A 71856-nucleotide genomic window follows, 5' to 3' on the forward strand; every position below is an offset into this window, starting at 1 on the left:
TCTCCTTTGGGTAATAATCCTCTCCTTTGGGTAATAATCCTCTCCCTTGGGTAATAATCCTCTCCTTTGGATAATAATCCTCTCCCTTGGGTAATAATCCTCTCCTTTGGGTAATAATCCTCTCCTTTGGGTAATAATCCTCTCCTTTGGGTAATAATCCTCTCCTTTGGGTAATAATCCTCTCCTTTGGGTAATAATCCTCTCCGTTGGGTAATAACCCTCTCCTTTGGGTAATAACCCTCTCCTTTGTGTAATAACCCTCTCCTTTATGTAATAATCCTCTCCTTTGGGTAATAATCCTCTCCTTTGGGTAATAATCCTCTCCTTTGGGTAATAGTCCTCTCCCTTGGGTAATAATCCTCTCCTTTGGATAATAATCCTCTCCTTTGGGTAATAATCCTCTCCTTTGGGTAATAATCCTCTCCGTTGGGTAATAACCCTCTCCTTTGGGTAATAACCCTCTCCTTTGTGTAATAACACTCTCCTTTATGTAATAATCCTCTCCTTTGGGTAATAATCCTCTCCTTTGGGTAATAATCCTCTCCTTTGGGTAATAATCCTCTCCCTTGGGTAATAATCCTCTCCTTTGGATAATAATCCTCTCCCTTGGGTAATAATCCTCTCCTTTGGGTAATAATCCTCTCCTTTGGGTAATAATCCTCTCCTTTGGGTTATAATCCTCTCCTTTGGGTAATAATCCTCTCCTTTGGGTAAAAATCCTTTCCTTTGGGTAATAATCCTCTCCTTTGGGTAATAATCCTCTCCCTTGGGTAATAATCCTCTCCTTTGGGTAATAATCCTCTCCTTTGGGTAATGATCCCCTCCTTTGGGTAATAATCCTCTCCTTTGCGTAATAATCCTCTCCTTTGGGTAATAATCCTCTCCTTTGGATAATAATCCTCTCCTTTGGGTAATAATCCTCTCCTTTGGGTAATAACCCTCTCCTTTGTGTAATAACCCTCCTTTGGGTAATAACCCTCTCCTTTATGTAATAATCCTCTCCTTTCGGTAATAACCCTCTCCTTTGGATAATAATCCTCTCCTTTGGGTAATAATCCTCTCCTTTGGGTAATAACCATCTCCTTGTAACAAAGTGATTACAGGACATGATGACATTTCTGGAGGAGCTGAGATCCCAGGAAGATTCCTTGTTGTCAGCTGCTAATTAGAGCCCTCACCTTCGGATAATCACTTCCTCTTTCTTGTTATATAACCAATTAATAATATCCGGTGACACCAAAAAAAAAAGAAAGATGAGAATAATAATGGGTGTTGGTGCAGTAATCCCCTGTGGGTTTGATTGGTTGATGTTGGGGTGTTGCTATTTATTAAAGGGCCTGAATTAGCTGGAACAACTCTGGCGGTTTCCTTCACTCACAGAGTAATATGTTCTTTTGCCGGTTGGGCACACTTCAGTTAGTTGCCGCAAAATGAGATAATCACATAAACTGCAGCACATTCAGCTCGTCATGCTGCTGCTAGCCCTTCAATTCAAATCCCATTTTTTCATAGCTGTTCTTGGGATGTGGGTGTCACTAGCAAGGTTGCATTTATTGCCCATCCCTAGTTGCCCTGAGATGGTGGTGGGACACCTTGATATTACTCCCACAGTGGTGTTGGGTAGGGAATTCCAGGATTTTGACCCAGTGATGGTGAAGGAATATGTGTCCATGTCGGGGTGCTGTCTGACTTCGAGGGAAACTTGGAGGTGATGGTGTTCCTATGTGCCTGCTGCCCTTGTCCTTTTCAGTGGTAGAGGTCTCAGGGGAGGGGAGCGCTGGTGAAGTCACCTTGGTGAGTTGTGCACCCTGTAGATGGTACACACTGCAGCCATGGTGCGTTGGCGATGGACGGGTGGATATTGAGTCCAGTAACGGGGGCGCCGATCAAGTAACCTGAGCACATAATCCAGGCCGACACTCCAGGGCAGTACTGAGGGAGTGCTGCACTGTCACAGGTGCCGTGTTTTGGATGAGACGCTTAACCGAGACCCCATCTCAGGTGGATGGAAAAGATCCCATGGCACAATTTTGAAGAAGGGGAGTTTTCCCAGGTGTCCTGGTCAATATTTATCCCTCAACCAACATCACTAAAACTGATGATCAGGTCATTATCAGATTGCTGTTTGTGGGAGCTTGCTGTGCGCTAATAGGCTGCTGCATTTCCCACATTACAACAGTGACTACACTTCAAAAAGTATTTCATTGGCTGTAAAGCGTGCTGGGACATCCTAAGGCTGTGAACAGTGCTACAGAAAGGGAAGACTTTTTTCTTTTCACCGAGCCCTCACCTCTGTCAGTGACCTTTCATTATCGATCTGAAACATTAACTCTGTTTCTCTCTCCACAGATGCTGCCTGACCTGTTGAGTATTTGCAGCATTTTCTCTTTTTAGTTCAGATTTCCAGCATCTGCAGTATTTTGCTTTTGTATTAATGAAAGAAAAGGACCGGAGTGTTTTACTGCATCCCTCTCGAAAGGTTCATGACCGATGCTGTGAAGCTCTGGCTAGAGCGAGCAGAGTGTATGTGCAGGACAATCCACCACAAAACAAAACATACCGGCCTAGAAATTCGGTGGAGCCCCAAACGGGGCGCCAAGCTCGCCTGGGCGCCGGAATTACCGCTGCGAACGGAGCCGTTGCGCCCACCAGAAATGCAATTTGAACGCCCCAAGAGGGACGCGGGGCGCTGCTCGAGGCGCCCCACGTCCCTCTTGAGGCGCTGAAACTGAATATCGCAGCGCAACGTGCCGCAGCGCCACACGCTGCGGCACGGCGCGCTACGGTACTGCAGGCCTTCCTCCCCTTCTTAAGGGGGAGGGGCCTGCACCAGCGCGATGAGCGATCGCGAGTGCCGGCAAAAGAGCCCAGCACCGAGGAGAAGTGGCGGGCTCTCGGGACACAGCCGGCACTGCCCGGGGGGCGATCAGGAGGCCGGGGACGGAGGTGCTGGCAGGTGGCCGCCGAAAAATATGGCCGCCCCACACCTCCACCTTAATTTGTGTCACTACCGCCACAGATAAGCCCCGTGAACCGGGCGCGATTTGCAAACAGCGTTACAGAGGCGGGCGCGACCAAATATTGTGATCGGGGTGGTAGCGGGGCACTGCGCACACTGATGACGTCATCGGTGGCAGCACAGCGCTACAGGCTAACGCCGCCATTAGCGCCCCGCTAAATATCGCAGGAGGCGCGGCCAGTGGCGCTAAAGCCACTGAGTGCCCTCTTTAGGCGCTAACTGGTGGCGCAGCCCACTGAATTTCTAGGCCACCGTTTTGTCATTGTGCAGGACCCTGGTTAGGCCTCAGTTAGAACACTGTGCCCTGTTTTGGTCTCCTCAAATGGTGGGGAATATTGAGGCTTTGGAAAGGGTGTAGAGGAGTGCCACTAGATTCATTCCCGGTTTAAAGCGCCTTAGTTACCCAGATAGGCTCAAGGAGGGTCTAGATTGTGCTTATGGACCAGTTATTTCAACTGGATGGTTTAGAGAGAACCAGGAGTCACAATGGGGCAGGGTGGGGTGGCTTGGGGTGGGGTACGGTAGCATAGTGGTTATGTTACTGGACGAGTAATCCAGAGGCCTAGACTAATGATCCAGAGTTCAAGACGTGAGTTCAAATCCCACCACGGCAGCTGGGGAATTTAAATTCAGTTAATTGAATAAATCTGGAATAAAAAACTAGTATCAGTAAAGCTAGACCATGAAACTATCGGATTGTTGTAAAAACCCATCTGGTTCACTAATGTCCTTTAGGGAAGGAAATCTGCCGCCCTTACCTGGTCTGGCCGAGATGTGACTCCAGACCCACCGCAATGTGGTTGACTCTTACCTGCCCTGTGCCACTCAGCTGTGTTCAAGAAGGCGGCTCACCACCAACTTCTCCAGGGCAATTATAGATGGGCAATAAATGCTGGCCTTGTCAGCGATGCCCACATCCCGTGAATGAATTAAAGAAAAAGGTGGCTTAGGGTGGGGAGCATCTGCATTGTGGTGCAGTACGACTGTGAGGGACAGGCTGGATGGTCCAGTAGGTCTTTCCTGTCTGTGATTTTCCTATGTTCGTGTCATAGATACCAATGTCCAGCCAATTTGGTTAACTTACATTAAGAAGCGGCTGAGTTTCCTGGACACGGTGAGGGCAATGCTCTGGCTGCCGTGCTGAAGACCTGCGCAACCTGGCCAAGCTGTTCGATGGTGGCGCTGGCATCTACCCAACAATGTGGAAGATAACCCAGGTGGATCCTATCCGCAAAACACAGGATCAATCTAAGGTACCAATTACTGCCCAATCATCAATAAAGTGATAGGATTCATCAACAGTGCCATCATGTCTCACCTACTCTCCAATACCCTGCTCACCCACACAGTCAGGGTCTGCCACAGTCACTCGGCTTCAACTCTCATCGCAGCCTTGATCCAGACATGGGCACAAGAGCTGACTGCCTGAGGAGTGACTGCCCTCAACATCAAGGCAGCGTTTGACAGAGTGTGGCCCCAAGGAGCTCTCGTCAAACTGAGGTCAATGAGGGTCAATGGAAAAACCTGCCAATGGCTGGTGCCAGACCTGACTCAAAGGAAGAAAGTTGCAGTTATTGGAGGCCAATCTTCACAGGGATCACAACTGATCTCAAGTTTAACTGACTAATCATGTCAACAGTGTGACTATGAGAGCTTGGCAGAGGCTGGTACTCTGTGACGAAAGTATCCCTACAAGGCTCAAGTCAGGAGTGTGATGGACACTCTCCATGCAACTGGACGGGTGCAGCCCCAACAACACTCAAGAAGCTCAACACCTTTCAGGACAGAGCAGTTCTCTTGATCAGTGACCCCGCTACTGGACTCAATATCCACCCCCTCCATCCACCGGCTCACTGTGTCTGCTGGGTGCGCAATCTACAGGGTGCACTACAGCAACTCACCAAGGTTACTTGGACAACACCTCCCTCCCGCTGCAACCTCCACCCCCAGAAGGACAAGAGCAACAATGTCGTGGGAACACCACCACCTCCAACTTTTCCTCCAAGTCACAAACCATCATCATTTGGAAATATATTGCCATTCCTTCATCGTCGCTGGGTCAGAATCCCGGAATTCCGTGCCTAACAGCACTGTGGGAGAACCTTCACCACACGGACTGCAGCGGTTCAAAGAGAAGACGGCTCACCACCACCTTCTCAAGGGCAACTAGGGATGGGCAATAAATGTCAGCATCGTCCACACCCCAAAGCTACGGGTGCCATTTCCACGCCTGGTGTGCAGAACTTGGTGTCATGTGTTTCTGTATCAAGTGTACTTGGCACCATCACTGCTGGAAAGAGTTGTGGGAAAGGACCTGGTCGATGTGTGAGACTCAGACGTGGGAGATGCCCGTCATCACTTTATACCTGATGACATTTCAGAATGAGGAATATGGTCATTTATACACATTGAATACAGAACCCATAGCAACTGCTGACATCACTTCCTGTCACTGGTTTTACAAAAAGAATTTGCATTTATTTTTGATGAAGGGATTTTTTTTCTAATCAATTTACTCCCCCTCACACCCTCCCCCCCCCCACCCACCCACCTTTCTGGGATACAGTCAGCCTCTGGTACACGACCAATCAACCTTTATTCACGTCAGCCTTTACAGAGAGTGTTGCCAAGCTCCTCCCCACTGTGAAGGCCTCACACTCCAGACCCCTGCTGTGCTGGCCTGGTGGTCCAGACATGCGGCCAGTAATCGAGACCAGGATCCCCTGGCACTGGGAGTAAGTGTGATGTCCCTACAGTCAAACCTGCACCGCGCGGGAATCCCACCCCTCATCCTGCAAATAACCTTTGTATCTAACATCCGTTATAAATGGGGATTCTTTTATTAATTAAAAAAATCTATAATACAAACATTTACAGCTGAAGATTCTGAGGACACATCACACCCACCTGTCTCAACAGGACAGTGTTTACAAGAAGAAATCGTACTGGCCCCAGGTTTCAGTTACACACTGAGGATTGTCTCCCAGTGACAGCATCTCCAGCTTTGGCCCCATCCTCTGAGGTTTTCGAATACACATGGACCACTTTCTGATTGTAATAATTGGTTTCTAGGCTTTGACACATTTTTACATCTTTCTGAAAATATATAAATATCTTTGCAGGAAGTTTGAAAAGGAGGAGGATTCCTGGTTGACGTTGTTTTGCCAGTTTTCTACCTGGACTAGGACTGAGAAGGGATCTACCTTCCCAGGACTATGGCGGAGGAGGAATTCTTTGGATGAAGTCGGTTATTGCACCAACAGGATCTGCAGTAAGAGGCCCACGACACAGCCCGCACCAACAGGAGCATTGAAGAACGTTTCCATGTCGGTGTGGTAAACCACTGTTGTTAGTATTGTTGTACTTGTCTGTGCATGCCTCAGCTGACTCCGCCCCTGGCTCCACCCTCATGGCTGGGTATAAAGGTCGCTGCTCAGAAGCCTCCGGCCCTTTTGGATACCAGGCAACCCCAAGAGGCATGCTCTGTTCTTTGGTAATAAAAGCCTGTTTATTACTTACTCAATCTCCAGTCTTTTGTAGCAATTGATAGTGCATCAATTTTATTACCAAAGTTAAATGTTGGCTGCGGATGCTGATCAACCGATGGCGCAAAACGCTGAGCAGCAGGCGCTGCTGCGAGCCCTCAGACCAACATGCCTGGACCTAGACCCCCAAGAAGCGGGTTCGTCGACTAAATTCGCACAATGGCTGCGTTGCTTTGAGGCGTATCTGGAAGCCTCGACCGTGACTCTTGATGAAAATAAACTGAAAATCCTGGCCTCGAAGGTGAGCCACCAAGTCTATACTTTAATCCAAGATGCGACGACCTACGCGGCGGCTATCGACCTACTGAAAGGGCAGTATGCACGCCCGGTTAACACGGTCTATGCCAGGCACCTTTTAAGATCTCGCAGACAGCAGCCCGGGGAATCGGTGGAAGCCTTCCTACGGGCACTGCGGGTACTCGGACGCGGCTGCGACTGCAAGGAAGTATCGGCCGCGGCACATGCGGAGGGACTGATACGAGACGCTTTCGTTGCGGGTCTAAGGTCCGACTACTCCCGGCAGAGGCTGCTGGAGAAGGGTGAAATAGACCTGACAAAGGCAGTGTCCCTCGCGCTCTCGCTCGACGCGGCCCACAGAAATATGGACGCTTTCTCCCCTCATCGCCCCGCGCCGTGGACGCCGCAATCTTGGGCCATGGGACCGCCACCTCCAACTGCTGCAGCGATGTCCAAGGCACAAAAATGCTATTTTTGTGGCCAAGCTAAACACCCTAGAGCACGCTGCCCCGCGAAGAATGCTACCTGCTCCGGCTGCGGGAAGAAAGGTCACTACGTTAGCGCCTGCAAAGGGAAGACCGCTAACGCCAGCAGCGCTGCGTGCGAACCGTGGGCGCAGCCATCTTGTCCGCCATCTTGGGCTCCCCCAGCCGCGTGGGGACCGTGGGCGCCGCCATTTTGTCCGCCATCTTGGACGCCTCCGACTTTGGTTACGGGGGACCCGGACTCCACCACCGCCTCATCGGACGACCGCATCGACACGCTTGAACATACGCTGGCTTCCGTGACGCTGGATCAATCTCTCCCGCATCAACTGTCCAGGTCCATGATGGACATTACGGTAAACGGCTGCGCCACTACCTGCCTTTTTGACAGCGGGAGCACGGAGAGTTTTATACACCCCGACACGGTGCGCAGTTACTCTCTCCCGGTCCTGCCGACGCGTCATCGCATCTCTATGGCTTCCAAAGCCCAGTCAGCGGACGTCGGTGGCTACTGTATGGTGACTCTTTCAGTGCGGGGTACTGAATACAAAAATTTTAAACTTCTGGTCCTGCCCCATCTCTGCGCTGCCGTCCTACTGGGGTTGGATTTTCAGTGCCACCTTAAGAGTGTCACTTTAGCGTATGGTGGACCCCTCCCCCCTCTCACAGTCTGCAGCCAGCAGTTTTTAAATCGCCCGCCGCGCGCCATTTGCAGCCTCTCCACCCTTAAAGTCTCCCCCCCCTCCTTGTTCGCTAACCTCACCCGCGACTGTAAGCCCATCGCTACCAAAAGTAGGCGTTACAGTGCCGGGGATAGGGGTTTCATTAAATCCGAGGTAGCGAGACTCCTGAAGGAAGGGATTATCGAGAGCAGCAATAGCCCATGGCGAGCACAAGTGGTGGTGGTGAAGGCTGGCGGCAAACAGCGCCTAGTTATTGACTACAGCCAGACGATCAACCGCTACACCCAGCTGGATGCATATCCACTCCCCCGCATATCTGACATGGTCAATCAGATAGCACAATACCGGGTGTTCTCGACGATTGATCTGAAGTCGGCATACCACCAGCTCCCCATCAGGGCTGAGGACCGCCAGTACACAGCTTTTGAAGCTGACGGTCGGCTCTATCACTTTCTCAGAGTTCCCTTCGGCGTCACCAACGGAGTTTCTGTCTTCCAACGGGAGATGGACCGGATGGTTGACCAGAACGCGCTCCAGGCCACTTTCCCATATCTAGACAACGTCACCATCTGCGGCCACGACCAGCAGGACCACGACGTTAATCTAGAGAAATTCCTCCGGACGGCCCAGCGGCTGAATCTCACATACAACAAAGACAAATGTATGTTTCGTACTACGCGCCTTGCTATTCTTGGCTGCGTAGTGGAGAACGGAGTCATCGGCCCAGACCCCGATAGAATGCGCCCCCTTATGGAGCTCCCCCTCCCCCACTGCCAGAAAGCACTGAAGAGATGCCTGGGGTTTTTCTCTTACTATGCGCAGTGGGTGCCCAACTATGCGGATAAAGCCCGACCCCTCATCAAGTCCGCCTCCTTCCCCCTGACAGCAGAGGCCTGTGCAGCCTTCACTCTCATAAAAGGAGACATTGCGAAGGCCACAATGCACGCTGTGGATGAGTCCCTTCCTTTTCAAGTGGAGAGCGACGCATCCGACTTTGCCCTAGCTGCAACCCTTAACCAGGCGGGGAGACCCGTGGCCTTTTTCTCAAGGACCCTCCAGGGCCCCGAGATTCGACACTCCTCTGTCGAAAAGGAGGCCCAGGCCATTGTGGAAGCCGTGCGACATTGGCGGCATTACCTGGCCGGAAAACGATTTACCCTGCTCACTGACCAGCGTTCAGTGGCTTTTATGTTTCATAATAAGCAGCGGGGCAAAATCAAGAATGACAAGATCTTAAGGTGGAGAATCGAACTCTCCACCTACAATTACGATATCTTGTACCGGCCCGGGAAACTCAATGAGCCCCCAGATGCCCTATCACGTGGTACGTGCGCCAATGCGCAGGTTGATAGGCTACAGACCCTCCACAATGACCTCTGCCACCCGGGGGTCACCATGTTCTTCCATTTTATCAAATCCCGTAACCTGCCCTACTCCATCGAGGAGGTCAGGACCATGACCAGGAACTGCCAGATCTGTGCCGAGTGCAAGCCGCATTTTTATAGGCCAGACAGAGCGAGCCTGATCAAAGCCACGCGCCCCTTCGAGCGGCTGAGCATCGATTTTAAAGGGCCCCTCCCCTCCTCTGACCGCAATGTGTACTTCCTCAATATAATTGATGAGTACTCCCGTTTCCCGTTTGCCATCCCTTGCTCGGACATGACCAGTACCACGGTCATTAAATGTCTGAATGACCTCTTCGCCTTGTTCGGTTTCCCTAGCTATATCCATAGCGACAGGGGCTCATCTTTTATGAGCGACGAACTTCGGCAGTACCTGCTCGCGAGAGGCATTGCTACAAGCAGGACCACCAGCTACAACCCCCGGGGTAACGGCCAGGTGGAAAGGGAGAATGCGACAGTCTGGAAGGCAGTCCTTTTAAACTTAAAATCTAAGGGCCTTCCGACCTCCCGCTGGCAGGAGGTCCTCCCTGCGGCGCTCCATTCCATTCGGTCGCTGCTCTGTACACCCACCAATGCCACTCCTCACGAGAGAATGTTCTCCTTCCCCAGGAAGTCCACGTCGGGGATTTCGCTACCAACATGGCTGACTTCTCCAGGTCCCGTCCTACTGCGGAAGCACGTGAGGACCCATAAGGCGGACCCCCTGGTCGAGAGGGTGAGCCTCCTCCACGCTAACCCGCAGTATGCTTACGTGGTGTACCCGGACGGGCGGGAGGACACAGTCTCCATTCGAGACCTCGCACCTGCAGGTGCTCCTGAAACACCCTCTTCGCCACCCACCGCTACTCCTGCCTACCCCCAGGACACAGTCCCCGCACGAGACCTCGCACCTTCGGGTGCCTCTGAGAGACCACCATCGCTACCTCCCATTACCCATGCTCTGACCCCTGTAGACGGCATGCAGCAGCCCCAGGGTCCGCCACCTGCTACTCCTCCTCTGAACGAGACACCGGGTTCAACGTTGGATGCTGCACCATCACCGCCGCTGCTGCGACGCTCAGGACGGCTTACAAGGCCTCCTGATAGACTTCAGTACACGAATTTTTAGTGCACTTCACCCCGCCGGACTCAATTCTAAACAAGGGGTGAATGTGGTAAACCACTGTTGTTAGTATTGTTGTACTTGTCTGTGCATGCCTCAGCTGACTCCGCCCCTGGCTCCACCCTCATGGCTGGGTATAAAGGTCGCTGCTCAGAAGCCTCCGGCCCTTTTGGATACCAGGCAACCCCAAGAGGCATGCTCTGTTCTTTGGTAATAAAAGCCTGTTTATTACTTACTCAATCTCCAGTCTTTTGTAGCAATTGATAGTGCATCAGTCGGTAGCTCTGAATAGCCAAAAGCTTCTGGAACATCTCATTAAGTAAATACTAGATTGGAAAACTGCAATGTTTCAGGGTGTCCCCTCATTAGTTGAATTGGAGACAGGACCGTTTCTCATTGGTTAAGTTGGTGAGGATACAATATTTCTCATTGGTTGAATCGGAGAGCTGAGACATCGCTCATTGGTTGAATTGGAGAGTTCGCATGTCCCTCATTGGCTGAGTCGGAGAGCTGGCATGTCTCTCACTGACTGAGTCGGAGCGCTGGCATGTCTCTCATTGGCTGAGTCGGAGCGCTGGCATGTCTCTCATTGGCTGAGTCGGAGCGCTGGCATGTCCCTCATTGGCTGAGTCGGAGAGCTGGCACGTCCCTCATTGGCTGAGTCAGAGGCTGGCATGTCACTCATTGGCTGAGTCGGAGAGCTGGTATGTCCCTCATTGGCTGAGTCGGAGGCTGGCATGTCACTCATTGGCTGAGTCGGAGAGCTGGTATGTCCCTCATTGGCTGAGTCGGAGGCTGGCATGTCACTCATTGGCTGAGTCGGAGGCTGGCACGTCCCTCATTGGCTGAGTTGGAGAGCTGGCACGACCCTCGTTGGCTGAGTTGGAGAGCTGGCACATCCCTCATTGGCTGAGTCGGAGAGCTGGCACGACCCTCGTTGGCTGAGTTGGAGAGCTGGGACGTCCCTCAATGGCTGAGTCGGAGAGCTGGGACGTCCCTCATTGGCTGAGTTGGAGAGCTGGCATGTCCCTCATTGGCTGAGTTGGAGAGCTGGGACGTCCCTCATTGGCTGAGTCGGAGAGCTGGCACGTCCCTCATTGGCTGAGTTAGAGAGCTGGTATGTCCCTCATTGGCTGAGTCGGAGAGCTGGGACGTCCCTCATTGGCTGAGTTGGAGAGCTGGCACGACCCTCGTTGGCTGAGTTGGAGAGCTGGGACATCCCTCATTGGCTGAGTCGGAGAGCTGGCACGTCCCTCATTGGCTGAGTTAGAGAGCTGGCACGACCCTCGTTGGCTGAGTCGGAGAGCTGGGACGTCCCTCATTGGCTGAGTTGGAGAGCTGGCACGACCCTCGTTGGCTGAGTTGGAGAGCTGGGACGTCCCTCATTGGCTGAGTCGGAGAGCTGGCACGTCCCTCATTGGCTGAGTTAGAGAGCTGGTATGTCCCTCATTGGCTGAGTCGGAGAGCTGGGGCAACACTCATTGGCTGAGGCGGAGAGCTGCAATGCCAGGCAATGCTCCTTCACTGTGCTCCCTTTGTCCTATACACCGGCTGAGTTAAAGCCAATATGTGTCTCTTGATGCCTGCGCAAGTCTACTTTGCGCTGAAATCCTTTCCCACAGACAGAGCAAATGAAAGGTTTGAAGCCAGTGTGCTTTCTGCTGTGGGTGATGAGGTTTGAACTCTGGCTGAAGGCTTTTCCACACACCTGACACTTGTGAGGCTTCTCACCTGTAACAAAACAACATTGATGACAATAAAATATTAATCCTCCAGTGATAAACATCCAGTATTAAACCTTCCGTATTATACTGCCAGTATTAAACCTGCAGTATCACGGGAGGCCCAAGTAGATTAAAAGTAATCGGCAAAGCATCATAAACATCCCAGTACCTGTGGGGAGTGTACTGGAGTCAGTCCCAGTACCTGTGGGGAGTGTACTGGAGTCAGTCCCAGTACCTGTGGGGAGTGTACTGGAGTCAGTCCCAGTACCTGTGGGGAGTGTATTGGAGTCAGTCCCAGTACCTGTGGGGAGTGTGCTGGAGTCAGTCCCAGTACCTGTGGGGAGTGTACTGGAGTCAGTCCCAGTACCTGTGGGGAGTGTACTGGAGTCAGTCCCAGTACCTGTGGGGAGTGTGCTGGAGTCAGTCCCAGTACATGTGGGGAGTGTACTGGAGTCAGTCCCAGTACCTGTGGGGAGTGTACTGGAGTCAGTCCCAGTACCTGTGGGGAATGTACTGGAGTCAGTCCCAGTACCTGTGGGGAGTGTACTGGAGTCAGTCCCAGTACCTGTGGGGAGTGTACTGGAGTCAGTCTCAGTACCTGTGGGGAGTGTGCTGGAGTCAGTCTCAGTACCTGTGGGGAGTGTACTGGAGTCAGTCCCAGTACCTGTGGGGAGTGTACTAGAGTCAGTCTCAGTACCTGTGGGGAATGTGCTGGAGTCAGTCCCAGTATCTAACATAGAAACATAGAAGATAGGAGCAGGAGTAGGCCATTCGGCCCCTCGAGCCCGCTCCACCATTTAATGAGATCATGGCTGATCATCCAAATTCAGTACCCTGTCCCTGCCTTCTCCCCATATTCCTTGATCCCTTTAGCCTTAAGAAATATATCTAACTCCTTCTTGAATATATTTAATGAACTGGCCTCAACTGCCTTCTGTGGCAGAGAATTCCACAGGTTCACCACTCTCTGGGTAAAGAAATTCCTCCTCATCTCTGTCCTAAATGGCTTACCCCTTATCCTTAGACTGTGACCCCTGCTTCTGGACTCCCCCGCCATCGGGAACATCCTTCCTGCATCGAGTCTGTCTAGTCCTGTTAGAATTTTATAAGTTTCAATGAGATCCCCTCTCATTCTTCTAAACTCCAGCGAATATAAGCCCAATCGACACAATTTCTCCTCATACGTCATTCCTGCCATCACAGGTATCAGTCTGGTGAATCTTCGCTGCATTCCCTCCATGGCAAGAACATCCTTCCTCAGATAAGGCGACCAAAACTGCACACAATACTCAAGGTGTCGTCTCACCAAGGCCCTGTACAACTGCAGCAAGGCATCCTTGCTCCTGTACTTGAATCCTCTTGCTATGAAGGCCAACATACCATTTGCCTTCTTAACCGCCTGCTGTATCTGCATGCTTACCTTCAGTGACTGGTGCACAAGGACACCCAGGTCTCGTTGCACTTCCCCTTCTCCCAATCTATTGCCGTTCAGATAATAATCTGCCTTCCTGTTTTTGCCACCAAGGTGGATAACCTCACATTTATCCACATTATACTGCATCTGCCATGCATCTGCCCAATCACCCAACCTGTCCAAATCATACTGGAGTTTCTCGGCATCCTCCTCACAGCACACAGCTTTGTGTTGTCTGCAAACTTGGAGATATTACATCTCGTTCCCTCGTCTAGATCATTAATATATATTGTGAACAGCTGGGGTCCTAGCACCGATCCCTGCGGTACCCCACTAGTCACTGCCTGCCACTCAGAAAAAGACCCGTTTATTCCAACTCTTTGCTTCCTGTCTGCCAACCAGTTCTTTATCCAAGTCAGTACCTTGCCCCCAATCCCATGTGCCTTAACTTTACACACTAATCTCTTATGCGGAACCTTATCGAAAGCCTTCTGAAAGTCCAAATACACCACATCCACTGGTTCTCCCTTATCTATTCTATCAGTTACATCCTCAAAAAATTCCAGTAGATTAGTCAAGCACGATTTACCTTTTATAAATCCATGTTGACTTTGTCCGATCCTGTCACTGTTTTCCAAGTGCTCTGCTATTACATCTTTTACAATGGACTCTAGCATTTTCCCCACTACCGATGTCAGGCTTACCGGTCTATAATTCCCCGTTTTCTCTCTACCACCTTTTTTGAATAGTGGGCTTACATTAGCTACCCTCCAATCCATGGGAACTGTTCCAGAGTCTATAGAATTTTGGAAGATGACCAGCAATGCCTCTACTATTTCTAGGGCCACTTCCTTAAGTACCCTAGGATGTAGATTATCAGGCCCTAGGGATTTATCGGCCTTCAACCCCGTCAATTTCCCCAACACCATTTCCCTACAAATACTGATTTCATTCAGTTCCTCCCTCTCATTAGATCCGATATTCCCCGACATCTCTGGGAGGTTATTTGTGTCCTCCTTTGTGAAGACAGAACCAAAGTATGTATTTAATTGGTCTGCCATTTCTTTGTTCCCCATTATAAATTCCCCTGATTCTGACTGCAAGGGACCTACGCTGGACTTCACCAATCTTTTTCTCTTCACATATCTATATACCTGTGGGGAGTGTGCTGGAGTCAGTCACAGTACTTGTGGGGAGTGTGCTGGTATCGATCCCAGTACCTGTAGGGAGTGTACTGGAGTGGGTCCCATTAACTATGGGGAGTGTGCGGGAAGGCTCCCAGTACCTGTGGGGCATGTGATGGTATCAATCTAGTACCTGTGGGGAATGTGATGGAGTGGGTACCATTACCTGTGGGGAGTGTGTTGAAGTCAGTTCCAGTACCTGTGGGTAGTGTGCTAGAGTGCTCTCAGAATGTGTGTGGAATGTGCTGGAGTCGATCCAGTACCCGTGGGGAGTGTATTGGAGTTGATCCAGTGCCTGTGGTTTATGCTGGAGTCGATCCAGTACCTGGGGGGAGTGTGCTGGAGTCGATTCAGTACCTGTGGGGAGTGTGCTGGAATCAATTCAGCACCTGTGGGGAGTGTGCTGGAATCAATTCAGCACCTGTGGGGAGTGTGCTGGAGTCGATTCAGTACCTGTGGGGAGTTTTCTGGAATTGATTCAGTACCTGTGGGGAGTGTGCTGGAGTGGATCCAGTACCTGTGGGGAGTGTGCTGGAGTGGATCCAGTACCTGTGGGGAGTGGGCTGGAGTCGATCCAGTACCTGTGGGGAGTGTGTTGGAATCGATCCTGTACCTGTGGGGAGTGTGCTGGAGTGGATCCAGTACCTGTGGGGAGTGTGCTGGAGTCAATCCCAATACCTGTGGGGAGTGTGCTTGAGTCGATCCCAGTACCTGTGGGGAGTGTGCTGGAGTCGATCCCCGTACCTGTGTGGATGAAGGTATGTTTCTTCATGTCGGACTTCTGATGGAAGCATTTCCCACAGTACTGGCAGGGGTATGGCCGGGTGTCCGAGTGGATCAGTAAGTGTGTGGACAGTGTCGAAGAACGTTTAAAATTTTTCCCGCAGATCTTGCAGTTGAAACTCTTCTCCTGCAGAAACAGAAGGCGGCACAGATAAAGTTGTCGGTTTTCTCTCCACCAGTCCCCCTCCATTTCCCAGGCCACCAGCAGCCTAGCAGTCCTTGCCCAAGTAGCCTGTGAGGCTAAACAGTGAAAACCAGCAACTATTGAACCATGGGAGTATCACAGTCGAGGTTGGACAATCTTACCGCCAGCCACACACACAGCAGGGGCCACTGGATAGTGATCAGGAGGGGCTGAACGGGCTGTCCCAGCCCTCCCTAAACCAAGGACATCATCAACAGCCCTCCATCTACAGCCAGTATCAATCCCAAACTAACCCCACTAAACCACTCTCTCCCCATAGCCCAGTATCAATCCCAAACTAACCCCACTAACCCACTCTCTCCCCATAGCCTTGTATCAATCCCAAACTAATCCCACTGCCCGGCTCTCTCCCCATAGCCTTGTATCAATCCCAATCTAATCCCACTGCCCCGCTCTCTCCGCATAGCTTTGTATCAATCACAAACAAATCCCACTGCCCCGTTCTCTCCCCATAGCCCTGTATCAATCCCAAACTAATCCCACTGTCCCGCTCTCTCCCCATAGCCCTGTTTCAATCCAAAACTAATCCCACTGCCCCGCTATCTCCGCATAGCCTTGTATCAATCCCAAACTAACCCCACTGATCTGCTCCCTCCCCATAGCCCTGCATCAATCCCAAACTAACCCCACTGCCCCACTCTCAGCCTATAGCCCTGTATCAATCCCAAACTAACCCCACTGATCTGCTCTCTCCGCATAGCCTTGTATCAATCCCAAAATAATCCCACTGCCCCACTCTCACCCTATAGCCCTGCATCAATCCCAAACTAACCCCACTGTCCCGCTCTCTCCCCATAGCCCTGTATCAATCCCAAACTAACCCCAGCTGATCTGCTCCCTCCCCACAGCCCTGTATCAATCCCAAACTAACCCCACTGCCCCACTCTCAGCCTATAGCCCTGTATCAATCTCAAACTAACCCCAATGATCTGCTCTCTCCGCATAGCCTTGTATCAATCCCAAAATAATCTCACTGCCCCACTCTCTCCCCATAGCCCAGTATCAATCCCAAACTAACCCCACTGTCCCGCTCTCTCCCCATAGCCCAGTATCAATCCCAAACTAACCCCACTGTCCCGCTCTCTCCCCATAGCCCTGTATCAATCCCAAACTAATCCCACTGCCCTGCTCTCTCCGCATAGCCCTGTATCAATCCCAAACAAATCCCACTGCCCCGCTCTCTCCCATAGCCCGGTATCAATCCCAAACTAACCCCACTGTCCCGCTCTCTCCCCATATCCCTGTATCAATCCCAAACTAATCCCACTGCCCTGCTCTCTCCGCATAGCCCTGTATCAATCTCAAACAAATCCCACTGCCCTGCTCTCTCCGCATAGCCCTGTATCAATCCCAAACTAATCCCACTGCCCCACTCTCTCCCCATAGCGCTGTATCAATCCCAAACTAACCCCAGTGCTCCACTCTCCCCATAGCCCTGTATCAATCCCAAACTAATCTCACTGCCCCACTCTCTCCCCATAGCCCTGTATCAATCCCAAACTAACCCCACTGCCCCGCTCTCTCCGCATAGCCTTGTATCAATCCCAATCTAATCCCACTGCCCCGCTCTCTCCGCATAGCTTTGTATCAATCCCAAACAAATCCCACTGTCCCGCTCTCTCCCGATAGCCCTGTTTCAATCCGAAACTAATCCCACTGCCCCGCTATCTCCCCATAGCCCTGTATCAATCCCAAACTAACCCCACTGCCCCACTCTCAGCCTATAGCCCTGTATCAATCACAAACTAACCCCAATGATCTGCTCTCTCCGCATAGCCTTGTATCAATCCCAAAATAATCCCACTGCCCCACTCTCACCCTATAGCCCTGTATCAATCCCAAACTAACCCCACTGTCCCGCTCTCTCCCCATAGCCCTGTATCAATCCCAAACTAACCCCACTGATCTGCTCCCTCCCCACAGCCCTGTATCAATCCCAAACTAACCCCACTGCCCCACTCTCAGCCTATAGCCCTGTATCAATCTCAAACTAACCCCAATGATCTGCTCTCTCCGCATAGCCTTGTATCAATCCCAAAATAATCTCACTGCCCCACTCTCTCCCCATAGCCCAGTATCAATCCCAAACTAACCCCACTGTCCCGCTCTCTCCCCATAGCCCAGTATCAATCCCAAACTAACCCCACTGTCCCGCTCTCTCCGCATAGCCCTGTATCAATCCCAAACAAATCCCACTGCCCTGCTCTCTCCGCATAGCCCTGTATCAATCCCAAACTAATCCCACTGCCCCACTCTCTCCCCATAGCCCTGTATCAATCCCAAACTAACCCCAGTGCTCCACTCTCCCCATAGCCCTGTATCAATCCCAAACTAATCTCACTGCCCCACTCTCTCCCCATAGCCCTGTATCAATCCCAAACTAACCCCACTGCCCCGCTCTCTCCGCATAGCCTTGTATCAATCCCAATCTAATCCCACTGCCCCGCTCTCTCCGCATAGCTTTGTATCAATCCCAAACAAATCCCACTGTCCCGCTCTCTCCCGATAGCCCTGTTTCAATCCGAAACTAATCCCACTGCCCCGCTATCTCCCCATAGCCCTGTATCAATCCCAAACTAACCCCACTGCCCCACTCTCAGCCTATAGCCCTGTATCAATCACAAACTAACCCCAATGATCTGCTCTCTCCGCATAGCCTTGTATCAATCCCAAAATAATCCCACTGCCCCACTCTCACCCTATAGCCCTGTATCAATCCCAAACTAACCCCACTGTCCCGCTCTCTCCCCATAGCCCTGTATCAATCCCAAACTAACCCCACTGATCTGCTCCCTCCCCACAGCCCTGTATCAATCCCAAACTAACCCCACTGCCCCACTCTCAGCCTATAGCCCTGTATCAATCTCAAACTAACCCCAATGATCTGCTCTCTCCGCATAGCCTTGTATCAATCCCAAAATAATCTCACTGCCCCACTCTCTCCCCATAGCCCAGTATCAATCCCAAACTAACCCCACTGTCCCGCTCTCTCCCCATAGCCCTGTATCAATCCCAAACTAACCCCACTGATCTGCTCCCTCCCCATAGCCCTGTATCAATCCCAAACTAACCCCACTGCCCCACTCTCAGCCTATAGCCCTGTATCAATCTCAAACTAACCCCAATGATCTGCTCTCTCCGCATAGCCTTGTATCAATCCCAAAATAATCTCACAGCCCCACTCTCTCCCCATAGCCCAGTATCAATCCCAAACTAACCCCACTGTCCCGCTCTCTCCCCATAGCCCAGTATCAATCCCAAACTAACCCCACTGTCCCGCTCTCTCCCCATAGCCCTGTATCAATCCCAAACTAATCCCACTGCCCTGCTCTCTCCCATAGCCCTGTATCAATCCCAAACAAATCCCACTGCCCCGCTCTCTCCCATAGCCCGGTATCAATCCCAAACTAACCCCACTGTCCCGCTCTCTCCCCATAGCCCTGTATCAATCCCAAACAAATCCCACTGCCCCGCTCTCTCCCATAGCCCGGTATCAATCCCAAACTAACCCCACTGTCCCGCTCTCTCCCCATAGCCCTGTATCAATCCCAAACTAATCCCACTGCCCTGCTCTCTCCGCATAGCCCTGTATCAATCCCAAACAAATCCCACTGCCCCGCTCTCTCCCATAGCCCTGTATCAATCCCAAACTAACCCCACTGCCCTGCTCTCTCCGCATAGCCCTGTATCAATCCCAAACAAATCCCACTGCCCTGCTCTCTCCGCATAGCCCTGTATCAATCCCAAACTAATCCCACTGCCCCACTCTCTCCCCATAGCCCTGTATCAATCCCAAACTAACCCCAGTGCTCCACTCTCCCCATAGCCCTGTATCAATCCCAAAATAATCTCACTGCCCCACTCTCTCCCCATAGCCCTGTATCAATCCCATACTAACCCCACTGCCCCGCTCTCTCCGCATAGCCCTGTATCAATCCCGAACTAATCCCACTGCCACACACTCTCCCCATAGCCCTGTATCAATCTCGAAACTAATCTCACTGCCCGCTCTCTCCCCATAGCCCTGTATCAATCCCCAATCTAATCCCACTGCCCACTCTCTCCCCATAGTCCTGTATTAATTTCAAACTAATCCCACTGCCCCGCTCTCTCCCCATAGCCCTGCATCAATCCCAAACTAATCCCACTGCCCCGCTCTCTCCCCATAGCCCTGCATCAATCCCAAACTAATCCCACTGCCCCGCTCTCTCCCCATAGCCCTGCATCAATCCCAAACTAATCCCACTGCCCCACTCTCTCCCCATAGCCCTGTATCGCTGAGGTCATCATGGATAGCACCATTAGGGAGTTGGTCACACTGCAGGTGAAGGCTGCACAGGCAGGAAGGGAATGGGTGACCGTCAGGCAGAGTAGTAGGCGCAGGCAGGTAGTGCAGGGGTCCTCTGTGGCCATCCCCCTCTCAAACAGATATACCACTTTGGATATTGTTGAGGGAGATGGCTTATCAGGGGAAGGCAGCAGCAGCCAACTTCCTGGCTCCATGGGTGGTCCTGCTGCACAGGACGGGAGGAAAAAGAGCGGGAGAGTTATAGTGATAGGGGATTCTATTGTAAGGGAATAGATAGGTGTTTCTGCGGCCGCAAACGAGACTCCAGGATGGTATGTTGCCTCCCTGGTGCAAGGATGTCTCGGGGCGGCTGCAGGGCATTCTGGAGGGGGAGGGTAAACAGCCAGTTGTCGTGGTGCATATAGGTAAAAAAACAGGATGAGGTCCTAAAAGCTGACTATAGGGAGTTAGAAGGTAAATTAAAAAATAGGACCTCAAAGGCAGTAATCTCAGGATTGCTACCAGTGCCACGTGCTAGTCAGAGTAGAAATAGAAGGATATTTCAGATGAATACATGGCTAGAGGAATGGTGCAAGGGAGAGGGATTCAAATTTCTGGGAGAGGTGGGACCAGTACAAACTGGACGGTTTGCACCTGGGCGGGACCAGAACTGATGTCCTAGGGGGAGTGTTTGCTAGTGCTGTTGGGGAGGGTTTAAACTAAAATGGCAGGGGGTTGGGAACCTGTGCAAGGAGACAGAGGAAAAGGAAACAAGGATAGAAACAAAAGAAGGAGAAAAGCAAAAGTGGAAGGCAGAGAAATCAAGGGTGTAAATCAAACATGGCCACAGTAAATAATAATTCTAAAAGGACAAAGAGTGTTAAAAAATCAAGTCTGAAGGCTTTGGGGGAGAAATTTGGTATAGCCCTGTTTGGGGTGCCATTAGCGGCCGTGCGCAAAGTTTAGGGCCTGGCGCTAATTATTGCCTCCGATGGCAAACTTGGCTTTTATCGCCCCTGGAGGTGATTGGAGCGCTAAATCAGGCACTACACAAATCTCTTAAGGCGCTAAGGCTGAGGAGCGAGGCGCTACCTCAGAGGGCGGGAGAAGCGCAGGTGTTGTCAGTTAGCGATTGAACACAGACACACTGGCGCCGGCCAGTTCTTAAAGGGGAGGGTCGATCCTGCTCTGCAGCCACACCCTGCTCATTGGAGCCTTGAATCTCGGCCTGGGCAGACCTGTGGCTAAATCTTGCAGCCAAAGACTATGGCGAGGGCCAGGGAGCGAGCACAGCGCTTCAGCGAGCGGGCCTTGGAGGCTCTGGTTGGCGCGGTGGAGTGCAGAAGATCCATTCTGTACCCAGAGAGTGGCAGGAGGCCTTTGCCGTTCGAGTACAGAAGAGTGTGGAGGGAGGTGGCTCAGAGAGTCTCCTCAAGCAGCATGGTGCCCAGGACCCATCTCCAATGTAGGAAAAAGTTCAACGACCTCACTCGGGTCGTCAGGGTGAGTGCCTTTTTTTCAAAACCTCTTTATCCCTCCATCTCAACCTTACTTTATGGCTAGAGGGTCTTAAAAGCCCCAATGCCCAACACTCATCCAACACCTATGGCCCTATCATCAAACACACACGCACATTCCACACTTTGCATACAGTAAGGGCTATTCAACTATGGGAGGCACATCAGGCAAGACCATGGCTGTATATTTACTCAGACGCCGTCCTTTTTCTTGCAGGCCAAGCTGTCTCATAATAGGAGACAGCAGCAACAGACCGTTGGAGGGCGGCCTATGCTGCAACCCCTCAGCGATCTTGCGGTGCGCGACCACAGGATTGTGGCAAGCCGGGTGATTGGTCCCGCCACCACTGGAGACGCCGACCCTGTTCTGGCCAGCAATGGTAAGGTCATTACCTTTTTGTCCTCTCTCCTTCCACTTGTCCCTCGCAACACCAGCCTTTGACACTTTCAATCCAAATCACTAAATCGCTGCACTCATGCCTCCCTTGCTGCCATCCTGTCCTCACGCTAAAGCCACTCTTGTACCTCCCTGCTTTCAGATGGTGATTCACCAGGTGAGGAGACGGGCCCTCAAGCTGCCAGTGGGAGTGAAGCTGAAGGCGAGGAGGAAGAGGAAGCCAGAGCATCAGCGCCACCCTCTCCCGAGGAAGCCCATGCCCACATTGGGAACATGCCTTCCCTGGAGGGGAGCAGGGGGGAATGGTCTGATGAGGGTGAAGCTCCAGGACCCAACGGGCTGCAGCAACGCAATGGGGGTAGGGAAGCTCGGGGGCCTTCTGCCCGGAGGGAGAGTATGCCATCGAGTCCTGTTGCACTGGATGCAGAGGAGGAGCGGGTCCTCGCTGAAATGAGCGCCCAGGCGGAGCACAGGCACACTGAGCTCATGGCTGCAGTGGCAAGGGTGCCCAAATCCATTGAATGACTGGCAAGGAGTGTGGAGCACTTCGCTGTAGCACAGGCGGCTGCCACGCAAATGCTTAGTGCTGCAATTCAGTCACTGGCTGCTCTCATGCAGACGCAGATTGAGGCCACGTGAGCACTGACTGCTGCCATCCTCGCTGGTTCGGACACATTTCCCCAGGGCTCTCACCACGCCGCAGCAGGCCAGCAATGTGTGCTCCAGCAGATTACTCCGGATGCTGAAGTACTGCCCCGTGGGAGTGCCAGTGTGTCGGTCGAGCAGGGAGTTGCTGTCCTCTCTCAAGATGACAGCATTCCTGCTGCCACCACTGTCACTTCTCCACTGCACTTGCCACCACCTGTAGGACAGACTGCTGCCGCCCATGCAGAGTTGGTGCAGTCAGCAGCCGGGCCCTCCAGGCCCAGAGCTGGTCGAAGCCGTCCTTCAAGGGCATCTTCAGTCTCAGGTTGTGACAATCAGCAGCCTTCCACCAGCCTTGCTCCAGCCACTGGGGTCCCATTACGGAGGAGCTGCAGGGTGGGAAGAGGGGAATTTCGCAAGGGAAGCAGATCACCTTCGATGGGAAAAAAGTAGGAGGTGTGACAAAATGTTGTTCATTGTTTTATTAAAGGCCGTGGTTCGTGGTCAAATTTTTAAAACTGTTTTGGACATTGTCTCCAGGTTGTGAGAACCAGTTATGTTAATGACTGTTTTTTTTGGTGTTTCTTTTTATTAGTTTGTCCTGCGGAAATGAGACACAGAGTTTGTAAAATAAATAAGTTTCTGTATTCAAAATGTACATGTTTGGTCTTTGCAATCATTGTTGCCTTAACCGGCTTAGGGGTTGCGGGATGGTTTCATTCAGGTTGTTTTTCCTAAGAAGGGGCCTAGAAGCGACTTGCTATGAGCCTTTCATGGATGGCCCTTCCACTTTGTACATTGTGTGCCTCCCTCCCGCCTTGGTGCTGCTGATGATCATCCTCCTCCTCTTCTTCCTCCTCCTCTGGTGGTGCTCCAATGCCTGGTGGCGTTGGCTGGGTCCCGAGGATTGCAAGGTTATGCAGCATGCAGCACACAACAACGAAGTGGGAGACTCGCTCAGGCGAGTACTGAAGGGCTCCTCCAGAATGGTCCAGACAGCGGAACCGTTGCTTGAGCACACCGATTGTGTGCTCAACGATGTTCCTGGTAGCTTGATGGCTCTTGTTGTATCGTAGCTCAGCAGGGGTGCTGGGCAAACGGAGCGGTGTCATCAGCCAGGTGCACAGAGGATATCCCTTGTCCCCGAGAAGCCAACCACCTGGGTGATGCAGTGCCTGGAAAAGGTCTGCCACAGAAGTCTGGCGCAGGATGAAGGCATCGTGGCTGCTGCCTGGAAAGTGGGCATTGACAGCGAGTATCAGCTGTCTGTGGTCACAGACCAACTGAAAGTTTAAGGAATGGAAGCCCTTTCGGTTGCGGAAATCCTCGGCATTCTCTTGTGGCGCACGCAAAGCCACAAGCGTGCAGTCAATGGCGCCCTGCAGCATGGCGAAGCCCACTATCATCGCAAAGCCCATTGCGCGTTCTTGCTGCTTGTCCGGGGTCATGCGGAAAGAGATGTACTCTCGTCTCCTTTTAAAGAGGGTATTTGTGTCCTGACGGATACAGAAATGCACCGCAAACTGGGAGATATTGGCGATGTCTCCAGTAGCTGATTGAAATGAGCCGGTGGCATAAAAGTTGAGAGCCACTGTTAGCTTCACTGCCACCGACAGAGACGTCCTGCTCCTCAGTTGAGGCTGCAGATCTGGCTGAAGCAGGTGGCAGAGCTCAGTGACCACCTCCTTGCTGAAGCACAGCCTTCGCAAACACTGCTCCTCAGACATATTAATGTAGGAGAACTGTTGGCGAAATACCCTGGGAGGGTAAGGTCTCCTGTACCGAGGCCTGTTGGCCCTCCTCCATCTGGCCATGATTGCCACTCTCTCTCTGTGCCCTCTGAATGTGATGGAGAAGGACGACGTCCCCATCCATTGCAGCCCCCATAGTATCTAGGCAATCAAAGTTATGAAGGTCAAAAACCAAAGTACCTGCAAAGTTATGGTCAGAAGCCAAAACTACCTCAGACAACGTTAACTCAATGCAGAAGTCTCTCTTTCTCTCTTTGTCTCTCTCAAAATCTCTCTCTCTCAGAACGAGTGGTGCAAAAATGGCTACCACACAAAAGCCAGGAAGAGGCCCCTTTTAAATAGCGCCCCCCCAGCCCCACAGCGACTGGGAAGCGTTCCAGTCGACCTGTCGCTGGTTGCGCCAGGCGGAAAGGAGGGGGGCGCCACTCAATTTCCGTTCCTGGGCGTCACAAGGGCTTTGCACTCTCGAATCACATCAAGATCTGCGTGCGCAGGAGATCGGGCGGTATTGTTTAGCGCCGCCGCAAAATGTCCGGTCAATTTCGTGAGAGGCGCAGTTATCGCCGCGCCCGGGTGTTAGTTGCTTTGCGCCCCATTAGCGCCCACTTAAGGCGCTAACGGGAGGCAGAAACCAGCTGAATTTTTCCCCCTTTGTGTCTTAATGCGAGGAGCATTCATAATAAGGTGGATGAATTAGCTGTGCAAATAGATGCAAACGGATATGATATAATTGGGATTACGGAGACATGGCTCCAGGGTGACCAAGACTGGGAATTCAACATCCAGGGGTATTCAATATTCAGGAAGGACAGGAGAAAAGGAAAAGGAGGTGGGGTAGCATTGCTGGTTAAAGTGGAGAATAACACAACAGTAAGGAAGGATATCAGCTCTGATGATGTGGAATCTGTATGGGCAGAGCTGAGAAATACCAAGGGGCAGAAAACGTTAGTGGGAGTTGTGTACAGACCCCCAAACAGTAATGCTGAGGTTGGGGATGGCATGAAACGGGAAATTAGAGACGCGTGCAATAAGGGCACAGCAGTTATCATGGGTGACTTTCATCTACATATAGATTGGGCTAACCAAATTAGTAACAATACTGTGGAGGAGGAATTCCTGGAGTGTATACGGGATGGTTTCCTTGACCAACATGTCGAGGAACCAACCAGAGATCAAGCCATCTTAGACTGGGTATTATGTAATGAGAAAGGATTAATTAGCAATCTTGTTGTGCGAGGCCCCTTGGGGCGGAGCGATCATAATATGATAGAATTCTTCATTAAGATGGAGAGTGAAGTAGTTGACTCAGAGACTAGGTTCCTGAATTTAAATAAAGGAAACTACGATGGTATGAGACGCGAGTTGGCTAGGATGGATTCGGGAACGTTACTTAAAGGGTTGATGGTGGATAGGCAATGGCAAACATTCAAAGATCGCATGGATGAACTACAGAATTTGTTTATCCCTGTTTGGCATAAAAATAAAACAAGAAAGGTGACTCAACCATGGATAACAAGGGAAATTAGGGATAGCATAAGATCCAAGGAGAGGACATATAATTTGGCCAGAAAAAGCAGCAAACCTGAGGATTGGGAGCAGTTTAAGATTCAGCAAAGGAGGACAAAGGGATTAATTAAGAGGGGGAAAATAGATTATTGTGGCAGAACCACTGAATGACTCTGGCTAACTGTATATAATTCTCTTTAACGATGTTCTAACACCAGCCTAAGCCTGTACCATTATGTTAGGCATTACTGTGTTTTGTATATAGAGTTTGTATGTACGGGGCGTGGCCCCTTTAAGAGCGCGGGAAAACGCGGGCAAACGCAATGACGTCATGTCGCAAACCACGTGACTGCCCAGGCAGTCCTCGTGGCATCTCCGTTGAGTAAGGACCTGTTTCATTGTTCTCCTGTGTCGATCTCAGTTATTCGTAGGAATTCGTCAATTCCTACATTATGAGAGTAAGCTTGCAGGGAACATAAAAACTGACTGTAAAAGCTTCTATAGATATGTGAAAAGAAAAAGATTGGTGAAGTCAAGCGTAGGTCCCTTGCAGTCAGAATCAGGGGAATTTATAATGGGGAACAAAGAAATTGCAGGCCAATTAAACTTTGGTTCTGTCTTCACAAAGGAGGACACAAATAACCTCCCAGAGATGTCAGGGAACATAGGGTCTAATGAGAGGGAGGAATTGAATGAAATCAGTATTTGTAGTGAAATGGTGTTAGGGAAATTGATGGGCTTGAAGGCCAATAAATCCCCAGGGCCTGATAATCTACATCCTAGGGTATTTAAGGAAGTGGCCCTAGAAATAGTAGATGCATTGCTGGTCATCTTCCAAAATTCTATAGACTCTGGAACAGTTCCCATGGATTGGAGGATAGCTAATGTAACCCCACTATTTAAAAAGGGTGGTAGAGAAAAAACGGGGAATTATAGCCTGACATCGGTAGTGGGGAAAATGCTAGAGTCCATTATAAAAGATGTAATAGCAGAGCACTTAGAAAACAGTGACAGGACCGGACAAAGTCAACATGCATTTAGAACAGGTAAATCATGCTTGACTAATCTACTGGAATTTTTTGAGGATGTAACTGGTAAAATAGATACGGGAGAACCAGTGGATGTTGGACTTTCAGAAGGCTTTTGATAAGGTCCCGCATAAGAGATTAGCGTGTAAAGCTAAAGCACATGGGATTGGGGGTAAGGTACTGTCTTGGATAGAGAACTGGTTGGCAGACAGGAAGCAAAGAGTTGGAATAAACGAGTCTTTTTCCGAGTGGCAGGCAGTGACTAGTAGGGAACCACAGGGTACGGTGCTCGGACCCCAGCTATTCACAATATATATAAATGATCTAGACAAGGGAACTAGATGTAATATCTCCAAGTTTGCAGATGACACAAAGCTGGGTGGGCGTGTGTGCTGTGAGGAGGATGCAGAGAAACTCTAGTACAATTTGGACAGCTTGGGTGATTGGGCAGATGCATGGCAAATGCAGTATAATGATGATAAATGCGAGGTTATCCACTTCGGTGGCAAAAACAGGAAGACAGATTATTATCTGATCGGCAATAGATTGGGAAAAGGGGAAGTGCAACGAGACCTGGGTGTCCTTGTGCACCAGTTGCTGAAGATAAGCATGCAGGTGCAGCAGGCGGTTAAGAAGGCAAATGGTATGTTGGCCTTCATAGCGAGAGGATTTGAGTACAGGAGCAAGGATGTCTTGCTGCAGTTGTACAGGGCCTTGGTGAGGCCACACCTTGAGTATTGTGTGCCGTTTTGGTCACCTTATCTGAGGAAGGATGTTCTTGCCATGGAGGGAGTGCAGCGAAGATTCACCAGACTGATACCTGGGATGGCAGGAATGACGTATGAGGAGAGATTCGGTCGATTGGGCTTATTCGCTGGAGTTTAGAAGAATGAGAGGGGATGTCATTGAAACTTATAAAATTCTAACAGGACTAGACAGACTAGATGCAGGAAGGATGTTCCTGATGGCGGGGGAGTCCAGAACCAGGGGTCACAGTCTAAGGATAAGGGGTAAGCCATTTAGGACAGAGATGAGGAGGAATTTCTTCACCCAGAGAGTGGTGAACCTGTGGAATTCTCTGCCACACAGGGCAGTTGAGGCCAATTCATTAAATATATTCAAGAAGGAGTTGGATATATTTCTTGAGGCTAAAGGGATCAAGGGATATGGGGAGAAAGCAGGGACAGGGTACTGAATTTGGATGATCAGCCATGATCACATTAAATGGCGGAGCAGGCTCGAGGGGCCGAATGGCCTACTCCTGCTCCTATCTTCTATGTTTCTATGTTACCAAACTAATCCCACTGCCGCGCTCTCCCCATAGCCCTGCATCAATCCCAAACTAATCCTACTACCCCGCTCTCCCCATAGCCCTGTATCATTCCCAAACTAATCCCACTGCCGCGCTCTCCCCATAGCCCTGTATCAATCCCAAAGTAATCCCACTGCCCCGCTCTCTCCCCATAGCCCTGTATCAATCCCCAAACTAATCCCATGATCCTGCTCTCTCCCCATAGCCCTGTATCAATCCCAAACTAACCCCACTGCCCCGCTCTCTCCCCATAGCCCTGTATCAATCCCAAACTTACCCCACTGCCCCACTCTCTCCGCATAGCCCAGTATCAAACCCAATCTCACCCCACTGCCCCGCTCTCCCCATAGCCCTGTATCAATCCCAAACTAATCCCACTGCCCCGCTCTCTCCCCATGGCCCTGTATCAATCCCAAACTAATCCCACTGCCCCGCTCTCTCCCCATAGCCCTGTATCAATCCCAAACTAATCCCACTGCCCCGCTCTCTCCCCCTAGCCCTGTATCATTGCCAAACTAATCCCGCTACCCCGCTCTCCCCATAGCCCTGTATCAATCCCAAACTAATCCCACTGCCCCGCTCTCTCCCCATAGCCCTGTATCAATCCCAAACTAATCCCACTGCCCCGATCTCTCCCCCAGCCCTGTATCAATCCCCAAACTAATCCCGCTGTCCCGCTCTCTCCCCATAGCCCTGTATCAATCCCAAACTAATCCCACTGCCCCGATCTCTCCCCCTAGCCCTGTATCAATCCCCAAACTAATCCCACTGCCCCGCTCTCTCCCCCTAGCCCTGTATCATTGCCAAATTAATCCCACTGCCCCGCTCTCCCCATAGCCCTGTATCAATCCCAAACTAATCCCACTGCCCTGCTCTCTCCTCATAGCCCTGTATCAATCCCAAACTAACCCCACTGCCCCGCTCTCTCCCCATAGCCCTGTATCAATCCCAATCTTACCCCACTGCCCCACTCTCTCCGCATAGCCCAGTATCAAACCCAATCTCACCCCACTGCCCCACTCTCTCCCCATAGCCCTGCATCAATCCCAAACTAATCCCACTGCCCCGCTCTCCCCATAGCCCTGTATCAATCCCAAACTAATCCCACTGCCCCGCTCTCTCCCCATGGCCCTGTATCAATCCCAAACTAATCCCACTGCCCTGCTCTCTCCCCATAGCCCTGTATCAATCCCAAACTAATCCCACTGCCCCGCTCTCTCCCCATGGCCCTGTATCAATCCCAAACTAACCCCACTGCCCCGCTCTCTCCCCATAGCCCTGTATCAATCCCAAACTTACCCCACTGCCCCACTCTCTCCGCATAGCCCAGTATCAAACCCAATCTCACCCCACTGCCCCACTCTCTCCCCATAGCCCTGCATCAATCCCAAACTAATCCCACTGCCCCGCTCTCCCCATAGCCCTGTATCAATCCCAAACTAATCCCACTGCCCCGCTCTCTCCCCATGGCCCTGTATCAATCCCAAACTAATCCCACTGCCCTGCTCTCTCCCCATAGCCCTGTATCAATCCCAAACTAATCACACTGCCCCGCTCTCTCCCCATAGCCCTGTATCAATCCCAAACTAATCCCACTGCCCCGCTCTCTCCCCCTAGCCCTGTATCATTGCCAAACTAATCCCACTGCCCCGCTCTCCCCATAGCCCTGTATCAATCCCAAACTAATCCCACTGCCCCGCTCTCTCCCCATAGCCCTGTATCAATCCCAAACTAATCCCACTGCCCCGATCTCTCCCCCTAGCCCTGTATCAATCCCAAACTAATCCCACTGCCCTGCTCTCTCCCCATAGCCCTGTATCATTCCCAAACTTACCCATGACCCCACTCTCTCCCCATAGCCCTGTATGAATCCCAAACTAATCTCACTGCCCCACTCACTTCCCATAGCCCTGTATCAATCCCAATCTAATCCCACTGCCCCGCTCTCTCCCCATATCCCTGTATCAATCCCAAACTAATCCCACTTCCCTGCTCTCTCCCCATAGCCCTGTATCATTCCCAAACTTACCCATGACCCCACTCTCTCCCCATAGCCCTGTACGAATCCCAAACTAATCTCACTGCCCCACTCACTTCCCATAGCCCTGTATCAATCCCAAACTAATCCCACTGCCCCACTCTCTCCCCATAGCCCTGTATCATTCCCAAACTTACCCATGACCCCACTCACTTCCCATAGCCCTGTACGAATCCCAAACTAATCTCACTGCCCCACTCACTTCCCATAGCCCTGTATCAATCCCAAACTAATCCCACTGCCCCACTCTCTCCCCTGTCAAATTAAAAGAATGATTGCATTGATATAGCACTTTTACTAACCACTGGACATCCCCATGCTCTTCATTGCCAATGAAGTACTTTTTGAAGTGTAGTCACTGTTGTAAAGTAGGAAAAGCGGCAGCTAATTTGCTCACAGCAAGCTCCCACAAACAGCAATGTGATAATGACCAGGTAACCATTTTGTTGATGTAGTTTGAGGGTTAAATATTGGCCAGGACACCGGGGAGAACTCCACTGCTCTTCTTCCAATAGTGCCATGGGATCATTTATGGCCACCTGAGAGGACAGGCGGGGGTGAAAGACGGCACCTCCGACAGTGCAGCACTCCCCCAGCACTGCACTGGAGTGTCAGCCTAGATGTTTGTGCTCATTTCTCTGGAGTGGGGCCGAACCCACAACCTTTTGATTCAGAGGCGAGAGTGCTGAGCTAGGGCTGACCCATAATGTCTTCTGGAAGTTCATATAGACAACATCCATCGACACTCCCTTATTCACTATGCCAGTGACATACTCAAGAAATGCAACTAGATTCCTCAGACCTGACCTACTCTTCCCAAATACACGCTGACTTTGATCAGCTCATACTTGTCCAAGTGTTCAGTCATTCTGTCCCTGGTGATAGATTCCAGTAAGTTCCCCACAACTGACGTTAAACTGACGGGCCTGTAGTTTCCTGGTTTCTTCCTCCCTCCCTTCTTAAAGAATGGAGTGACATTTGAAAATTTTCCAATTCAAAGGCACAATTCCCGAACCTAGAGAGGTAGGATAATGATGACTAACACACCTGCAATTTCTTCCCTTGTTCCATTTAATACCCTGGGCTGGAAAACATCAGTTCCTAAAGTTTTAAGTCCCATTATTTCCTCCATAACCATTTTCTTATTTGTATTAAATCCACTAAATTCCTCCCCTTGACTTATTTTTAGGTTCCCTTCAATGTGACCTGGTCTCCCTTTCTCCTCTGTCTTTCTCTTGTATCTGCTCTTTATGTTTAACTGCAGCAGACTATTCCACTATGGAAGGTATCACAGATAGGTGGGCAGAAAAGTGGCAAATGGAATTCAATCCGGAGAAGTGTGAGGTAATGCATTTGGGGAGGGCTAACGAGGCAACGGAATACACAATAAATGGTAGGACACTGAGAAATTTAGAGGAACAGAGGGACCTTGGAATCCATGTCCACATGTCCCTGAAGGTAGCAGGACAGGTAGATAAGGTGGTTAAGAAGGCATACGGAATACTCGCCTTTATTAGCTGAGGCATAGAATACAAGAGCAGGGGGGTTATGCTTGAACTGTATAAAACACTAGTCAGGCCACAGCTAGAGTACTGCGTGCAGTTCTGGTCACCACATTACAGGAAAGATGTGATTGCACTAGAGAGGGTGCAGAGGAGATTTACGAGGATGTTGCCAGGACTGGAGAATTTTAGCTATGAGGAAAGATTGGAGAGGCTGGGGTTGTTTTCTTTGGAACAGCGGAGGCTGAGGGGAGACCTTATTGAGGTGAGTAAAATTATGAGGGGTTGAGATAGTGTGGATAGGAAGGACCTATTTCCCTTAGCAGAATGGTCAGAAACCAGGGGGCACAGATTTAAAGTAATTGGTCGGAGGTTTAGAGGAGGGTTGAGGAGAAACTTTTTTCACCCAGAGGGCGGTGGGGGTCTGGAACTCACTGCCTGAAAGGGTGACAGAGGCAGAAACCCTCATCACATTTAAAAAGTACTCGGGGACGCACTTGAAATGCCGGAACCTGCAGGGCTACAGACCAAGAGCTGGGAAGTGGGATTAGGCTGGAGAGCTCTTTGTCGGCCGGCACGGACACAATGGGCCGAATGGCCTCCTTCTGTGCTGTAATTTCCTCTGATTCTATGATGTCCTCATCCAAGATCTACATGTACAGGGGGGCGGGGCAAGCACCTCGTTCGCAGGATGTGGATTGGCAATTTAAATATTACTGTGAGGCTGCATGCCTCATATTTATCCACCATTTAAAATTTAACCCGGGCCGGGTTTCCCAGCCCTCGGGAAACCCGGCAGCTAAAGGGAGGCGAGAACTGTTGGATCTAGGATGCAAGTGCCTTTCCACTTACCCGCTGGATCCAGCATACCTGCCTCGTCAAACCCCCACGATCAGAATCCCCGCGCCCCCCCCACCCCTGCCCGTGCTTCCAATCTCCTCCTTGAGGCCTCCAATCTTCCCCTTGATCTGGCCTCCCTGATGTTGCCTGCAGACTCTGATCATCTTCCCCTCCCCTGCTCCCAGCCTCCCTCCTCTCCGCTCCCCAGCTGTGGCCTGGTGCCCAAGGCGTACCCGCCTGACAGCCAGCCAGCCTCTCAATCTGGCTGGTTGCGGCCGGGAAATGGAGACAAAAAAATGGTCTTTCGAGTTTCCCAACCTCAATCCAGACCCCCAGCCCTCTCCCTCCCTGCCTCCGAGTTAATATCCAGCCCTGTGTGTGGACACTGTGGGTCTTACCTTGACTTGGGAGTGTGTGGCTTGATGCTGCTCCAGACTGACCGAGTGTCCAAAGGCTTTCCCACACGCCTCACAGGTGAAGGGCTGGCTGCCACTGTGTGATCTTCGGACATGAACCTCCAGCCCATGAGGAGTCGAAAACACCTGCTCAACAAGAAGGATTGATGGTGAAGACCAGTCCTTGGTGAGGCTGCACTGACAGCGCTCACGTCACTGGGGGTTTGGGGACTGGCTCGCTGGTGAGGGTTTATCCTGTCTCAGTAAATCTCGCAGCTGTCATGGGCCCGAGCCTCTCCCTCTGGCCTACAACAGGAGGTTGCAGGCAAGGGGGAGACAGTTGGATTTGTTCATTACAAACTTCAGCAGGGCGGTGTGGCGAGATTGAGTGTCAGCCGCTGCCCGAATGCTCGGTGACACATGGACCCCATCGCGCAATCACATCAACGCAAACCCTGGAAATTCATACCAACAGTTCAAGGGGACACTGGGGGCTGTGTGAATGCCCTGGCTATGGGGTCTGAGGAGGGGGAATGGAAAATGTGCTGGGACCTGGGGGTCAGAAGGTGCCCTCTGGATTAGTGGATCGGACCTCACACCTGCAGGTCATCCCTCTCAATCCAATACTTGGATCAGTACACGCTCTATCACACCGCGGCTCTGGCTGTACATCAGCTGACAATTTATTGAACCATCAACGGGTTAATGATTCCCCTGCCACGCAGCCAGTTCACCCTGTACCGTCACTGACAGGCACTGACCCAGGGAGGGCACCCTGCACCGTTTATCCCTTCAGTAAGTGTCGCTGGGTGTGACTGGGTGTGCCCAAGTGTGAGTGGGACTCTTTACCTTGTCACATTTGATGCAGTTGTACGGAGCTTGGTGCGGGGGTCTCTGGGTGAAGAGTATGTGGCTGTTCTCCTCAATGCTTCGTGCAGGGCTCGGGCTCTGGAGGGGGGTCCTTGGGTCTAACATCGGTGACAGGTAATCCTGAACCAGGTGCTTGAGTCCCACTGTGGAGTAACCACTCCAGGAGTAGGGCCTGAATCGTAATCCCAGGGTCCGGGGAGCCTCCGGAGGGAGAAACAAGTTATCTGAAAGTAAAAGCGATCAAAACATTCAATGAGGTATAAATATACATTAAAGGAGATTTAACCGACATCCCCTCAGAGTGAGGCGGGACCTTGACTAATACAAACTCTCCGTCTCACATTGGGAGCCATTTCACTCACACTTGCCATTGGTTTTCTTCAGGATCCTATTTTCCGTCAGTTCTGGTGTTTTTTCCCAGGTGCTCCTGAACCTGCCTGGACTGTGCTGCCTCCTTGTTGGGTTCAGTCCCACAGGCCTCAGTAACTCACCCAAGTTTCCATTCCTCACCTGTCTCGACAGTGAGTATGGGGCAATTCAACCGTGAGGGGTCACAGCTGGACCGGGTCCTATCCTGACCTCATGTTCACTCAGCCACCGTCTCCAGCAGAACACTACATCGACATAGATACAGGTCTAGAGTGTAGAGCCCACTTAGTGGGCGAGTCACACTTCTTTCTGTCACAATGTTTGGTCACTCTTAATCATAGTGAAATTTATTACAATTAGCTCAAGCTTATTTTAAACTAACCAAATTTCTTCTACTTTCCTCTGATTCTCTAAATCTAACACATGACTAGGCGGTCCTTTAATCTCCATCAGTAACCATCAGCTCACCATCAGCACAACACCAGCAGCCCCAGCACAGTGCCATCAGTCCCAGCACACCGCCATCAGTCCCAGCACACCGCCATCCATCCCAGCACACCGCCATCAGTCCCAGCACACCGCCATCAGTCCCAGCACACCGCCATCAGTCCCAGCACACCGCCATCAGTCCCAACAAATCACCATCAGTCCCAGCACATCGCCATCACTCCCAGCACACCATCAGTCCCAGCACACTGCCATCAGTTTGAGCACACTGCCATCAGTCCCAGCACATCACCATCACTCCCAGCACACCGCCATCAGTCCCAGCACAACAACATCACTCCCAGCACACCGCCATCAGTCCCAGCACAACAACATCAGGCCCAGCACATCGCCATCACTCCCAGCACATCGCCATCACTCACAGCACACGCTATCAGTCCCAGCACAACAACATCAGTCCCAGCAAACCACCATCCATCCCAGCACACCGCCATCAGTCCCAGCACAACAACATCACTCCCAGCACACCATCATCAGTCCCAGCACACCGCCATCAGTCCCAGCACAACAACATCAGTCCCAGCACACCGCCATCCATCCCAGCACACCACCATCAGTCCCAGCACACCGCCATCAGTCCCAGCACACCGCCATCAGTCCCAGCACATCGCCATCACTCCCAGCACACTGCCATCAGTCCCAGCACATCGCCATCACTCCCAGCACACCGCCATCAGTCCCAGCACACCGCCATCAGTCCCAACAAATCACCATCAGTCCCAGCACATCGCCATCACTCCCAGCACACCATCAGTCCCAGCACACCGCCATCAGTTTGAGCACACTGCCATCAGTCCCAGCACATCACCATCACTCCCAGCACACCACCATCAGTCCCAGCACAACAACATCACTCCCAGCACACCACCATCAGTCCCAGCACAACAACATCAGGCCCAGCACATCGCCATCACTCCCAGCACATCGCCATCACTCACAGCACACGCTATCAGTCCCAGCACAACAACATCAGTCCCAGCAAACCACCATCCATCCCAGCACACCGCCATCAGTCCCAGCACAACAACATCACTCCCAGCACACCATCATCAGTCCCAGCACACCGCCATCAGTCCCAGCACAACAACATCAGTCCCAGCACACCGCCATCCATCCCAGCACACCGCCATCAGTCCCAGCACACCGCCATCAGTCCCAGCACACCGCCATCAGTCCCAGCACACCGCCATCAGTCCCAGCACAACATCAGTCCCAGCACATCAGTCCCAGCACACTGCCATCAGTTCCAGCACACCGCCATCAGTCCCAGCACAACAACATCAGTCCCAGCACAACAACATCAGTCCCAGCACACCGCCATCAGTCCCAGCACAACAACATCAGTCCCAGCACATCACCATCACTCCCAGCACATCGCCATCACTCCCAGCACATGCTATCAGTCCCAGCACAACAACATCAGTCCCAGCAAACCACCATCCATCCCAGCACACCGCCATCAGTCCCAGCACAACAACATCACTCCCAGCACACCACCATCAGTCCCAGCACACCGCCATCAGTCCCAGCACAACAACATCAGTCCCAGCACACCGCCATCCATCCCAGCACACCGCCATCAGTCCCAGCACACCGCCATCAGCCCCAGCACACTGCCATGAGTCCCAGCACACCGCCATCAGTCCCAGCACAACATCAGTCCCAGCACATCAGTCCCAGCACACCGCCATCAGTCCCAGCACAACAACATCAGTCCCAGCACAACAACATCAGTCCCAGCACAACAACATCAGTCCCAGCACACCGCCATCAGTCCCAGCACACAGTCCTCAGTCCCAGCACACCACCCTCAGTCCTAGCACACCGCCCTCAGTCCCAGCACACCGCCCTCAGTCCCTGCACACCGCCCTCAGTCCCTGCACACCGCCCTCAGTCCCAGCACACCACCCTCAGTCCCTGCACACCGCCCTCAGTCCCAGCACACCGCCCTCAGTCCCAGCACACCACCCTCAGTCCCAGCACAGCGCCCTCAGTCCCAGCACACCGCCCTCACTCCCAGCACACCGCCCTCAGTCCCAGCACACTGCCATCAGTCCCAGCACACAGCCAACAGGCCCAGCACACAGCCAACAGTCCCAGCACACCACCATTAGTCCCAGCACACCGCCATCAGTCCCAGCACAACAACATCAGTCCCAGCACACTGCCATCAGTCCCAGCACACCGCCATCAGTCCCAGCACAACATCACTCCCAGCACATCACCATCACTCCCAGCACACCGCCATCAGTCCCAGCACACCACCATTAGTCCCAGCACAACAACATCAGTCCCAGCACAACAACATCAGTCCCAGCACACCACCATCACTCCCAGCACAACATCACTCCCAGCACATCACCATCACTCCCAGCACACCGCCATCAGTCCCAGCACACCGCCATCAGTCCCAGCACACCGCCATTAGTCCCAGCACAACAACATCAGTCCCAGCACAACAACATCAGTCCCAGCACACTGCCATCAGTCCCAGCACACCGCCATCAGTCCCAGCACAACATCACTCCCAGCACATCACCATCACTCCCAGCACACCGACATCAGTCCCAGCACACCACCCAGAATTCTCTGTCTGTGGGAAGTCTGTGTTTCTCAATTCTCAGTTAATTTGATTCACGTATTAATGTTTTTAACCCTTCTGATTTTGTTCACGTCTGTGAACCTCCCCCACAGGTGACTCTCCTCTTCACAACAATAGACGGGGACAAACCAGGGAATTATAGTCCAGTTAGTAAACTGAAATACTGGGAGAAACCTCGGGAGCCTACTGTCAACAAGGGCAGACATCGACGACAAAGTCCAACACCACCTTCAGTGTGCCAGTGCAGCCTTCGGTCGCCTGAGGAAGAGAGTGTTTGAAGACCAGGACCTCAAACCCGGCACTAAGCTCATGGTCTACAGGGCAGCAGTGATACCCGCCCTCCTGTATGCCTCAGAGACATGGACCATGTACAGCAGGCACCTCAAAACACTGGAGAGGTACCACCAACGCTGCCTCCGCAAGATCCTGCAAATCCATTGGCAGGATAGGTGCACCAACATCAGTGGTCTCGCTCAGGCCAACATCCCCAACATCGAAGCTTTGACCACGTTCAATCAGCTCCGATGGATGGGTCACATTGTCCACATGCCCGATACGAGACTCCCAAAACAAGCGCTCTACTCAGAGCTCCGACACAGCAAGAGAACCCCAGGTGGGCAGAGGAAACGCTTCAAGGACACCCTCAAAGCCTCCTTGAAAAGTGTAACATCCCCACCGACAACTGGGAATCCCTGGCCCAAGACCGCAGAAAGTGGAGGAGAAGCATCCGGGAAGGCGCCGAACACCTCGTGTCTCTTCGCCGGGAGCAAGCGGAAGCCAAGCGCAGGCAGCGCAAGGAGTGCACGTCAACCCAAGCACCCCACCCACCCGCCCCTTCAACCACCGTCTGCCCCACCTGTGACAGAGACTGTAGGTCCCGCATTGGACTCATCAGTCACCTGAGAACTCATTTTTAATGTGGAATCAAGTCATCCTCAGCTCCGAGGGACTGCCTAAGAAGAGTTGGTAAACTGAAATACTGGGAGAAACGTGAGTAAATCAGGGCCAATCCCATGGACCTCTAAAAGGAAGATCACTCTTGACCAAACTAATCAAATTCTTTGAAGAAATAACAAGAGGAAAGGAAATGCAGCAGATGTGGTGTTTATGGATTTTCAAAAGCATTTGATAAAGTATCAGGTTCAAGACTTCGGGAAAAGATACCGGCACCTGGAACTGAGGGGCTGTGTCCTCTTATATCGAACTAGCTGGGAGGCAGAAAGCAAAGGGTCGGGTGAAGGACGTTTCTGGGACTGGGAACATGTGAGTGATGTTCCACCAGGGCCTTTGTTGGGACTGTTCCAACTCACTATATACGCATCAATTATCTGGACTTGGGACTTGAGAGAATATTGAAGTTTGTTGATGACACCAGATTGGGGATATGACAGATTGAGAGAGACTGGCTGGCAGGGTGGGTGGGTAAGGACAGGTGTAGGAAAATGTGAGTAAACATTTTAGAAGCAAGAACAGGGAAAGGAAATGCACCTTAAATGGTGAAATGTTAAATGGAGCAGAGGGACCTTGCTGTGTAGATACGCACATCATTAAAGGTGTGACTGAGAGTAGATCAGACCTTAAAAGGCAAACTGAATTCTTGGCTTTGTATCTACAGGAATCGAATACAAGACCTTAGTTGGGCCACAGTTGGGCATTGGGTACAATAGTGGGCAGCCCATTATAAGAAGGATATAAAAGCAATGGGAAAAAATATAGGTTGACTGGGATGTTGGTGGGGGTGAGGGGTCAGAGTTATAAAAAAAGGCTTGAGAAACTGTCACTTTCTTCCCCAGTGTCCTGTTGTTCAGGAGGTGGCTTGTTGGACCTTCTAGATTATGACGGGTTCATGGTAAGCTTCTGTGCACTGGTTGGAGAGACAGTAACATGAGGCACAAGATAATCACAAACAGAATCAAAGGGAAAGTTAGGAAGACTTTTATTTTTAAAGACGTACCAGGTGAGGAGAGAGGTCCCCAGACATTCTCACACTCGGCTTTTCTCTCGCATGTCTCCTCCTCTGCTCCATGAGGGTCTGTGAGTGTCTCTCGAAGCCCTATTGAGCCAGTGTGTGATTGAGGCTCCCTCCAGCACCCCAACTCTGACCCTCTGACCGAGGCCTTTTTCTCAACGGGATCGATGCCCTGAAAGGGCTCCTCTAATTTGGTTAAAAGACTCGGCGCTCCCTGGGACACAGCCTCCACTTGGCCAGCGCCTGCTGTGGAAAAGAGAGATAGTCAATGGTGAAACTCTGACAGCGCAGACGTCTGAGTGAACATACGAGCTCCAGCACAGTGAGAGGGATGAGAAGGGATCTCTGCAACATCAGCGCCAGCGCTGGATACCACGGCGAACATGGGCAGCCCAGACACTCAGCCCCATCGACCAGACGCTCCGCCCCATCGACCAGACGCTCCGCCCCATCGACCAGACGCTCCGCCCCCATCGACCAGACGTTCTGCCCCCATCGACCAGATGCTCCTCCCCATCGACCAGACGCTCCTCCCCATCGACCAGACGCTCCGCCCCCATCGACCAGACTCTCCACCCCATCAACCAGACGCTCCACCCCCATCGACCAGATGCTCCGCCCCATCGACCAGACGCTCCGCCCCATCGACCAGACGCTCCGCCCAAACCCAGCATCAGTCAGTGTACTTCCCAGGGGCGGGCTTTGGGGGGCTGTGAGAAGACCAGCCTTGGCCCGAGCCTCGGGACAGAGCGTGAAAAGCAGAGAGAGAAAAAATAACCATCAGTACAGATTGTAGCTCAAGCCTCGGCCAACATAGTCTGAGCCATAGAGAGCTGGACAGTCTCTGGGCCCACCCTGGGTCCCGGGGAGAGCGGGTAGACCTTGGTTCAGGTGGGTCCTGCTCCTGCTCACTATCAGTGGCCATGCAACAAAGGCCATTGATTGCTCCTCCTGATTCCACTCACAGACAGTGGACAGCGGAGTCCAACTGCTCTCTGTACAAAAGGCCCAATAGTTGTGTTTCAGCAAGGCCCTTGCCCTCGCAGTGGGACTATGGGATAACTCTCCCTGTGGATAACATTCCCTGTGGATAACGTTCCCTGTGGATAACTCTCCCTGTGGATAACTCTCCCAGTGGATAACGTTCCCTGTGCATAACGTTCCCTGTGGATAACATTCCCTGCGGATAACTCTCCCTATGAATAACGTTCCCTGTGCATAACGTTCCCTGTGGATAACGTTCCCTGTGGATAACATTCCCTGTGCATAATGTTCCCTGTGGATAACTCTCCCTGTGGATAACGTTCCCTGTGCATAACGTTCCCTGTGGATAACATTCCCTGTGGATAACTCTCCCTGTGAATAACGTTCCCTGTGCATAACGTTCCCTGTGGATAACGTTCCCTGTGGATAACATTCCCTGTGCATAACGTTCCCTGTGGATAACTCTCCCTGTGGATAACATTCCCTGTGGATAACTCTCCCTGTGGGTAACTCTCCCTGTGAATAACGTTCCCTGTGGATAACATTCCCTGTGGATAACTCTCCCTGTGAATAACGTTCCCTGTGCATAACGTTCCCTGTGGATAACTCTCCCTGTGGATAACGTTCCCTGTGAATAACGTTCCCTGTGGATAACATTCCCTGTGGATAACATTCCCTGTGGATAACTCTCCCTGTGGGTAACTCTCCCTGTGGATAACATTCCCTGTGGATAACGTTCCCCATGGATAACGTTCCCTGGACAAATACAGCCTGTAATCTCAGCCCATACCACAGCTCATAGCCGGGCTGACATACCCAGCTCGCTGAGGACCGCAGTGAGGGGAACCAGGCCACAGTTTCCCACTGCTCGGATTAACACAAGCCAGGCAGACAGTCCTGTAGAGACAGGACATGAACAGGAGTTGTTCTGTGACCAGACACCAATCAACCCTCCACTAGGCTCACACATTTCATCAATTTCTTTCTCTGGATTGCCCCTGTGATAAGATGAAGGTAACCGGCGGACGTCGCCTCCTGTCTGAGCGCGGGCTCCTTACCTGCACTGTTCACCGGCGTGAGTCTTTGTTGCGTGCACTCATCATCACTGTACCGCCGCCCCTGGTAAACGGTAACCCGCTTACTCCTCACCAGAAAGGAGCGAGGCATTCTGTGCGTCTCCCGGTCTCAGCGTTACGGCACTCTCTGAAAACATAAATCCACCTCGGGTTAGTGTGAGCTGGCACTGGTAAATGGGCAGAGCCCGTGGTGAGCACCCAGCGCCCAGCACCCAGCACCCAGCACCCAGACCCAGCACCCAGAGCCCAGCACCCAGCCCGAGCACCCAGCACCCAGACCGAGCACCCAGGGCCCAGCACCCAGCACCCAGACCGAGCACCCAGAGCCCAGCACCCAGGGCCCAGCACCCAGGACCCAGCACCCTGTCCGAGCACCCAGCACCCAGCCTGAGCACCCAGCACCCGGTCCGAGCACCCAGCACCCAGGGCCCAGCACCCAGGACCCAGCACCCTGTCCGAGCACCCAGCACCCTGCCCGAGCACCCAGCACCCTGCCCGAGCACTCAGCACCCTGCCCTGAGCACCCAGCACCCAGCATCCTGCACGAGCACCCTGCCTCAGCACCCAGCACCCTGCCTGAGCACCCAGCACCCTGCCTCAGCACCCAGCACCCATCGTCCAGCACCCAGAGCCAAGCACCAAGTATCTCTGCTCAGTCTGGGGAGTCAGTCTCTGCGGTCAGGGTGTGATCAGATTCCTCACTCAGCGTTTCCCGCAGCCTCATGCTGGTTTAATTCCCAGCATTATACAGTGGACTCTGAATATTGTCTGATGACAGGTGCCGGGTGGCCATTTGCTTTACAGGCAGCCTGCCAGCACCCGCCCCCTCTGGCCTCCTTCCGCGGGGTGCAGGCCGCGATCGGTCAGCCTGGCGCTCCTCTTGATTGCCGGGCTCTTTTACCAGCACCCCGCTCCCCGGTGGACCAGCAGGGCCCCGGTGCTAGGCCTCTCCCCTTTAATCAGGGGAGGGCGGCCTGTAATACTGCGGCGCGACGTGAGTGGTGCTGGGGGGTGGGGTGGCATGGTGTGGAAAGGGAAAGGTTAGTGACGGTCAGAAGGAGGGAGAAGGGGCAGCTCCTTGGCCCAAACCTAATGTAAGGAAGAGGCTGTAACTGCAGGGAAGGTTCAAACAGGAGGTAACAAATAGCCGGAGGCTGCAGGAGAAAGCAACAGCTGCCCGAAAAGTGGGGAAGGAGCATGAGAGGAGGGAAGGGCCGGAGATTAAATGATGGGGGATTATCAGGCACACTTCCCTTATTCGGAGCCATGATTACTGATCAATTTTTAAAGTACAATAGATTAGTATATGTTACGGGAAACAAATTAAATTTCAGGTTTTGGTGTTAATATGTGGTGGAGGAATGGCTGTGCAGAGCGGCGGAATGGATTTGAATGATTCAATGCAATGATCGCCATGTTGTAAATGTTCTTAATGTTCAATAAATGATATATAAAAAAAAGTTGGTAGCGCACTCTCTCTCGCCTCTGAGTCACAAGGTCGTGGGTTCAAGTCCCACTCCAGAGGCTTGAGCAAAGAATCCAGGCAGACACTCCAGTGCAGTGCTGAGGGAGTGCTGCACTGTCAGAGGGGCAGTACTGAGGGAGCGCTGCACTGTCAAAGGGGCAGTACTGAGGGAGCGCTGCACTGTCAGAGGGGCAGTACTGAGGGAGCGCTGCACTGTCGGAGGGGCAGTACTGAGGGAGCGCTGCACTGTCGGAGGGGCAGTACTGAGGGAGCGCCGCACTGTCGGAGGGGCAGTACTGAGGGAGCGCCGCACTGTTGGAGGGGCAGTACTGAGGGAGCGCCGCACTGTCAGAGGGGCAGTACTGAGGGAGCGGGCAGTACTGAAAGAGCGCCGCACTGTCGGAGGGGCAGTACTGAGGGAGTGCTGCACTGTCAGAGGGGCAGTACTGAGGGAGCACTGCACTGTCAGAGGGGCAGTACTGAGGGAGCGGGCAGTACTGAGGGAGCGTTGCACTGTCGGAGGGGCAGTACTGAGAGAGCGCCACACTGTCAGAGGGGCAGTACTGAGGGAGTGCTGCACTGTCAGAGGGGCAGTACTGAGGGAGCACTGCACTGTCAGAGGGGCAGTACTGAGGGAGCGGGCAGTACTGAGGGAGCACTGCACTGTCGGAGGGGCAGTACTGAAAGAGCACCGCACTGTCAGAGGGGCAGTACTGAGGGAGCGCCGCACTGTCAGAGGGGCAGTACTGAGGGAGCGCTGCACTGTCAGAGGGGCAGTACTGAGGGAGCGCTGCACTGTCAGAGGGGCAGTACTGAGAGAGCGCCGCACTGTCAGAGGGGCAGTACTGAGGGAGCGCTGCACTGTCAGAGGGGCAGTACTGAGGGAGCGCCGCACTGTCGGAGGGGCAGTACTGAGGGAGCGCTGCACTGTCAGAGGGGCAGTACTGAGAGAGCGCCGCACTGTCAGAGGGGCAGTACTGAGGGAGCGCTGCACTGTCAGAGGGGCAGTACTGTGGGAGCGCCGCCCTTTCGGAGGGGCAGTACTGAGGGAGCTCCGTACTGTCGGAGGGGGCATTACTGAGGGAGCACTGCACTGTCAGAGGGGCAGTACTGAGGGAGTGCTGCACTGTCGGAGGGGCAGTACTGAGGGAGTACTGCACTGTCGGAGGGGCAGTACTGAGGGAGTGCTGCACTGTCGGAGGGGTAGTACTGAGGGAGTGCTGCACTGTCAGAGGGGCAGTACTGAGTGAGTGCTGCGCTGTCGGGGGGGCAGTACTGATGGAGTGCTGCACTGTCAGAGTTGCAGTACTGAAGGAGTGCTGGGTATTTTGCTGTTTGTAGTGTACATTAATGATTTAGATATGAATGTAGGAGATATGATCAGTAAGTTCGCAGATGACACAAAAATTGGTGGAGTGGTAAATAGCGAGGAGGGAAGCCTCAGGCTACAGGACGATATAGATGGGTTGGTTAGATGGGCAGAACAGTGGCAAATGGAATTTAACCCTGAAAAGTGTGGGGTGATGCATTTTGGGAGGACTAACAAGGCAAGGGAATACACAATCACAGAAATCACAGAAATCCTACAGTGCAGATAGAGGCCATTTCGGCCCATCGAGCCTGCACCGACACATATCCCACCCAATCCCCGTAACCCCTACACCAACACATATCCCACCCTATCCCCGTAACCCCATGTATTTAATCCCCTAACACTAAGGGTCAATTTATCATAGCCAATCAACCTAACCCGCACATCTTTGGACTGTGGGAGGAAACCGGAGCACCCGGAGAAAACCCACGCAGACACGGGGAGAATGTGCAAACTCCACACAGACAGTCACCCGAGGCCGGATTCAAACCCGGGTCTCTGGCGCTGTGAGGCAACAGTGCTAACCACTATGCCACCGTGCTGCCCACAATGAATGATAGGACCCTAGGAAAGACAGAGGATCAGAGGGACCTTGGTGTGCATGTACATAGATCCCTGAAGGCAGCAGGACAGGTAGATCAGGTGGTTAAAAAGGCATATGGGATACTTGCCTTCATTAGCCGAGGCATAGAATATAAGTGTAAGAAATCACACAACACCAGGTTATAGTCCAACAGCTTTATTTGAAATCACAAGCTTTCGGAGCGCTGCTCCTTCTTCAGGTGAAGTGGAGAAATGCATAAAGACACAGCTTATATAGTCAGAGAATCATGTCGGATGTTTACAGGTAACCTTTCCAACTGCCATTTATCACACCTCGGCAGAGAGATAATCACAGCAGTCAAAGGTGTGAATGGTGTAATGTTTCCCTGGCTGACCTGTTTGGACACCATTCACACCTTTGACTGCTGTGATTATCTCTCTGCCGAGGTGTGACAAATGGCAGTTGGAAAGGTTACCTGTAAACATCTGACATGATTCTCTGACTATATAAGCTGTGTCTTTATGCATTTCTCCACTTCACCTGAAGAAGGAGCAGCGCTCCGAAAGCTTGTGATTTCAAATAAAGCTGTTGGACTATAACCTGGTGTTGTGTGATTTCTTACATTTGTCCACCCCAGTCCAACTCCGGCATCTCCACACCATAGAATATAAGAGCAGGGAGGTTATGATGGAGCTGTACAAAACGCTGGTAAGGCCACAGCTGGAGTACTGTGTGCAGTTCTGGTCACCACACTATAGGAAGGATGTGATTGCTTTGGAGAGGGTGCAGAGGAGATTTACCAGGATGTTACCTGGGCTGGAGCGCTTCAGCTATGAAGAGAGACTGGACAGGCTGGGGTTGTTTTCCTTGGAGCAGAGAAGGCTGAGGGGGGACCTGATTGAGGTGTACAAAATTATGAGGGGCATAGATAGGGTAGATAGAAAGGAACTTTTCCCCTCAGTAGAGGGGTCAATAACCAGGGGGCATAGATTCAAGTTAAGGGGCAGGAGGTTTAGAGGGGATTTGAGGAAGAACTTTTTCACCCAGAGGGTGGGTGGAATCTGGAACTCACTGCCTGAAAGGGTGGTAGAGGCAGGAACCCTCACAACATTCAAGAAGTATTTAGATGAGCACTTGAAACGCCATAGCATACAAGGCTACGGACCAAGTGCTGGAAAATGGGATTAGAATAGACAGGGCTTGATGGCCATCACGGACACGATGGGCCGAAGGGCCTCTTTCTGTGCTGTATAACTCTATGACTCTATGCACTGTTGGAGGGGCAGTACTGAGGGAGTGCTGCACTGTCGGAGGGGCAGTACTGAGGGAGTGCTGCACTGTCGGAGGGGCAGTACTGAGGGAGTGCTGCACTGTCGGAGGGGCAGTACTGAGGGAGTGCTGCACTGCCGGAGGGGCAGTACTGAGGGAGTGCTGCACTGTCGGAGGGGCAGTACTGAGGGAGCGCTGCACTGTCGGAGGGGCAGTACTGAGGGAGCGCTGCACTGCCGGAGGGGCAGTACTGAGGGAGCGCTGCATTGTTGAAGGTGCCGTCTTTTGGATGAGATGTTAAACTGAGGCTCTGCCTGCCCTCTGAGGCTGGATGTAAAATATCCCGTGGTGTTATTGGAAGATGAGCAGGGGGCGTTCTCCCCAGAGTTCTGGGGCCAAAATTAATCCCTCAACCAACATCACTAAAATGGATAATCTGCTCATTATCTGCTGTTTGTGGGAGCTTGCTGTGCATTAAGTGGCTGCTCCATTTCCGACATGGGTTTATATTTGAGAGGTGATCTCATTGAAATGTATAAAATTCTTAGGAGGGCTTGACAGGGTAGGTACCGAGAGGCTGCTTCGCCTCCCTGGAACCAGGGGTCACAGTCTCAGGATAAGGGGTCTACATTGAGGACTGAGATGAGGAGGGATTTCTTCACTCAGAGGGTGGTGAATCTTTGGAATTCTCTGCCCCAGAGGACTGTGGAGGCTGAGTCCTTGAGTATATTCAAGGCTGAGATCGATAGATTTTTGGACTCTAGGGGAATCGAGGGATATGGAGATAGGGCGGGAAAGTGGAGTTGAGGTCGATGATCAGCCATGATCTTATTGAATGGCGGAGCAGGCTCGAGGGGCCGTATGGCCCACTCCTGCTCCTATTTCTTATGTTCTTACAAGACAACAGAGACTTCACTTCAAAAGTATTTCATGGGCTGCAAAGCGCTTTGGGACGTCCTGAGGATGTGAAAGGTGCTATAGAAATGTAAGTATTTCCTTTCGATGGCCTCCCATAGCAAGGCTTTATATAAGGAACGCATATTTGAGTGGAGTTTTCCACCCGCCACCCATCACTGGCGATGGGAAATCTCGGGAGCAGCGAGGACCAGTCGATGAAACGCTTGAAGGAAAGATTTTGCTGTCTTGCGCTGGCTGTGTTATGCCAGCTCGCTGGGGCTTTCTTTTCACAGCACAGAGGTAGGATTGGGTTTTGTAAACAGATTTGTGAGTTGGATTAGCTTCATTTAAGAGTGGAATCCCCCTGAAACTAACACCCAGCCGAGCCCACTTGAGGACCTGGCTTGGCAAGATGCACAACAGAGCAGTGGCACAAGGGGGCAAGCTCCTCCTGGGAAACTGGCCGAATATCCGACCCCGGAAAAAGGAACAGGTTCATTAATGTCACACAATGACCGTGTTGTATTCACTGACCGTGTATTCACTGACCGTGTTGTATTCAGTGACCGTGTTACATTTACTGATTGTGTTGTATTCACTGATCGTGTTGTGTTCAGTGACCGTGTTGTGTTTAGTGACCGTGTTGTATTTAGTGACCGTGTTGTGTTCAGTGACCGTGTTGTATTCACTGATCGTGTTGTATTCAGTGACCGTGTTGTATTCAGTGACCATGTTGTATTTAGTGACCGTGTTGTGTTTAGTGACCGTGTTGTATTCAGTGACCGTGTTGTATTCAGTGACCGTGTTGTATTCAGTGACCGTGTTGTATTTAGTGACCGTGTTGTATTCAGTGACCGTGTTGTATTCAGTGACCGTGTTGTGTTCAGTGACCGTGTTGTATTCAGTGACCGTGTTGTATTTAGTGACCGTGTTGTGTTTAGTGACCGTGTTGTATTTAGTGACTGTGTTGTATTCAGTGACCGTGTTGTATTCAGTGACCGTGTTGTATTTAGTGACCGTGTTGTGTTTAGTGACCGTGTTGTATTTCGTGACCGTGTTGTATTCAGTGACCGTGTTGTATTCAGTGACCGTGTTGTATTCAGTGACCGTGTTGTATTTAGTGATCGTGTTGTGTTTAGTGACCGTGTTGTATTTAGTGACCGTGTTGTATTCAGTGACTGTGTTGTGTTCAGTGACCGTGTTGTATTCAGTGACCGTGTTGTATTCAGTGACCGTGTTGTATTCAGTGACCGTGTTATATTCAGTGACCGTGTTGTGTTCAGTGACCGTGTTGTATTCAGTGACCGTGTTGTATTCAGTGATCGTGTTGTATTTTGTGACCGTGTTGTATTCAGTGACCGTGTTGTATTCAGTGACCGTGTTGTATTTAGTGACCGTGTTGTATTTTGTGACCGTGTTGTATTTAGTGACCGTGTTGTATTCAGTGACCGTGTTGTATTTAGTGACCGTGTTGTATTTTGTGACCGTGTTGTATTTAGTGACCGTGTTGTTTTCAGTGACCGTGTTGTATTCAGTGACCGTGTTGTATTTAGTGACCGTGTTGTATTCAGTGACCGTGTTGTATTTAGTGACCGTGTTGTATTTTGTGACCGTGTTGTATTTAGTGACCGTGTTGTTTTCAGTGACCGTGTTGTATTCAGTGACCGTGTTGTATTCAGTGACCGTGTTGTATTCAGTGACCGTGTTGTATTTTGTGACCGTGTTGTGTTTAGTGACCGTGTTGTATTCAGTGACCGTGTTGTATTCAGTGACCGTGTTGTATTCAGTGACCGTGTTGTATTCAGTGACCGTGTTGTATTTTGTGACCGTGTTGTATTTAGTGACCGTGTTGTGTTTTGTGACCGTGTTGTATTCAGTGACCGTGTTGTATTCAGTGACCTTGTTGTGTTTAGTGACCTTGTTGTGTTTAGTGACCGTGTTGTATTTAGTGACCGTGTTGTATTTAGTGACCGTGTTGTATTCAGTGACCGTGTTGTATTCAGTGACCTTGTTGTGTTCAGTGACCGTGTTGTGTTCAGTGACCGTGTTGTATTCAGTGACCTTGTTGTGTTTAGTGACCGTGTTGTATTTAGTGACCGTGTTGTATTTAGTGACCGTGTTGTATTCAGTGACCGTGTTGTGTTCAGTGACCGTGTTGTGTTCAGTGACCGTGTTGTATTCAGTGACCTTGTTGTGTTTAGTGACGGTGTTGTATTTAGTGACCGTGTTGTATTTAGTGACCGTGTTGTATTTAGTGACCGTGTTGTATTCAGTGACCGTGTTGTATTTAGTGACCGTGTTGTATTTAGTGACTGTGGTAAACCACTGTATTGTATATTGCCACCTCTGGGTGGCGCTGTGTATGGAGGCATGCCTCAGCTGACTCCACCCACCACTGTGTGGGTTTCGTTCAGACTTGTTCAGTCACTCACGAAGAAGCATGGTCTCTTCTTAGCTAATAAAAGCCTTATTCATCTCTTCTTTCGACTCATCATCTCTTCTTCGACTCATCACCTTTTATGAAGTAATTGATAAGCGTATCAATTTTATTAGCTAAAAGTTAAATGGCGACACCTGAGGAGCAACAACAGCAACGGATACAGCAGACATTGCTGAGAGCCCTCAGACCACCACGCCTGGACCTCGACCCTCAAGATGTGGGTGCATCAGCCAAGTTTGAACACTGGCTGAGCTGCTTTGAATCCTTCCTCGCAATCTCACAGATTACAGAGGAGGATCACAAACTGAAAATTTTGACCGCCCAGGTGAGCCATCAAGTATATATGCTAATCCGGGACTCTAATACGTACGTGGCGGCCCTCGAGCTACTAAAAGGGCAATATACGCGCCCAGTGAACACAATTTACGCCCGACACCTCTTGGGATCCCGCAGGCAGCAACCGGGAGAATCGGTAGGGGCATTTGCACGGGCGCTACTGGCACTCTGCAGAGACTGCGATTGTAAAGCGGTAACGGCTGTGGAGCACGCGCAGGGACTCGCCTGTGATGCCTTCGTCAGGGGCCTCCAGTCAGACCACACCCGGCAGAGACTGCTAGAAAGCAAGGAACCCGACCTGAAGACGGCCATTGCCCTTGCGCTCTCGTTAGAGGAGGCCCACCGAAACCTCGAGGCATACCCCCGTAACGGCGCCGAGACATGGCAATCGAAACCGTGGGACACGGGACCGCCGCCCCCGGCACCAACCGCTGCAGCGACCCAACCGAGACAGCAGCCTCCGGTAAGAAGTGCTTCGATGCCCAGTAACCAGGCCCAAAAATGCTATTTCTGTGGCCAGTTAAAACATCCCAGAGCGCACTGCCCAGCTAAGACAGCTACCTGCTCGGGCTGCCGGAAGAAAGGCCATTACGCTAACGCCTGCAAGGGGAAGCCAGCCAGCAGCGCAGCGTGCGGGCCGTGGGAGCAGCCATCTTATCCGCCATTTTGTGTACCCCCGGCCGCATGGCATCCGCCGCCATCGTATCCAACGCACTCAACCGCCATTTCGTCACCGGAACCGACCACCGTCTCGGCGGATGACTATAGTGACTCACTAAGCCACATACTGGCCTCCGTGACGCTGGATCAAGGCCACCCTCACCATCTATCCAGCTCCATGATGGATATCGCGGTAAACGGCCGCGCCACCAGTTGCCTGATCGACAGCGGGAGCACAGAGAGTTTCGTCCACCCCGACACGGTACGTAGCCACTCCCTCACGATTCTGCCAACGCACCATCGCATTTCTATGGCGTCCAAGTCCCAGTCAATGGACATCAGCGGCTACTGTGTGGTGACCCTGTCAGTAGGGGGCACTGAATATCAAAAATTTAAACTGCTAGTCCTGCCCCGTCTTTGCGCTGCCGTCCTGCTAGGGTTGGATTTTCAGTGCCACCTTAAGAGTGTCACACTAGCATACGGTGGACCCCTCCCCCCACTCACAGTCTGCAACCAACAACTTTTAAATCGCCCGCTGCAAACCACCTGCAGCCTTTCCACATTAAAAGTCCCCCCCCCCTCCCCTGTTCGCTAACCTCACCCGCGACTGTAAACCCATCGCTACCAAAAGCAGGCGGTACAGTGCCGGGGACAGAGCTTTTATCAGCTCTGAGGTGGAGCGGCTCTTGAAGGAGGGCATTATCGAAGGTAGCACTAGCCCCTGGCGAGCCCAGGTTGTAGTCGTTAAAACCACTGCAAAACGCCGCATGGTAATCGACTACAGCCAAACCATAAACCGGTACACCCAGCTGGACGCGTACCCCCTCCCTCGCATATCTGATATGGTCAATCAGATTGCGCAATACAAAGTATTCTCCACCATCGACCTTAAGTCAGCGTACCACCAGCTGCCCATCCGCCATGAGGACCGCCAGTATACTGCCTTCGAGGCAAACGGCCGCCTCTACCACTTCCTTAGGGTCCCCTTCGGCGTCACCAACGGGGTTTCGGTCTTCCAAAGGGAGATGGACCGAATGGTTGACCAGAACGCGCTGCGGGCAACCTTCCCCTATTTGGATAACGTCACCATCTGCGGCCACGACCAGCAGGACCACGACGTTAATCTAGCAAATTTCCTCCGTACGGCCCAACGGCTGAACCTAACGTACAATAAGGAAAAATGTATGTTTCACACCAAGCGCCTGGCCATCCTCGGCTGCGTGGTGGAGAACGGAGTCATCGGGCCCGACCCCAACAGAATGCGCCCCCTAATGGAGCTACCCCTTCCCCACTGCCAAAAAGCACTGAAGAGATGCCTGGGGTTTTTCTCCTACTACGCCCAGTGGGTGCCCCTCTATGCAGACAAAGCCAGGCCCCTCATCAAAGCCACCTCCTTCCCCCTGACACCAGAGGCGTGTGCAGCCTTCACTCTTATCAAGAACGATATCGCGAAGGCCGCAATGCACGCGGTGGATGAGTCCATCCCCTTCCAAGTGGAGAGCGATGCCTCCGACTTCGCCCTAGCCGCGACCCTTAACCAGGCGGGCAGACCCGTGGCCTTTTTCTCAAGGACCCTCCAGGGCCCCGAGACGAGACACTCCTCCGTCGAAAAGGAGGCCCAGGCTATTGTAGAAGCGGTGCGTCACTGGAGGCATTACCTGGCCGGGAAACGATTTACCCTGCTCACTGACCAGCGTTCAGTAGCTTTTATGTTTAATAATAAGCAGAGGGGTAAAATCAAGAACGACAAGATCTTGAGGTGGAGAATCGAACTCTCCACCTACAATTATGATATCTTGTATCGGCCAGGGAAACTCAATGAGCCCCCAGATGCCCTATCACGTGGTACATGCGCCAACGCGCAGAGTGATAGGCTGCAGTCCCTCCACAATGACCTCTGCCACCCGGGGGTCACCAGGTTTTTCCATTTTATCAAATCCCGTAACCTGCCCTACTCCATCGAGGAGGTCAGGACCATGACCAAGAGCTGCCAAATCTGCGCCGAGTGCAAACCGCACTTCTATAGGCCGGACAGAGCAAGCCTGATCAAGGCCACCCGCCCCTTCGAACGCCTGAGCGTCGATTTTAAAGGGCCCCTCCCCTCCGCTGACCGCAATGTGTACTTCCTCAACATAGTTGATGAGTACTCCCGTTTCCCCTTTGCCATCCCTTGCCCAGACATGACCAGTACCACGGTCATCAAGTGTCTGAATGACATCTTCGCTCTGTTCGGGTTCCCCAGCTATATACATAGCGACAGGGGCTCATCGTTCATGAGCGACGAACTTCGGCAGTACCTGCTAACAAGAGGTATCGCCACGAGCAGGACCATCAGTTACAACCCCCGGGGGAACGGCCAGGTGGAAAGGGAGAACGCGACGGTTTGGAAGGCAGTCCTCTTAGCACTAAAATCTAAGGGCCTTCCGACCTCCCGCTGGCAGGAGGTCCTCCCTGCAGCGCTTCACTCCATTCGGTCACTGCTTTGTACTGCCACTAATGCGACCCCTCATGAGAAAATGTTCGTTTTCCCCCGGAAGTCTACATCGGGAACCTCGCTACCGGCATGGTTGACTTCTCCTGGGCCCGTCCTACTGCGGAGGCACGTGAGGACGCATAAAACGGACCCCCTGGTCGAGCGGGTGCACCTCCTACACGCCAACCCCCAGTATGCCTGGGTGACATACCCAGACGGGCGGGAGGACACGGTCTCCATACGAGATCTCGCACCCTCGGGTACCCCTGAATTACCACCGTTATCCCCCTTACCACCGTTATCCCCCTTACCACTGTTATCCCCCACCACCCCTCCCAACCCAACCCCTGCAGACGGCATCCCAAAGCCCCAGGAATCTTCGCCAACCACCCAGACACCAGACCCGACGTCGGATGCTGCAACACCACCGCCGCCACCACGACGATCAGGACGTCAGACAAGGCCTCCTGATAGACTTAACTTGTAGTACCCTTCACCCCGCCGGACTTCACATTAAACAAGGGGTGAATGTGGTAAACCACTGTATTGTATATTGCCACCTCTGGGTGGCGCTGTGTATGGAGGCATGCCTCAGCTGACTCCACCCACCACTGTGTGGGTTTCGTTCAGACTTGTTCAGTCACTCACGAAGAAGCATGGTCTCTTCTTAGCTAATAAAAGCCTTATTCATCTCTTCTTTCGACTCATCATCTCTTCTTCGACTCATCACCTTTTATGAAGTAATTGATAAGCGTATCAGTCACCGTGTTGTATTTTGTGACCGTGTAGTATTCAGTGACCGTGTTGTATTTAGTGACCGTGTTGTATTTAGTGACTGTGTTGTATTTAGTGACCGTGTTGTATTCAGTGACCGTGTTGTATTCAGTGACCGTGTTGTATTTAGTGACCGTGTTGTGTTCAGTGACCGTGTTGTATTCAGTGACCGTGTTGTATTCAGTGACCGTGTTGTATTCAGTGACCGTGTTGTGTTCAGTGACCGTGTTGTATTCAGTGACCGTGTTGTATTCAGTGACCGTGTTGTGTTTAGTGCCCGTGTTGTATTCAGTGACCGTGTTGTGTTCAGTGACCTTGTTGTGTTTAATGACCGTGTTGTATTCAGTGACCGTGTTGTATTCAGTGACCGTGTTGTATTTAGTGACCGTGTTGTATTTTGTGACCGTGTAGTATTCAGTGACCGTGTTGTATTCAGTGACCGTGTTGTATTCAGTGACCGTGTTGTGTTTAGTGACCGTGTTGTATTCAGTGACCGTGTTGTATTTAGTGACCGTGTAGTATTTAGTGACCGTGTTGTTTTTAGTGACCGTGTTGTATTCAGTGACCGTGTTGTATTCAGTGACCGTGTTGTGTTTAGTGACCGTGTTGTATTCAGTGACCGTGTTGTATTTAGTGACCGTGTAGTATTTAGTGACCGTGTTGTTTTTAGTGACCGTGTTGTATTCAGTGACCGTGTTGTATTCAGTGACCGTGTTGTATTCAGTGACCTTGTTGTGTTTAGTGACCTTGTTGTGTTTAATGACCGTGTTGTATTCAGTGACCGTGTTGTATTCAGTGACCGTGTTGTATTTAGTGACCGTGTTGTATTTTGTGACCGTGTAGTATTCAGTGACCGTGTTGTATTCAGTGACCGTGTTGTATTCAGTGACCGTGTTGTGTTTAGTGACCGTGTTGTATTCAGTGACCGTGTTGTATTTAGTGACCGTGTAGTATTTAGTGACCGTGTTGTTTTTAGTGACCGTGTTGTATTCAGTGACCGTGTTGTATTCAGTGACCGTGTTGTATTCAGTGACCGTGTTGTATTCAGTGACCATGTTGTGTTTAGTGACCGTGTTGTATTTTGTGACCGTGTAGTATTCAGTGACCGTGTTGTATTCAGTGACCATGTTGTGTTTAGTGACTGTGTTGTATTTAGTGACCGTGTTGTGTTTAGAGACCGTGTTGTATTTAGTGACCGTGTTGTGTTTAGTGACCATTGTGGCGACATGCCACCACTGGAAATAATCCGCTCACGGCGGCACGGACAGTCTAAGCAGAAGCCCCCAGCCGGGCGCCCTTTCCTCCAGCAACTTGTTTCCCGCAGGGACAGGCTGCCGGGAGCACTTCCTGTCTGGGAAGTGTTTAAGTGGATGCGCGGGCTTTTCTCGTTCCTGTTTGACATGTGGATGGAATAAAGCAGTTGTGTTCTCAATAGCTCTGGTCTCGACTCCCACGTTTGCCGCGGTATCTCAACACTGGTGACCCCGACGCTCAGGACGAATCCTAAGCTAGCATGGCGGATACAAACGCAGTCACGGTTAAATTACCAGACTTTTGGGAGAACCTCGCCGAAGCCTGTTTCGTTCAAGCTGAGTCCAGATTCCGGCTGAAAGGCATTACAGTCGACGCCACGAAGTACGACTACCTCGTCGCCTCACTCACCTACGCTACAGTCCCCAAGGTTTGGGCAGCGCTGCAGAATCCACCAACGGAGGGCAAGTACGAACATCTGAAGGCTGCGCTACTTAAAAAATTTCAAACGTCCTCTTACCAGCGCCACTGCCAACTCCTGGACCTCCCTGGCCTTGGTGACGCTTCACCATCAGACCTGCTTTCCCACATGCTGTCCCTCTCAGACGACAAAAATCCCGGCGCCCTTTTTCGCACGCTTTTCATTCGGCAGCTCCCCGCCAGCATCCGCCCGCTCATTGTGGAGTCTGACTCCACGGACCTGAATGATATAGCCGAAAAGGCCGACCGGCTGCTCTCTGCACAGGCCGCTCACGACGTCGCGCCCGACCTCACGGCAACGACCACGCGGTCTTCCCGGGCCGATAGGCCCGACCGCCCTACCACTCCGGGTCACTGCTACTACCACACCCGTTTTGGCGCTAGGGCTCAACGCTGCATGCCACCGTGTACCTTCAAACCCCCCCCCGCACCGGCCCCCGTGATGGTCGCGGGGCAGAAGGAGCCCCTACTGTACGTCACTGACGACAGAACCAACCGCCGATTTCTGTGCGACACAGGGGCCCAGCACAGCATCACCCCCGCCTCCGCCCTCGAGATCCAACGCGGCACACGGGGTATCACACTGGCTGCAGCCAACGGCTCTGACATCCACACATATGGCACCCGCATGGTCACGCTCGACCTCGCGGGCCGCCGCTACCGCTGGGAGTTCCTCACAGCCAAGGTCCTCTGCCCACTCATCGGCGCCGACTTCCTGCGCGCCCACGGCCTCCTTGTCGACATTCCGAGGCACCGCCTCGTCGACATCAACACTATGGCCCCCATCCCCGGCGCCTTTACCCCGGCCCGTTCGGCCGGCCTGACGACCTACTGCCTCGCCAACGCCACGGACGACTACTCGGCACTCCTAGCTGAGTTTCCCGCCCTCACTAACCCGACCTTTTCGGCCAAAGCCGCCAAGCACGGTGTGGAACACTATATCCCCACCACCGGCCCCCCAGTTTCAGCCCACGCCCGCAGACTCAACCCGGCCAAGCTGGAAATCGCGCGGGCCGAGTTCACCACCATGGAACAACTCGGCATCATCCGCCGCTCCAGCAGCCCTTGGGCCTCGCCCCTCCACATCGCCCCCAAGCCCGGCGGAGGCTGGCGCCCTTGCGGGGACTACCGCCGCCTCAACGACGCCACCACCCCCGATCGATACCCGGTGCCACACATCCAGGACTTCTCGGCCCGACTGGCCGGACGAACCGTCTTTTCCAAAGTCGACCTGGTGCGCGGTTACCACCAAGTCCCCGTACACACCGCGGACATCCCCAAAACGGCCGTCATCACCCCATTCGGCCTGTTCGAGTTCCTGAGGATGCCCTTCGGCCTCAGGAATGCAGCACAGGCTTTCCAGCGCCTTATGGACTCAGTCCTCCGGGACCTGAACTTCCTATTCGTCTATCTAGACGACATTCTCGTGGCCAGCTCCTCCAAACAGGAACACCTCGAACACCTTCGCATCCTGTTCGGGCGCCTAGCCCAACACGGGCTCATCCTCAGCCCGGCGAAGTGCCAATTCGGCCTAACCGAGATCGATTTTCTCGGTCACCACATCACCCCTGCTGGGGCCGTCCCCCTGCCCAACAAGGTGCAGGCTGTCCAGCAATTTCCCCGCCCCACAACCATCAAGGGCCTCCAGGAGTTCCTCGGGATGGTGAACTTCTACAACAGGTTCATCCCCAGAGCTGCAGCCCTCATGAAGCCCCTATACGACTCCCTCCGAGGAAAATCCGGCAAGATGGACGTAGCCTGGACCACTGACACGGCAGCCGCCTTCGACGCCACCAAAAACGCGCTCGCCGACGCCACTCTGCTCGCGCACCCGAGGGCCGATGCCCGGGTCGCGCTCACCACCGACGCCTCCGACCACGCGGTCGGGGCCGTGTTCGAGCAGTGGGTCAATGGCGCGTGGCAGTCACTTGCCTTCTACAGCCGCCAACTGCGCCCCCCGGAGGTCAAATACTCCACTTTCGACCGCGAGCTTCTCGCGCTCCACCTGTCGGTCCGCCATTTCAGGTTCCTCCTGGAAGGCCGCCCCTTCACCGCGTATGTGGACCACAGGCCACTCACATACGCGATGGCCAAGCACACCGAACCCTGGTCCGCTAGGCAGCAACGCCAGCTCGCGGCCGTGTCCGAGTTTACTACGGACATTCAGCACGTCTCCGGTAGAGACAACGTGGTCGCCGACTGCCTTTCCCGTCCCGCCGTCTGTGCGAATCACCTCGCGGTCGACTACGCACAACTAGCAGCGGCCCAGCTCACGGACCCAGACCTCCTCTCGGCGGCTACCAGCCTGCCAGGGCTACGCCTAGCCAAGGTCGCGCACGGGCCCGAAGCCACGGCAGTCACTTGCGACATCTCACTCGGCCACCCCAGGCCGGTCGTCCCTGAGACCTGGCGCCGCCGCGTCTTCGACGCGCTCCACGGGCTCTCTCACCCGGGTTCCCGTGCATCCGTCAAACTCCTCTCCAAGCGCTTCGTCTGGTGCGGCCTCAGCAGAGATGTTCGGACTTGGGCCACCTCCTGCCTCGCCTGCCAACAGGCTAAGGTACAGCTGCACACCAAAGCACCCCTGGGAGACTTCGAGGTACCCAGCCGCCGCTTCGACCACGTACACGTCGACATCGTCGGTCCCCTGCCGCCATCGCAAGGCCAAACTTATCTCCTCACGATGGTCGACCGCTACACACGCTGGCCTGAGGCAGTGCCGCTGTCCTCCACCACCACAGCCGACATCGCCAGGGCGTTCGTTAACACCTGGGTTGCGAGGTTCGGCGTACCGGCCGACATAACCTCCGACAGAGGCGCCCAGTTCACCTCCGAACTCTGGACGGCCACAGCACGCAACCTCGGGGTGACGCTCCACCGCACCACGGCGTACCACCCGCAGGCCAACGGACTTTGTGAACGCTTCCACAGGTCACTCAAGGCTTCACTCCGCGCCGGCCTGCAGGACAGTACCTGGACTGACCGCCTGCCGTGGGTGCTACTCGGCCTACGCACCGCGGTCAAGGAAGACCTCCAGTCCTCGGCAGCGGAGTTAGTCTACGGACAACCGCTGCGCGTCCCAGGCGAATTCCTTCCGGAGCCTACCAAGCCTTGGTCGGCCGAACAGCAGCGGCTCAACTCTTTCTCTTCCGCTCAGCAGTTCGCCCCACTTCCGGTCAACCGACACGGCGAACTCGCACCTCACGTCCCGCCAAATTTACAGCAGGCGCGCTTCGTCTTTGTGCGACACGACGCGCACCGCGGGCCCCTGCGACCCCCGTACGACGGACCATACGAGGTACTACAAACCGGGGACAAGGTCTTCAAGCTTCGACTCGGCGACAGGGTCGACACAGTCTCCATCGACCGGCTCAAACCAGCACACACAGAACCAGGGGAACAGGTCCCCGTGGCCCAGACTCCAACTAGAGGCCGTCCCCCCGGCAAGCCAGCACAGCCGGCGGCGAACCGCCCGACCCAACCAACTAAACCGGCGACCACTCAGAGCCGCTGCGGCAGAACCATTAGACCACCGTCACGACTCGTCCACTCCTCCGAAGCGGATTCTGGGGGGAGCTCTGTGGCGACACGCCACCACTGGACATAATCCGCTCACGGCGGCACAGACAGTCTAAGCAGAAGCCCCCAGCCGGGGGCCCTTTCCTCCAGGAACTTGTTTCCCGCAGGGACAGGCTGCCGGGAGCACTTCCTGTCTGGGAAGTATTTAAGTGAATGCGCGGGCTTTTCTAGTTCGTGTTTGACATGTGGATGGAATAAAGCAGTTGTGTTTTCAATAGCTCTGGTCTCGACTCCCACGTTTGCCGCGGTATCTCAACACCATGTTGTATTTAGTGACCGTGTTATATTCAGTGACCGTGTTGTATTCAGTGACCGTGGTGTATTCAGTGACCGTGTTGTATTCAGTGACCGTGTTGTATTCAGTGACCGTGTTGTATTCAGTGACCGTGTTGTGTTCAGTGACCGTGTTGTGTTCAGTGACCGTGTTGTGTTCAGTGACCGTGTTGTGTTCAGTGACCGTGTTGTGTTCAGTGACCGTGGTGTATTCAGTGACTGTGTTGTATTCAGTGACCGTGTTGTATTCAGTGACCCTGTTGTATTCAGTGACCGTGTTGTATTCAGTGACCGTGTTGTGTTCAGTGACCGTGTTGTATTCAGTGACCGTGTTGTGTTCAGTGACCGTGTTGTGTTCAGTGACCGTGTTGTATTCAGTGACCTTGGTGTATTCAGTGACCGTGTTGTGTTCAGTGACCGTGTTGTATTCAGTGACTGTGTTGTTTTCAGTGACCGTGGTGTATTCAGTGACCGTGTTGTATTCAGTGACCGTGTTGTATTCAGTGACCGTGGTGTATTCAGTGACCGTGGTGTATTCAGTGACCGTGGTGTATTCAGTGACCATGTTGTATTCAGTGACCGTGTTGTATTCAGTGACCGTGTTGTGTTTAGTGACCGTTTTGTATTCAGTGACCGTGTTGTATTCAGTGACCGTGTTGTATTTAGTGACCGTGTTGTATTCAGTGACCGTGTTGTATTCAGTGACCGTGTTGTATTCAGTGACCGTGTTTTATTCAGTGACATTGTTGTATTTAGTGACCGTGTTGTATTCAGTGACCTTGTTGTATTTAGTGACCGTGTTGTATTCAGTGACCTTGTTGTGTTTAGTGACCTTGTTGTGTTTAGTGACCATGTTGTATTTAGTGACCGTGTTGTATTCAGTGACTGTGTTGTATTCAGTGACTGTGTTGTATTCAGTGACCGTGTTGTATTCAGTGACCGTGTTGTGTTTAGTGACCGTGTTGTATTTTGTGACCGTGTTGTATTTTGTGACCGTGTTGTATTTTGTGACCGTGTAGTATTCAGTGACCGTGTTGTATTCAGTGACCGTGTTGTGTTTAGTGACTGTGTTGTATTTAGTGACCGTGTTGTGTTTAGAGACCGTGTTGTATTTAGTGACCGTGTTGTGTTTAGTGACCATTGTGGCGACATGCCACCACTGGAAATAATCCGCTCACGGCGGCACGGACAGTCTAAGCAGAAGCCCCCAGCCGGGGGCCCTTTCCTCCAGCAACTTGTTTCCCGCAGGGACAGGCTGCCGGGAGCACTTCCTGTCTGGGAAGTATTTAAGTGGATGCGCGGGCTTTTCTCGTTCCTGTTTGACATGTGGATGGAATAAAGCAGTTGTGTTTTCAATAGCTCTGGTCTCGACTCCCACGTTTGCCGCGGTATCTCAACACTGGTGACCCCGACGCTCAGGACGAATCCTAAGCTAGCATGGCGGATACAAACGCAGTCACGGTTAAATTACCAGACTTTTGGGAGAACCTCGCCGAAGCCTGGTTCGTTCAAGCTGAGTCCAGATTCCGGCTGAAAGGCATTACAGTCGACGCCATGAAGTACGACTACCTCGTCGCCTCACTCACCTACGCTACAGTCCCCAAGGTTTGGGCAGCGCTGCAGAATCCACCAACGGAGGGCAAGTACGAACATCTGAAGGCTGCGCTACTTAAAAAATTTCAAACGTCCTCTTACCAGCGCCACTGCCAACTCCTGGACCTCCCTGGCCTTGGTGATGCTTCACCATCAGACCTGCTTTCCCACATGCTGTCCCTCTCAGACGACAAAAATCCCGGCGCCCTTTTTCGCACGCTTTTCATTCGGCAGCTCCCCGCCAGCATCCGCCCGCTCATTGTGGAGTCTGACTCCACGGACCTGAATGATATAGCCGAAAAGGCCGACCGGCTGCTCTCTGCACAGGCCGCTCGCGACGTCGCGCCCAACCTCACGGCAACGACCACGCGGTCTTCCCAGGCCGATAGGCCCGACCGCCCTACCACTCCGGGTCACTGCTACTACCACACCCGTTTTGGCGCTAGGGCTCAACGCTGCATGCCACCGTGTACCTTCAAACCCCCCCCCCGCACCGGCCCCCGTGATGGCCACGGGGCAGAAGGAGCCCCTACTGTACGTCACTGACGACAGAACCAACCGCCGATTTCTGTGCGACACAGGGGCCCAGCACAGCATCACCCCCGCCTCCGCCCTCGAGATCCAACGCGGCACACGGGGTATCACACTGGCTGCAGCCAACGGCTCTGACATCCACACATATGGCACCCGCATGGTCACGCTCGACCTCGCGGGCCGCCGCTACCGCTGGGAGTTCCTCACAGCCAAGGTCCTCTGCCCACTCATCGGCGCCGACTTCCTGCACGCCCACGGCCTCCTTGTCGACATTCCGAGGCACCGCCTCGTCGACATCAACACTATGGCCCCCATCCCCGGCGCCTTTACCCCGGCCCGTTCGGCCGGCCTGATGACCTACTGCCTCGCCAGAGCCACGGACGACTACTCGGCACTCCTAGCTGAGTTTCCCGCCCTCACTAACCCGACCTTTTCGGCCAAAGCCGCCAAGCACGGTGTGGAACACTATATCCCCACCACCGGCCCCCCAGTTTCAGCCCACGCCCGCAGACTCAACCCGGCCAAGCTGGAAATCGCGCGGGCCGAGTTCACCACCATGGAACAACTCGGCATCATCCGCCGCTCCAGCAGCCCTTGGGCCTCGCCCCTCCACATCGCCCCCAAGCCCGGCGGAGGCTGGCGCCCTTGCGGGGACTACCGCCGCCTCAACGACGCCACCACCCCCGATCGATACCCGGTGCCACACATCCAGGACTTCTCGGCCCGACTGGCCGGACGAACCGTCTTTTCCAAAGTCGACCTGGTGCGCGGTTACCACCAAGTCCCCGTACACCCCGCGGACATCCCCAAAACGGCCGTCATCACCCCATTCGGCCTGTTCGAGTTCCTGAGGATGCCCTTCGGCCTCAGGAATGCAGCACAGGCTTTCCAGCGCATTATGGACTCAGTCCTCCGGGACCTGAACTTCCTATTCGTCTATCTAGACGACATTCTCGTGGCCAGCTCCTCCAAACAGGAACATCTCGAACACCTTCGCATCCTGTTCGGGTGCCTAGCCCAACACGGGCTCATCCTCAGCCCGGCGAAGTGCCAATTCGGCCTAACCGAGATCGATTTTCTCGGTCACCACATCACCCCTGCTGGGGCCGTCCCCCTGCCCAACAAGGTGCAGGCCGTCCAGCAATTTCCCCGCCCCACAACCATCAAGGGCCTCCAGGAGTTCCTCGGGATGGTGAACTTCTACAACAGGTTCATCCCCAGAGCTGCAGCCCTCATGAAGCCCCTATACGACTCCCTCCGAGGAAAATCCGGCAAGATGGACGTAGCCTGGACCACTGACACGGCAGCCGCCTTCGACGCCACCAAAAACGCGCTCGCCGACGCCACTCTGCTCGCGCACCCGAGGGCCGATGCCCGGGTCGCGCTCACCACCGACGCCTCCGACCACGCGGTCGGGGCCGTGTTCGAGCAGTGGGTCAATGGCGCGTGGCAGTCACTTGCCTTCTACAGCCGCCAACTGCGCCCCCCGGAGGTCAAATACTCCACTTTCGACCGCGAGCTTCTCGCGCTCCACCTGTCGGTCCGCCATTTCAGGTTCCTCCTGGAAGGCCGCCCCTTCACCGCGTATGTGGACCACAGGCCACTCACATACGCGATGGCCAAGCACACCGAACCCTGGTCCGCTAGGCAGCAACGCCAGCTCGCGGCCGTGTCCGAGTTTACTACGGACATTCAGCACGTCTCCGGTAGAGACAACGTGGTCGCCGACTGCCTTTCCCGTCCCGCCGTCTGTGCGAATCACCTCGCGGTCGACTACGCACAACTAGCAGCGGCCCAGCTCACGGACCCAGCCCTCCTCTCGGCGGCTACCAGCCTGCCAGGGCTACGCCTAGCCAAGGTCGCGCACGGGCCCGAAGCCACGGCAGTCACTTGCGACGTCTCACTCGGCCACCCCAGGCCGGTCGTCCCTGAGACCTGGCGCTGCCGCGTCTTCGACGCGCTCCACGGGCTCTCTCACCCGGGTTCCCGTGCATCCGTCAAACTCCTCTCCAAGCGCTTCGTCTGGTGCGGCCTCAGCAGAGATGTTCGGACTTGGGCCACCTCCTGCCTCGCCTGCCAACGGGCTAAGGTACAGCTGCACACCAAAGCACCCCTGGGAGACTTCGAGGTACCCAGCCGCCGCTTCGACCACGTACACGTCGACATCGTCGGTCCCCTGCCGCCATCGCAAGGCCAAACTTATCTCCTCACGATGGTCGACCGCTACACACGCTGGCCTGAGGCAGTGCCGCTGTCCTCCACCACCACAGCCGACATCGCCAGGGCGTTCGTTAACACCTGGGTTGCGAGGTTCGGCGTACCGGCCGACATAACCTCCGACAGAGGCGCCCAGTTCACCTCCGAACTCTGGACGGCCACAGCACGCAACCTCGGGGTGACGCTCCACCGCACCACGGCGTACCACCCGCAGGCCAACGGACTTTGTGAACGCTTCCACAGGTCACTCAAGGCTTCACTCCGCGCCGGCCTGCAGGACAGTACCTGGACTGACCGCCTGCCGTGGGTGCTACTCGGCCTACGCACCGCGGTCAAGGAAGACCTCCAGTCCTCGGCAGCGGAGTTAGTCTACGGACAACCGCTGCGCGTCCCAGGCGAATTCCTTCCGGAGCCTACCAAGCCTTAGTCGGCCGAACAGCAGCGGCTCAACTCTTTCTCTTCCGCTCAGCAGTTCGCCCCACTTCCGGTCAACCGACACGGCGAACTCGCACCTCACGTCCCGCCAAATTTATAGCAGGCGCGCTTCGTCTTTGTGCGACACGACGCGCACCGCGGGCCCCTGCGACCCCCGTACGACGGACCATACGAGGTACTACAAACCGGGGACAAGGTCTTCAAGCTGCGACTCGGCGACAGGGTCGACACAGTCTCCATCGACCGGCTCAAACCAGCACACACAGAACCAGGGGAACAGGTCCCCGTGGCCCAGACTCCAACTAGAGGCCGTCCCCCCGGCAAGCCAGCACAGCCGGCGGCGAACCGCCCGACCCAACCAACTAGACCGGCGACCACTCAGAGCCGCTGCGGCAGAACCATTAGACCACCGTCACGACTCGTCCACTCCTCCGAAGCGGATTCTGGGGGGAGCTCTGTGGCGACACGCCACCACTGGACATAATCCGCTCACGGCGGCACAGACAGTCTAAGCAGAAGTCCCCAGCCGGGGGCCCTTTCCTCCAGGAACTTGTTTCCCGCAGGGACAGGCTGCCGGGAGCACTTCCTGTCTGGGAAGTATTTAAGTGAATGCGCGGGCTTTTCTAGTTCGTGTTTGACATGTGGATGGAATAAAGCAGTTGTGTTTTCAATAGCTCTGGTCTCGACTCCCACGTTTGCCGCGGTATCTCAACACCATGTTGTATTTAGTGACCGTGTTATATTCAGTGACCGTGTTGTATTCAGTGACCGTGTTGTATTTATTGACCGTGTTGTATTCAGTGACCGTGTTGTATTCAGTGACCGTGTTGTATTCAGTGACCGTGTTGTATTCAGTGACCGTGTTGTGTTCAGTGACCGTGTTGTGTTCAGTGACCGTGTTGTGTTCAGTGACCGTGTTGTGTTCAGTGACCGTGTTGTGTTCAGTGACCGTGGTGTATTCAGTGACCGTGTTGTATTCAGTGACCGTGTTGTATTCAGTGACCGTGTTGTATTCAGTGACCCTGTTGTATTCAGTGACCGTGTTGTATTCAGTGACCGTGTTGTGTTCAGTGACCGTGTTGTATTCAGTGACCGTGTTGTGTTCAGTGACCGTGTTGTATTCAGTGACCTTGGTGTATTCAGTGACCGTGTTGTGTTCAGTGACCGTGTTGTATTCAGTGACTGTGTTGTTTTCAGTGACCGTGGTGTATTCAGTGACCGTGTTGTGTTCAGTGACCGTGTTGTATTCAGTGACCGTGGTGTATTCAGTGACCGTGTTGTATTCAGTGACCGTGTTGTGTTTAGTGACCGTGTTGTATTCAGTGACCGTGTTGTATTCAGTGACCGTGTTGTGTTTAGTGACCGTTTTGTATTCAGTGACCGTGTTGTATTCAGTGACCGTGTTGTATTCAGTGACCGTGTTGTATTCAGTGACCGTGTTGTATTCAGTGACCGTGTTGTATTCAGTGACCGTGTTGTATTCAGTGACCATGTTGTGTTTAGTGACCGTGTTGTATTTTGTGACCGTGTAGTATTCAGTGACCGTGTTGCATTCAGTGACTGTGTTGTTTTCAGTGACCTTGGTGTATTCAGTGACCGTGTTGTGTTCAGTGACCGTGTTGTATTCAGTGACCGTGGTGTATTCAGTGACCGTGGTGTATTCAGTGACCGTGGTGTATTCAGTGACCATGTTGTATTTAGTGACCGTGTTGTATTCAGTGACCGTGTTGTGTTTAGTGACTGTGTTGTATTCAGTGACCGTGTTGTATTCAGTGACCGTGTTGTGTTTAGTGACCGTTTTGTATTCAGTGACCGTGTTGTATTCAGTGACCGTGTTGTATTTAGTGACCGTGTTGTATTCAGTGACCGTGTTGTATTCAGTGACCGTGTTGTATTCAGTGACCGTGTTGTATTCAGTGACCGTGTTTTATTCAGTGACCTTGTTGTATTTAGTGACCGTGTTGTATTCAGTGACCTTGTTGTATTTAGTGACCGTGTTGTATTCAGTGACCTTGTTGTGTTTAGTGACCTTGTTGTGTTTAGTGACCGTGTTGTATTTAGTGACCGTGTTGTATTCAGTGACCGTGTTGTATTCAGTGACCGTGTTGTATTCAGTGACCGTGTTGTGTTTAGTGACCGTGTTGTATTTTGTGACCGTGTTGTATTTTGTGACCGTGTTGTATTTTGTGACCGTGTAGTATTCAGTGACCGTGTTGTATTCAGTGACCGTGTTGTGTTTAGTGACTGTGTTGTATTTAGTGACCGTGTTGTGTTTAGTGACCATTGTGGCGACATGCCACCACTGGAAATAATCCGCTCACGGCGGCACGGACAGTCTAAGCAGAAGCCCCCAGCCGGGGGCCCTTTCCTCCAGCAACTTGTTTCCCGCAGGGACAGGCTGCCGGGAGCACTTCCTGTCTGGGAAGTATTTAAGTGGATGCGCGGGCTTTTCTCGTTCCTGTTTGACATGTGGATGGAATAAAGCAGTTGTGTTTTCAATAGCTCTGGTCTCGACTCCCACGTTTGCCGCGGTATCTCAACACCATGTTGTATTTAGTGACCGTGTTGTGTTTAGAGACCGTGTTATATTCAGTGACCGTGTTGTATTCAGTGACCGTGGTGTATTCAGTGACCGTGTTGTGTTCAGTGACCGTGTTGTATTCAGTGACCGTGTTGTGTTCAGTGACCGTGTTGTATTTAGTGACCGTGTTGTGTTCAGTGACCGTGGTGTATTCAGTGACTGTGTTGTATTCAGTGACCGTGGTGTATTCAGTGACCGTGTTGTATTCAGTGACCGTGGTGTATTCAGTGACCGTGTTGTGTTCAGTGACCGTGTTGTATTCAGTGACCGTGTTATATTCAGTGACCGTGTTGTATTTAGTGACCGTGTTGTGTTCAGTGACCGTGGTGTATTCAGTGACCGTGTTGTTCGACCGTGTTGTTTTCAGTGACCGTGTTGTGTTCAGTGACCGTGTTGTTTTCAGTGACCGTGTTGTTTTCAGTGACCGTGGTGTATTCAGTGACCGTGTTGTGTTCAGTGATCGTGTTGGATTTTGTGACCGTGTTGTATTCAGTGACCGTGTTGTATTCAGTGACCGTGTTGTATTCAGTGACCGTGTTGTATTCAGTGATCGTGTTGGATTTTGTGACCGTGTTGTGTTTAGTGACCGTGTTGTATTCAGTGACCGTGTTGGATTTTGTGACCGTGTTGTATTTAGTGACCGTGTTGTATTTTGTGACCTTACAGAATTGAGCCAACACCAAACTCTGCCCCTCGTGACGCAGCAAGCCAAGGGAATGGCTGGTGTGAAACCTTTTTGTGCACCAGCCCGAACCCAGTGAATGCGGTTGAATTGAGGCTCTTGCGCCTCCGTCATTACAGAGAATCGACGGAACTGGGCACTGGACTGTTGCATCCGAGACAGTGTCTGAGTGGAACCGTTCCTCTCGCTTTAGCCCAACACCCGGGGAGGCTGCAGTGTGACCACCCTGACTCTAGAGGGGGCACCAGCGCTGCGTGGCAGAGCGAAGCTAAAGCGATGGTTATTCCTGTAACAAGAAGGGACCATTTCTTCAAATAAATATTCAGTGTTTATAACGAGAAACGTCACAATATTCAGTGCTTATAACAATGATTCAAGAATGCTTTCAGAAGTTCATCTGGCAGTAATGGACTGCCCAAGCTCAGTTGCTTCAAGGTGGATGAAGAGGATGGCCAACTCTTGGTTGGTTTGATGGCTCCAATCCCAGCGAGCGCTCCTAGCTTTGCAGCCCAGGGGAGCTCAGTGTGGGATATTGGGGATAAGGCAGGATGGGACTAGGTGTGAACTGAATATAACCGCTGAATCAATCACATTGCAGCAACTGCACAAGGTGAGAATGAGTCTGTCAATGCCCCGTGCACCAACAACAAAACTGTACGTCACAAAATCAAACCTCAGATTCTGGAAGGATTGTTTGTGTAAAGTCCTTCAGTCCTGAGCCCGGAGTCTGGAGCCAGACTTTCCTGGGAGGAGCTGGAGCAGGAAGAAGACACTATCAAACTGAATGTCATGCAGCAGAACGTGGACAATGAATCTAATCAACTGGATCAATCAACACAGTCACTAAATACAACACGGAGCACAAACCGCAAGCCCCCAGGACAGGTCACAGGACAATACAGGTCACAGGCCAGGACACAGGTCAGGGCAGGCCACAGGACAGTCCCAACCTGGATCAGCTAACTCAGCACAGGCCAGGGATGGAGCCTGGGCCCTTCCTGCTCTGTGAGAGGCTCAGTGCAAGCAACTTGATGAGAAGGTTTTTAATAATATTCCATGTGATGATCTCACTCCTATCGCGGAATACACAAGAAATACATTGAAAAATTCTGGGAAATCACAGGCCGAGACTGCTGGTTACCAGGGTGATTAGTCATCACGATCACACACCAGGGATGTTTGGGACAGTGACTGGTGGAGATGGTGGGTTCCCACTCTGGGGCAGTGTGTACCCCAGAGCCAGGCCCCACTCAACACCCCGACCCTCACCCCCATCCCAGCCTCACGCCCACTGCTCGGGGCCAGGGGTCAGACTGGACGCTGCTCGGGGTCAGGGGTCAGACAGACACTGCTGGGGGTCACGGGTCAGACTGCAGTGTGCCTGAAGTGTGTGTTTGGGCAGGAGGCTGCAAGCTCTTGGCCCGGCGGGTTTGGTGGGTGGGCTGAATCAGCCTGTAATCTCCATGCTTCCTGCCCATGCCGCACAGACTCTCTCACTCACATCAACACGTCCAGTGACTGATACCCCTCGCACACAATCATTCACAATAACCATCCCCATCGCCACAACTCGCTCACTCGTTGAGGCATTTTACTAAAATGCCTTATGGTTAATTTATAAAATGTAATGATGTTACGTCTCAGACAGAATAACAGAGCTTGCAGTTGGCTCCTGAGGATTTGGTGCATTGTTACAGAAAGATCATTCCAGCGACGAATCATTATTTGGTAACCTTTCACCGCTTTTAGTCAACTGACTTTGCATTTGCTCAATGATCGGTAGATTTTGGCCGAGGTATAGAGTGTTGGGGGATAGGAACAGCCAGTAAATGGGACCAGTGTGGAGACAGGATTGTACTAGCCTGCGATGCCCCTAGAGTCGAATAACTTGCCAACACTCACTGTCCAGAGTGAGGAACGCACATCAAGTACAGTCACCCATGTGAGTTACTGGAGTGTAGTCACTGCCCGTTGAATCCGTACCCCAGTGAGAGTCAGTGTGTGTGGAACCCGTACCCCAGTGAGAGTCAGTGTCTGTGGAACCCGTACCCCAGTGAGAATCAGTGTCTGTGGAACCCGTACCCCAGTGAGAATCAGTGTGTGTGGAACCCGTATCCCAGTGAGAGTCAGTGTGTGGAACCCGTACCCCAGTGAGAGTCAGTGTCTGTGGAACCCGTACCCCAGTGAGAGTCAGTGTCTGTGGAACCCGTACCCCAGTGAGAATCAGTGTGTGTGGAACCCGTACCCCAGTGAGAGTCAGTGTGTGTGGAACCTGTACCCCAGTGAGAGTCAGTGTCTGTGGAACCCGTACCCCAGTGAGAGTCAGTGTCTGTGGAACCTGTACCCCAGTGAGAGTCAGTGTCTGTGGAACCCGTACCCCAGTGAGAATCAGTGTGTGTGGAACCCGTACCCCAGTGAGAGTCAGTGTGTGTGGAACCCGTACCCCAGTGAGAGTCAGTGTGTGTGGAACCCGTACCCCAGTGAGAGTCAGTGTCTGTGGAACCCGTACCCCAGTGAGAGCCAGTGTCTGTGGAACCTGTACCCCAGTGAGAGTCAGTGTCTGTGGAACTGCACCCCAGTGAGAGTCAGTGTGTGTGGAACCCGTACCCCAGTGAGAGTCAGTGTCTGTGGAACTCGTACCCCAGTTAGAGTCAGTGTCTGTGGAACCCGTACCCGAGTGAGAGTCACTGCCCGTGGAACCTGTACCCCAGTGAGAGTCAGTGTGTGTGGAACCCGTACCCCAGTGAGAGTCAGTGTGTGTGGAACCCGTACCCCAGTGAGAGTCAGTGTCTGTGGAACTCGTACCCCAGTTAGAGTCAGTGTCTGTGGAACCCGTACCCGAGTGAGAGTCACTGCCCGTGGAACCTGTACCCCAGTGAGAGTCAGTGTGTGTGGAACCCGTACCCCAGTGAGAGTCAGTGTGTGTGGAACCCGTACCCCAGTGAGAGTCAGTGTCTGTGGAACTGCACCCCAGTGAGAGTCAGTGTGTGTGGAACCCGTACCCCAGTGAGAGTCAGTGTCTGTGGAACTCGTACCCCAGTTAGAGTCAGTGTCTGTGGAACCCGTACCCGAGTGAGAGTCACTGCCCGTGGAACCTGTACCCCAGTGAGAGTCAGTGTGTGTGGAACCCGTACCCCAGTGAGAGTCACTGCCCGTGGAACTGCACCCCAGTGAGAGTCACTGCCCGTGGAACCCGTACCCCAGTGAGAGTCAGTGTGTGTGGAACCTGTACCCCAGTGAGAGTCAGTGTCTGTGCAACCCGTACACCAGTGAGAGTCAGTGTCTGTGGAACCTGTACCCCAGTGAGAGTCAGTGCCTGTGGAACCCGTACCCAAGTGAGAGTCAGTGTCTGTGCAACCCGTACACCAGTGAGAGTCAGTGCCTGTGGAACTGTACCCCAGTGAGAGTCAGTGCCTGTGGAACTGTACCCCAGTGAGAGTCAGTGCCTGTGGAACCCGTACCCCAGTGAGAGTCAGTGCCTGTGGAACCTGTACCCCAGTGAGAGTCAGTGTCTGTGGAACCCATACCCCAGTGAGAGTCAGTGCCTGTGGAACTGTACCCCAGTGAGAGTCACTGCCTGTGGAACCCGTACCCCAGTGAGAGTCAGTGTCTGTGGAACTGTACCCCAGTGAGAGTCAGTGTCCGTGGGACTGTACCCCAGTGAGAGTCAGTGTCTGGGGGACTGTACCCCAGTGAGAGTCAGTGTCTGTGGAACCCATACCCCAGTGAGAGTCAGTGTCTGTGGAACCCGTACCCCAGTGAGAGTCAGTGCCTGTGGAACCCGTACCCCAGTGAGAGTCAGTGTCCGTGGAACTGTACCCCAGTGAGAGTCAGTGTGTGTGGAACCCATACCCCAGTGAGAGTCAGTGTCCGTGGGACTGTACCCCAGTGAGAGTCACTGCCTGTGGAACCAGTACCCCAGTGAGAGTCAGTGTCTGTGGAACTGTACCTCAGTGAGAGTCAGTGTCCGTGGGACTGTACCCCAGTGAGAGTCAGTGTCTGGGGGACTGTACCCCAGTGAGAGTCAGTGTCTGTGGAACCCATACCCCAGTGAGAGTCAGTGTCTGTGGAACCCGTACCCCAGTGAGAGTCAGTGCCTGTGGAACCCGTACCCCAGTGAGAGTCAGTGTCCGTGGAACTGTACCCCAGTGAGAGTCACTGCCTGTGGAACCCGTACCCCAGTGAGAGTCACTGCCTGTGGAACCAGTACCCCAGTGAGAGACAGTGTCTGGGGGACTGTACCCCAGTGAGAGTCAGTGTCCGTGGGACTGTACCCTAGTGAGAGTCAGTGTCCATTCACTGGAGCCCATGTCCAGGCACTAAGACCATCAGTAAACAACAGCCTTTCAATGCTGGGGATCCCGCGCTGCCCGAGTCAGTGAGCACTCTATAAATAACGCAGTCGGCAGCGTGTGCACTGTGTCTCAGAACACGCTGTCGACATCAGATATCTGACAAATTTCATGGGTTAGTGTACTCACAAAGAAAGGAAACCATCTTCGCCCTGAGCGAGTGGGATTGCTGGCGGAACGTGGCGATTGTGGAGAGGAGGGTGCGGATCGATCGGGCGAGGCGAGGCGAGGCGAGTCGAGTCGAGGCGAGGCGAGCTGACTGCGTTGCT

At 52.8% G+C, this 71856-nt stretch overlaps 1 protein-coding gene across 1 annotated transcript; it reads right to left on the bottom strand.

Annotated features, from left to right (window-relative positions):
• Positions 1–10203: 10203 nt before the first annotated feature.
• On the bottom strand, positions 10204–41501 carry LOC147097542 (uncharacterized). The gene is made up of 7 exons (XM_085971395.1): positions 41363–41501; positions 41121–41201; positions 39306–39566; positions 33853–34097; positions 33007–33150; positions 15541–15706; positions 10204–12205 (listed from the first exon to the last, which is right to left on the bottom strand). Exons 1-7 carry the CDS (start codon positions 41469–41471, stop codon positions 12015–12017), a joined length of 1197 nt encoding a protein of 398 aa, XP_085827521.1. The 5' UTR covers positions 41472–41501; the 3' UTR covers positions 10204–12014.
• Positions 41502–71856: the final 30355 nt, after the last annotated feature.

Source organism: Somniosus microcephalus, chromosome 31 (assembly GCF_052327205.1).
Source record: "Somniosus microcephalus isolate GS21.2 chromosome 31, FLI_Smic_1.0, whole genome shotgun sequence".
Classification (NCBI taxonomy): domain Eukaryota; kingdom Metazoa; phylum Chordata; class Chondrichthyes; order Squaliformes; family Somniosidae; genus Somniosus; species Somniosus microcephalus.

Bases quoted from the DNA above. Each gene is read 5' to 3' on its own strand.
- LOC147097542 (XM_085971395.1), bottom strand. From the start codon at position 41,471: ATGCCTCGCTCCTTTCTGGTGAGGAGTAAGCGGGTTACCGTTTACCAG. The intron at 41,202-41,362 runs GTAAGGAGCCCG...CTGTCTCTACAG, and splicing joins CACGCCGGTGAACAGTGCAG to GACTGTCTGCCTGGCTTGTG. The intron at 34,098-39,305 runs GTACGTCTTTAA...TTTTACTTTCAG, and splicing joins GGGACCTCTCTCCTCACCTG to ATAACTTGTTTCTCCCTCCG.